Genomic DNA, 72,089 nt, shown 5'->3' on the forward strand with positions numbered 1-72,089 from the left:
TGATAAAAACGACTCTCCCAAACGAACATAAAAATGCACTCATAACTCTGCTTACAACTTGGGGGTTTGGAGACTCCTAACGGCCCAGGTGGAAACTCCAGACTTAAGAAAAACCAAGGGGAGAAGGAGAGAGATTAGAGGCTCCACGCCAGTCTTAGGAGAGACCTCTTAAAACCGGGCCAGTTTAAAATGACCTATGCCCTTGGATTGCAGATATATATATATATATATATATATATGTATATATATATGAAAAGAAAGAAATCCGAGGCAAGAAATCGCTTCTGGCCAGCAGAGTTCCAGATCTGCCACACGCTCCCCGCCTTACACGGTTTAGGACGAGACAACCAGTGACACTTCCCGCAAGTGTCTCGGGAGATCTCTTAGCCAGGTCTGATCAACGTTTGTGGGATGAATGAATGACACACTCGCTCGCAGAGTCAGGAAAGCAGCCCCCTCGGCGCTCACCGCGCGGGGCTGCTCATTGCGGATCCCGCGGGCTCTGGTTCCCGGCGCCTGGGCCTAAGAGGCTGGAGGGGGAGGCGCGCGCCCAGGTGTATTCGCACCTAGGGCAGCCCACGTGGCGCGGGGCGGGGCCAGCTGCGGCGGGGCGGGGCGGGGCGGGGCGGGAGGAGGAGGGAGGAGGAGGAGGAGGGAGGAGCGGGAGAAGGGGGCAGGGAGGGAGCTGGTAGGAGCCGGAGGGGAGGGAGGGCAGAGGCGCGGGGAGGAGTCTGCAAACTTTCGCTTCGAGGGCATTGTGGGAAGCAGCCATGGTCTGAGGCGGGCACCTCACCTGTCAGCCACACCGGCTCCTTCGCTCGCCTCTCGCCCTCCAGTCCACCGCGCTCGTCTCTCGCCCGCGGGGACGGCGGCGGCGGCGGCCCGGCCACCATGGTTAGTGCTGGAGAGCGGGGCGGCGGCGCGGACCAGGGAGGACGTGTGTGCGCGCGCTCCCGGGAGGCACCTGCTGCGCCGAGCCGGGCGCGCGGCCGGGTGGGCGAGCAGCCCCGTCCCGCCCCGCCGGTCCCCCAGCCCCCCGGCCCGCCCGCGCCTGTAGTCCCGGCGCCCGGACGGTGCGGATGCGCCCGGGGCGCTAGGGACGCCAGCTTGGGACTCTCGGGCACTGCCGCTTCATTCATTACACCGTTTGCTGAGCGCTTAGTCTGTGCCAGGCGCGGTGCCAGGCGGTTGGAGATGTCGCGGGGACCAGGTGGAGTCCTTGCTATTGGCGGCTTACCTTCTAGGAGGACGATGTGGAAGGAGGGAGATGAGTAATATACCAGTAAAATGAAGATAACTTCCGAGAGTAAGTGCTCTAAAGTCTCAAGTACAACCGGATGGAGGGATGGAGAGGCGGCAGCTGCAGAGCTGGCAGGCAGTGAAGGCCTCCTTGAGGAGGTGACCTCTGAGCTGTTGGAAGTCCTAGGGGAGCTCTGCAGGTAGTGGGAGCAGAGAGAGCAAAGGCCAGAGAGAAGGAACCTTTGCTTGTAGCGAGAAAGGTAGGCAGGGGCCAGACGAGGCAGGTCCTAATAAACCAAGTTAAGGAGTTTGGATTTTATTTCCACTGAGTGGGGGAGCCTTGGGAGCGGTTTAAGCGTGAGAACTGACTTTATCCCTTCTATACTTTTAAAAGATCTCTTTGGCTGTTGGTGGAGAGCAGCCTGGGATACGTGTGTGAGGAGGTGTGGAAGTGGAGACAGGGAGACCAGTTTGCAGTGCTCCAGGTGAGAGATCCTGGTTGCCTGCACTTGGATGGAAGCAATAGCTTCAGGCACCTCTTGTTCTTGCCTTCTGCTTAGGGTAGTGTTTTGAAAGTGCGGTGGCCTGAACTGCACGAGTTTCACTTTCCCAGCTGAGCTCACTTCCCAATCGGAGGAGGAACAGAAGTGACCTGCACTCTGGGCTTGAGTACCCTCCACAGGCAGGAGGAGGAGGGCCATGTGGGTTACGAAAGTTGATGGACAAGGAGAGAAGTGGAGTGCCGAGCCCCTGGATGGGAAGACCACAGACGCTTTCCAAGGAGAGGTTTGGCTGCACAGACTGGAGGCGCCATTGTTGTGTGTTGAGGGTTCCTTGTAAATATAGCGTGATGACAAAAGGAGGCTGTAAATAATGGAGCAGCTCTCCTGGCTTGCTCAGGTTTCCCAAGGGAGAAGGTGACATGTGTGCAACCCGCCACATTTTTTGCCTAATGGAAGGTGGAGTAAGGCCCTGGAGTTTCTGAGTAGCAAAAATCTTCCAACCCGAGAGCTTGTGTAGGGTCCACGCTCTGGACAACACCTGCAGTGGAATTCTATGTTTTCTTGCTGGTGTCAAGTGATGAGTTGATCAGAAATGTGCAGCTTCCCTGGCTTTTCTACTAGATCTAGCCCAATGGGAAATATTGATGTTATTGAGTGCCTGTGATAGGAGGATGCTCAACGCTTTACCTTCATGATCTCAGTCAGTTCTTGCAACAAACAACCAAATGAGGGTATCATGCTCTTTGTATTTTATCTGCTCTGACCTGTCCCAACAATGTGTCCTTGGACCATGGCTTGACCTCTCTATGCCAGTTTGCTCATTTGTAAAATGGAGATAATAACTGTTCCCAACTCATAAGGCAGTGGTTCTCAAAGTGTGGGCTGGGTACACTTAGGAGTCCCCAAGACTTTTTTTTTTTTTTTTTTTTTGGTATGCGGGCCTCTCACTGCTGTGGCCTCTCCTTTTGCAGAGCACAGACTCTGGACACGCAGGCTCAGCGGCCATGGCTCACGGGCCCAGCCGCTCCGCGGCATGTGGGATCCTCCCGGACTGGGGCACGAACCCGTGTCCCCTGCATCGGCAGGTGGACTCTCAACCACTGCGCCACCAGGGAAGCCCCCCAAGACTTTTTAGAGGTCCACAAGGCCAAAACGGTTTTCATAATAGCGTAGAGATATTATTTGCCCTTTACACGTTCATTCCTACATGACTGTACATGAAGTTTTCTCAAGGCTAACGTGACCTGCGAGAGTGCAACAGAGTGAATGCAAAAGTGGTAGCAGAGTCCAGCTGTCTTCTATTGAGCCAGACATTAAGGAAATTTGCCAAAAAGTAAAACAGTGCCACTCTTCTCACTAATATTTTTTTTTTTGCTTTGGAAAATATTGTTACTGTTCATCAAAGAGTTGTTTCTGGTAATGTGTCATAGGTTGATTATAATTTTTAAGTGAATCAGCAAGTATCTGAAATGTTTCTCTATTTAAATTTACAATACCATCCAGTAAATTCACCTTCCCAAGCTGAACTGTGAAGTTATTTCTTTATCTGAATTTATGTTAGAAACAGCATGAATGCTTCCTTTTCCTAAATAGGGTAATTCCAAGTTTCCCATGTCCATCATAATCTCACTGTATTACAGAGAAATAGGAACAGTGAGAAGCCGAGAGGGTGAGGGTGGAGATATCTGACTCTGAACCTGGAGATCCTGCTGGGAACCCCTCTCCAGCACCCAGTATATCAGTTTTATTGTCTGACGCTTCAGTAAATTGTGATTCGTGTGTATTGTTATTTTGGTGGTTTAAATTCCAGCTTGAGTGAGGAAGCCTATTGTGGCAGCAGTGGCGAGCACCGTCCTCCACAGAGACGTGGTCTGGGCTGCTGGCCAGCACTTACTGTGGGGTTGAGGGGTTGGGAAGAGACCCTGTGCGGTGTTCAGTTCTCCCAAGAGGGTTCACCCACAACAGACCTTTCCCACAGGCCTCCCAACAGCACCAGTGAGACTTGTGTTTACCCCTCCCCAGGGTTGTTACTTCTGAGTTCCCATTACTGGTTTCTGTGACAAATACTGTCAGCAGCTTACAATTTTTGTGTGGTATTTTATTGACAACAGCTGGCAGGGAATGGTCAACAGATTGTGTATTTGCCCCACTGTTTCCAATGTCTGTCCTTTTGGGTCCCATGAATTATTTTATTACGGATGAAGACATAATGGATAAAGTCACCCCTTCCCCTAACACAAATAAAGAAAGTTCCTGTATGAGTCCCCAAAGATTAGCATTCCTTGACATCTCTATGAATCATTCTTTCAATTTTATTTTCTTGTTACTGTACAGAGATTTCTCCGAGTGAGCTGAGATTTCACTGGTGTTCCTTCTTTCCTGGGGCCTGTCCTTGCCTCTCTCTCTCTCTCTCTTTTTTTAATGTTTTCCACAGCAGCGACACCATTTTATTTAAATTATTTATTTATTTAATATTTATTTATTTATTTGTTTGCACCGGGTCTTAGTTGCGGCACGTGGGCTCCTTAGTTGCAGCTCACGGGCTCCTTAGTTGCAGCACGTGGGTTCCTTGGTTGTGGTATGCGAACTCTTAGTTGTGGCATGCATGTGGGATCTAGTTCCCTGGCCAGGGATTGAACCTGGGCCCTCTGCATCGGGAGCGTGGAGTTTTATCCACTGCGCCACCAGGGAAAGTCCCCTTGCCTCTCTTATAGCCTCCCTTTCTCACGTATCTTGTTTTTCTCTGATGGAATTCATTGTTTTCTAGCTCTTTACCCAGGAGAAGCTCCCTTTCCAGATCCTGTGATGTAAAAGAATGTATGCAGAGATCAGAGGCAAACACCCCTGAAATCCTCTCAGGGGTGTACTAAACTGTCTCTCCAGCACTCTGACTAGCAAGAGAAAATGTACTTCTTGCATGGCTGCTAACGTGGGATAAATTAAGAATTTTTACAGTGGAAAGGGGGTACTGCCCACTGTTTCATTTAGAAATGAAATGCCACTGACCATTATGAGGAAGCTGGCCTTCAAAAAATCTCCCACGAAGTCCCAAGTCTGAACACTTCCCAACAGGTAGAGCTGGGTTCTGAAATAGCTCTCTAAATAGTTTCTGAAAACTGCCTGGGGAAAAATAATATAACCACTTGTTAGTCCCGCAGTGCGATGGGGCGTAGACCTATATTACATTCAGTCAAGGACATAGGCATGCAGGATTCCAGTTTTAATGTCCTTGTTGGACCTTCTGTAGCAGGGCTTCTGGGCCGGTAAGAAACGATGGGTGTGTGGCAAGGTTCAGTGGCCACTTAAATGCTACAGGAGCCTTCCTTCTACACTGGGTCTATTAAGAGGAGGAACTAAGGCCACAGTACAAACTGTGGTGCTTCTGCCCTTTGTATACTCGCCCTTGTCGAGGGGGGACCTTCAGGGGTAAAAACGACTCATCCAGCTCATTATAGACTAAAAAAAAAAAAATTTTTTTTTTTTTTGCATTAAAACATCAATGTATTTGGGTCCAAGAGGCAAACCTCCCATAAACTTTAAAGATAAACACCTAAGATATAGTTCGTTTATGGCTAGTTGCTTAAGGCTGACCCTCCAGGTCTCACAAGTCTACCTGCCTTTTCTGCAGTTCTAATTATTTGGGAAGAGAAATTTGAGACAGTGTTCTAAGGCAGGTGTCCGAAACATTTTTCTGTAAAGGGCCGGACTAAATATTTTAGGCTTTCTGGGCCTTACAGTCTCTGTCACTGTTACTCAACCTCTCTGCTGTAGAGTGAAAGCAGCCATGGACAAGATGCAAATGGCTGTGACTGTGTTTTAATAAAACTTTATTTACCAAAACAGGTGGAGGGCCAGAATTGGCCTGGAGGCTGAGTTTGTTCTGTAGACCCATGTTTTCAGGCAACTTCCATTAATTCACTCATGTGTACATTTGACAAATAAATTGGACACCTGCCCTATGACAAGCAGTGTTCCAGGCAGGACTGGCTATATCATTTGTGGTACCCAGTGCAAAATGAAAATGTAGGATCCCTCGTTCAGAATTTATTGGGAATTTCAAGACAATGGCAGCAGAGCATTAAATCAGGGGTGCTCCCTTTGTGAACCCAGGGCTCTGGTGTCCACAAAAGCCAGCCCTGGATCTAGGCCCCAGAGGTTGTACTGAAGAAGCCAGAAGCTCTCCTGCTCTCCTGGAGCCCACGTTCTTGGCGGGAAGTTCTCTAAACTTTCTTAATATGTATTTTGTATCAAGCATACAGAAGAGGATTATACTATAAAGTAGTGGTTAGTCATCATCTCATTCTTACTTCATGGAAGTTGTAGATGATTCCCAGGCAGGTGGCATGGGGACCCAAGCAGTGCCGATCCTGGTGGCTACGTCAGGCCCTGCCACCCCTTCCCTTCTTGTCCTGAGGTCGTGGGCCGTTTGTCCGGCTGGCTTGGACTGTACTTGGTCATTTCCTGAACCAGTTCTGACTGGATGGGGAGTTCTCAGCTGTATCTGCTCCCCGCGTTTGCTGTAGGTTAGATCCTTAGGTCAGTGCTTCTGCTGCTCTCATTGCCTCTGTCCACGTCCCAGTGGAGCCCTGGGCACGGGATGCCATGGCTTCCCCAGCTCTTCCTGGGTCTGCCCTGATTGTCAGGTGTGGTATAATTTGTCAGCTTAGACAAAATTGTGTAAAATGATGACACAGATAAACCTGCAAATAAACAGAAAACTTGTAGAAGGGTATGCTAGAGACAGTGATTGTTTCTGGGAAGGGCTCTACGCATCTGGTGTTGTAAAAAGAGTCACTTTTTATTGTGTGTTCTATTAGACATCTCAGTTTTTTTTTGTATTTGAACATAGCACCTTTTAAATTATATGAAAAATGACTTAAAAAATGTTCCCATTTATATTACTTCTCCAGCAAAACTCTGCTTTGTTTTTCCCTATGTTTTGTAACTTCTTAAGCCTGGATGTGTCTGGAATTGGGATGGAAACAGAAGTTTCCTTACAATACGTCCACACACACACACAGACACACACAGACACACACATGCATGTACGCACACATACATGTACACACACATACATGTACACACACAGACACTTTCTCTCTTCTATTCTCTTTAACTTGGGCTCTTGGTCAGGCTTCCAGGACTCCTGTTTGTACCTTGCTTTTTTTAAAAAATAAATTTATTTATTTTATTTATTTTGGCTGCACTGGGTCTTCATTGCTGTGCACGGGCTTTCTCTAGTTGCGGTGAGTGGGGGCTACTCTTCGTTACCGTGCGCGGGCTTCTCATTGCGGTGGCTTCTCGTTGCGGAGCACGGGCTCTAGGCGTGCGGACTTTAGTAGTTGTAGCACGTGGGCTCAGTAGTTGCGGCTTGCAGGCTCCAGAGCGCAGGCTCAGTAGTTGTGGCGCACGGGCCCAGCCGCTCCGCGGCATGTGGGATCTTCCTGGACCAGGGCTCGAACCCGTGTCCCCTGCATTGGCAGGTGGGCTCTCAACCACTGTGCTACCAGGAAAGCCCTGTACCTTGCTTTTGAATGAGAATCGAGACTAGCTGAGGGGGAAAAAAATGTGATCCATCTTTCTCACTTCAGCAACTCTGAAAACTTTTGGTAAAAAGGTAAAATAATATTGCTAGTCACTTCACAGGAGGGAACCATGAAAGCACAGAGGTGCTTGTCAGATGAACTAGAATTGGCCTCACTGTATTCAGTAGACAGCAGAACATTCTAGCAAGATTGAGAAGTCCTGTCCCTGAAAGAGTCAGGGAGGACCAGTCAAGCCCGGTACCAGATTCAGATTGTGACTGAATATTTCAGCCCCCAGTTTCAGTGTCTGCTGCCCACCTCCAGCTTCTCTTGGCTTCCCTGAAAAAAAGAAATCAGGGCAGCAACTTTTCATTATGCAGGTGAGGCTACAAGAGGCCTGGAAAAGATGACTGTTTCTTTTAAGTGTCAGAACTTCCTCGGGAGGCAGAAGTGCTGTTGGAGGAGACATCTCTGTTGGGTAATGTTGAGATACACGTTGCCTGTGGAGGTGACATGCCTACAGCGTTTCAGGAAGCCTGCCTGTGCTCATTTCTAAAGGCAGATGTGGGATACAGGTGTGACGTGGTGGTGAGGCAGAGGGCCCTGGGCTCCTGGGTGCAGGCTCTGTGATCTGGGAGGCTCTGCTCTTTGCTCTCGTAACCAGGCCCACTTCCTAAATTTCCCTGAAGATTGAATGAGCCAATCCAGTTCAACCCTTAGCTCGGGGGCTGGCACCTGGCATACATTCCATAAATGTTAGCCAGGACATTTTTAAGGGAGATAGGAAAAAGCTAATGAAAAACTTAAAAATAGTTCTTAAATTTTTTTCTTTTTTTGATGAGAAATTTATTTGAACGGATGAAACAAAGAAACAAAATATCACAGACTGCAGATATTGGGGAGGTGGGAGAAGATAAGGGTTATTGTAATATCACATTTAAGAAAATGTGATTCTAAAGTCAGAGTGTGTATAGAACGTTTTCCTTTTATTTCTGAAACAACTGCTTGCCTCCAGTTTCTTTGTGAGAAGTCAGGTTCTCAATTCAAAGTGTCCTATGTATGAGTCCTACCTTTCTAAGTCTCTTTGGCCTCACGATTTGGATACTTTAAGAATTCAGAAAATCTAATCTACGTTGACAATCTTTGTAAAAAATTACGGGGAGAAGAGGAGGCTTGACTATATAACAAGGCAGGTCTGTCTGTCAGATTGAACCTGAATTTTCAGAGTGTGATGGATGGGCAATCTCCCACCTCTTAAATTTTGTGCACAACCATTGGCATGGTTGTCAAGGTATAAAGGCCCTAGGGACAGATTTTTAATGAGTGTGGAGTATAGGCTGCAATAGGAAGAAAAAGGAAGGTTCTTAATAAACGTTTAAGTGATCGTTACGATGCAGGGCGCTGAGTTTAGCATAGTAATCATAGCAAGTTGTTCCTGGCCACAAAAAAATTCATATTAAGAAAGATCAAATAAGCATCACTATGAAATATGAATGGGGTCCCAAGTTATTAAGGTTTCATTCGACTTCAAAGGCGAATTGAAAATTGCTTGGAATTTCTGCTCCCTATTTCTAGGACCTTTTCCTCCTCGAATGATTTGAAACAGAACCAAAGGCCAGTCTGCCTCTCAAAAGACTCCAGGAGAAAACCTAATTAGGGACATCTTGACTATAAGACAAAATTAAACCACCAACAGCTATTGTTGATATACCCTAAGTTGATTACCTTGTCCAGATGAAATGATAAATGGAGAAATAGTACATGAATCACTTTTCAGGGTTTTTTTTTTCTTCTTCATTTGTTAATCCTTGTGTTCTTAACCAAGGAGGTTATTAGAAAAGAAAACCCCACAAGTATGAGATCTGTTTCTTGATTACAAGAAACTTGTGTTGTTGGGAAGAAATTTCTCACATGCATAGCAAACCTAGATGAGTATGGGAGTAGATAATTAAGCTGTGAAGTATGTCGTTCAGATTACATAATTGCTGCAGGAATTCCATGCAGGAGGACATGGGAGGGGCTCATGGAAGAGACAGTCGTGGGGCTGAGCCCCAGAAGAGCAGGTGACCCTGCCTCCAGCTTTTCAGAAAAGGGTGTGTGTGTCTGGTATGTATGTGAGTGGGAAGGGGTTAATAAGTAGACAATATGGAAAGGTGGTATTAAGAAAATGTAAGTCCTGAAGGAGGGCCTGCTGAAGGTCTACCATGACAAACTGGTTTCTTTCTTTTTTTTTTTTAAAGATGTACCTTTTTTCTTAATTAGTTTTATTTCATTTATTTATTTATTTATATTTTTGGCTGTGTTGGGTCTTCACTGCTGCACACGGGCTTTCTCTAGTTGCGGCGAGCGGGTGCGGGGGCTACTCTTCGTTGCGGTGCACAGGCTTCTCATTGCGGTGGCTTCTCTTGTTGCAGAGCACGGGCTCTAGGTGCACGGGCTTCAGTAGTTGTGGCATGTGGACTCAGTAGTGTGGCGCACAGACAGGGGATCAAACCCGTGTCCCCTGTATTGGAAGGTGGATTCTTAAGCACTGCACCATCAGGGAAGTCCAAACTGGTTTCTTATTGATTCCCCCATCTCTAACTCTGCCCTCCAGTCAACCCCACTAAGAAATTCTTTATCCAGTATTATCAGGAATGACATTTCTCACTGACTTTACAGATAACGAAAAAGGACAAACTTTTTATTTTAGAGTTAAAAAAAATTAATATCTTACTTAAGCATTTGGGGAAATGGGTCAAAAGTAGCTTGAGGCTTGTCCAGAGTCCGGAGGAGCCTCACTTCACTCAGCTGCATAGTTTTGGAGATGGGCTGCCTTCTTAGCAGCCAAGAAACAATGTTACTGAAGTTGCAGGTGTGTTTAGGGATGTGTGCGTGTGTTTTGTCTCTGAGTGGGCTAGTTTCCTTGTGTATCTCTAAGAAACAATTGCTGTAACCTTCCTCCATCACTCTAATGAATGTTTTGAAAAGGAAAGCTTATTTTAATAGCAGCCGAAGACAGACATCACTAGAAAGAGGAGCATGATGCTTGGAAGGATTGCTAGACTGGAAGATAAGGGGATCCAGGTCCTGTACCCAGCTATACCAGTAACCATGACCTTTATTTACCATGTTACCTAACTTCCCGGGGCCAGTCCTCAGCTGTCTCTTGAGGTGAGAGAGAATCTTAAAAATCCTTTCTGGTTCTCACAGTTTGTAATCAGCTACAAGAAAGTCGTATGCCTCTCCAAACCCAATGTACCTTATTTTCTGCACGTGTCAGATCCAGAAGCAGGGCAAGCCTGACGCTGAACTGTTGAGCCATATGTCCTTGTGTTGCTGTTGATCAGGAGCTGGGCTCTTCGTAAGTGCAGCTTGCAGGTGGGGTTGTCACGTACCAGGAAGGCCATACCAACAGAGCTCATGGAACTTTACATCGGATCGTTGCATTGCTCAGACATCTATTTGTGTGTGTGCATCGAATCGTTGCATTGCTCACGCATCTATTTGTGTGTGTGCATCGAATCGTTGCATTGCTCACACATCTATTTGTGTGTGTGTTTAGGCACAGGTTTAAGTGCACTTTTGGCTTCAATCAAGTCAGGTGTAAAAGAAGAACAGCATTATTATTTTGCTATAGGTACACATTTACTGAATACCCACTGTGTGGTCTGTACCCGCAATTGGAGATTATTAAGAGATATAAAGGAGACAGAAGTGAGTATGCTTCTTATCCCACAGGGAGGGAAAACAGAAACAGTACAACTTGCACGTTTCTTTCAAGAATATCGAAAATAGAGATGTAGCTGGGATGGGATAGGGTACATGGGGACGTGTACATTTTATGAGAGATTCTGAAAGGATGTTATAGACTTGGTTGGGTGAGGAGTACATTTTGGGCATGGGAGAGGGATGAGGAATGGGGTGTGAGATACGCTCTAACAAGGCGTGTTTCAGGGCCTGCAAGCAGATTGGCGTGGCTGCATCTGGGAATCAGTTTGGGAAACATACACACGCAGAAACCTAGTTCCCGAGAAAAAGTGGAGTCGAGAAAAAGTGGAGTCGTTGGTGGAGGCTGTTGAATGACAGAGGAGATTTTCTCCCTGTCATTTGTTGGGAGGACAGTTCAGGAAGGTCTGGCTTTTTTGTTTTCGGTTCAGAAAGATTTTAAAGTGAACTTTAAAGTTTTATGTTCATTTTCTTTTATAGTAGGTAAGTTGAACAACCACACCCATATCTCAGAAAAACTTGAATCTATCTTGCATAATTTTTTCTTTTTTATTTCCTCTTTATTGAGACGAACCTCCTGATCATGAGCTTGGGTGTTGGGGCAATGCCAAATTGCTATAAAAAAAGTTTTTTTTGAGATATAACTGACATATAACATTATATTAGTTTCAGGTGTAACTAATATAACGATTCAGTATATGTATATATTGTGAAATGATCACTGCAATAAGTCCAGTTAACACCCATAGTCATTTTTTTAAGGAAATTCAGGCCAAATATATTTATTTATTGAGCAGCTATATGTCATTGCTTGTTAAAATTCAAACCATTAAACTTATTGAAGAATAAAATATTTTAAAACATAATGGACCAATGTGAAAACTTCAACTCTTGCTCCTGTGTAAAGCATTTGGTAAAAGACTTATCCTGTGTCAATTGTAAGACAAATAACTTTTGGTCTGAGAAAAAACCTTTTTAAAGTGACTTGCTGTGTAATAATGGGCTTGTCTGATTAACTGATGTTGATCCATATTTATTAGTAAAATCAATATCAAAAATGCCTTTTAGGGCTTCCCTGGTGGCGCAGTGGTTGAGAGTCCGCCTGCCGATGCAGGGGACACGGATTCGTGCCCCGGTCCGGGAAGATCCCACATGCCGCAGAGCGGCTGGGCCCGTGAGCCATGGCCGCTGAGCCTGCGCGTCCGGAGCCTGTGCTCCGCAACGGGAGAGACCACAGCAGTGAGAGGCCTGCGTACTGAAAAAAAAAAAAAAAAAAGCCTTTTAAATCATGATAGGATGTAGTTTTTGGAGCAGCTGCTTAGCAAACATTATGCCAATAAAATTTGTGTTAGCGCCGTCTCTGCTGCACGTAAGTCAGTTTTGGGATCAAAACATTGATATTTTGAAGACCCCACTAAATCTTTCTAAAAAGAATTATGTCAAGACTTTTAAACAAAGTCAGCTTTTAAATCTCATTTTTCTGAGCTCCTTTTTATAACCAGTGAGGACAATTGTGTTTTATCAGTAAGAGCTCAAGAACAGAATATTTAAGATAACTAACTGCAATAATCATTATGTTTTTAGCAAATATTTACAACATGAATGCTTCCATAATACACTTCCAATTTAGAATTATATTCTGTACTACAGTCTTAGACACGGAAGCTAAAAATTTTGGACCTTGAAAAAGTGACCAAAAAAAAAAAAAAGGCACAAATCCTTTTTTAATTAACTGTGAAATAATCACAACCAGAATAGAACTTTTCTTTCCAAAGCTTCTTTTTTCTTCCCAGTTTTATTGAGATAGAATAGACCAAAGCATCTTGGAGTGGTATTTTTTTGGTAATATCCTTGAAAGATTTATAATTAAACATCAGTTTTACTGCCAACTGCCATATTTATTTATGGGTGCTGATGACTTTACAGTTTATATTGTAGTTATACATTGCTAAAAATAGGTTAGATTTCTGAATTTTAAATAAGCATTTAAAATGTTAGGCAAGGGAAAGAACTGAGAAAAATAGAGTGTGCTTTTCTTTCATTGCCTGTTTTTTCTCTGCTGGATGACGTAAAGAATGATTATTTCCCACAAAAGTGACCCCAAAATATCTGTCACATCCTCCCCTTAAAAAAGTCATACTATTTGTCAGGTCTAATGAAAAAGAAACAAGTTTTCAGACTTGAAGATGTCAACCATCTTCAGCCTGCGCATGGCTGATTGCCATGAACCCAAGATGGGCCAGGCCAGTGCTGGGTGTTGTCTGGTGTTCCCTGAGCTGTGTAGGGAGCCGGAGACTGCCAGGTAGAGAACGGGTGCACTCTAGCCGGTGCGCGTTTATTTACTGCCCAGCCTTAGTCTCATCACGCTATAAGAATAGAGAGCCCAGAAAGGGGTTATATAATGAGATTTGAGCAGAAGGCCAGACTCACTATCATGTAACTGCCCTGAAATTACTTTGTTGGCAATTAAAATATATTTAAACTATTTCTCCATGACTGAAGCTTAAATCTGTGACTATTTTTTTTAATATCCTTTATCTTTTTTTTTTTACATCTTTATTGGAGTATAATTGCTTTACAATGGTGTGTTAGTTTCTGCTTTATAACAAAGTGAATCAGTTATACATATACATATGTTCCCATATCTCTTAAATAATGTCCTCTTCAAAGCAGCTGGTGAGTCTTAAAGTTTTCTGGGATAAGAATCCTTTTGGAAATCTGCTAAACTTTCTGCACTTTGTCCTTAGAGCAATGCTTATAAATCCAAAATATACTTTTAGGAAGTCTACCAACAAGTCTACCTTTCTCTTCCAGATTATCCTTAGACCTTGGGCATTTCTTGTAAAGCTACAGAACGCTACCTGAATTCAACACTTAGCCCTGCCATCTCTAGCTTGATGACTCCGGGAATGTCTTTTAAGTGTCAGAAACTTAATTTATTATTATTATTATTGTCTTTCATGTTGGTACATTGCCTCGATATGTGGCTTAAACAATATAATGCATATAAACATACCAACATTGTGCCTGCCATGCCGCGGGCCATTTCTACTGATTAATATAATTGCCGTGTGGAACACTGCGTTCATTTTAGTTGGTCAGCAGATTTGCATCTTCCTGGAGGAAAGGCCCCCTGAGCAGTTAGATGATGACCAGAAGATTTTTGGGGGGCTTAGGACCCGAGTAGTGAGAGTTGGTGGGCCGGTGACAATGTCTCTAGTGTCATATAACTCATAGCTGTTGCATCTGTCTCCACTTGAGGTGAAGAAGTCAACCGCAGATAATCACAGAGGCCAGACGAGGGCACCTTTGCCCCTGGAGATGTGTTCACAAATTCTTCCAAACTGTCTTCTTTTTCAAGGACTCTAAGCAGACCACTGCTGTCCTTTCTTCAGACAGGCTCCTGTGGAGCAGATCCTGGAGCCACCTTCTGGTTGTCATTCCAGCCATGTCGTCCTCTGACCACACCGTGGTTGTGTTGATTGGAACATGTCTTCTGCAGAGGGCTAATCACGCTGCCTATGGACTATTTTATTTTAATTGCCAAGTTCTGGGGATTGCATGCAGTCATTTGTCAACAGTCTGCAGTATTGTTGAGCCTAGTGTTATGCAACACAGACTCAAAAGACTCATGTAGTGGAAAGCAGTCCCGTCTACACTGTGCACATATGAACAGCGTAGTTTTTTTTTTTTTTTTTTTTTGTGGTACGCGGGCCTCTCACTGTTGTGGCCTCTCCCGTTGTGGAGCACAGGCTCCGGATGCGCAGGCCCAGCGGTCATGGCTCACGGGCCCAGCCGCTCCGTGGCACGTGGGATCCTCCCGGACCAGGGCACGAACCCGTGTCCCCTGCATCGGCAGGCGGACTCTCAACCACTGCGCCACCAGGGAAGCCCTGAAGACTGCCTTTGATTGTGGGAAGGACTGATGTGTGGATAATGGGAAGACCTCAGGCTTTACAGTCAGATCTGTGTTGGAATCCCTCTCTGCCGTTTACTAGCCTTACAGCTCAGTCATTAATGTAGGTATTATGGTGCATCTATCCATGCCCTCAAATGAACACTCACTATCTGTTCCTTGCTGGTGGTTGTCCTGATGGTGATGGCTTGTGACTACTTACATTTCCTGCTTCTTTTAGCAATGCTGCGTGTTCATGCCTGGAACCCTGGCTTTGTGCAAAAAGGGCCATCTGATCTGTTGATTTGCTTTTGACAAGTGACGAGTTGAAGTAGTTTTTTCAAATGCATGAGGATGGAAAAAATAATCATTTACTATCTGTCCTGGAGATTTATCATTGAATATATTACTTACATTCCTAATTTAACCAATTAAGCTAGCTGATGACAAAGTTCATTCTAGTAGTATTGTGTTCTATGGAATGCAGAATAATGTATAAATAAGAATGGTTTATGCGCTTGGACTATTTGCTGTGGAATGTAAAAAATTTTAGATTTTAGTCAACTAGGACCCATTGCCTTAGTTTTTCTTACAAGGTTCACATGTTAGGTTGGTTTCACAAATCTATGCAATATTCATTTTAGGCTTGTTTCTACCACAGTCCTTAGGAATTTGAAGTTAGTTCATAAACTTAAGAGGGAAAGTGATTGTTATCTGAGAGTTGAGTCAGACCCTGAAGAATCATTACTTGGGTCTGTCTAGAATTTAACCCAGTCTCTGCTTTCCTTGAATTACATCCAAAATCAACCCTGGATGGTTTCTTCCAGAATGAGTTCCTTCAGACTCTTCCTCTCAAAGAAAATGTGTCCTACACTGGAGGCCACAACTGAAATTTACCAACTAAGGAGAACCAATGAATGTCCTGGTTTTATAGCAAAAGATTCTCAAAGGTTTTCCAATGTGGTTTATAGAACGTTGATATTTACTTTCAGAATCAACGGTATTGTTTTCCTAACTTTATCTATCCTATTGGTAGAATGAATTAAAAGTCCAAAAGTCCAAATCAAAAACGAAATCACATTCATTTAAAATAAAGATTGGGCTTCCCTGGTGGCGCAGTGGTTGAGAGTCCGCCTGCCGATGCAGGGGACACGGGTTCGTGCCCCGGTCCGGGAAGATCCCACATGCTGCGGAGCAGCTGGGCCCGTGAGCCACGGCCGCTGGGCTTGCGCGTCCGGAGCCTGTGCTCCGCAGCGGGAGAGGCCATAGCGGTGAGAGGCCCGCGTACCGCAAAAAAAAAAAATTAATAAAAAAAAATAAAAATAAAGATTGGGTCTTTGTTATTATTGTCAGCCTGAAATCTCCTATACAGTCTTAGTATTTTTTTGTTTAACGTACAAGCCTCGTTTTGATTGAAGTACAACTATATTTGAAACGTGAGACTACATATTCGCAAATGGTGGCTGTTTACATGATCAGTGAGAATTTTATTTGTGCTATTTGGTAGGGTCATTGGAAAAGCTGTCTTGGCCACATGCCCCTGATTATTGTGGCCTAGAGGGCGGCCAGGGATGGTTTAAATGTTAGCTTCCAAGCGTATTCAGTTTCAGAATTAGGTGATGTCTGAGAAGCAGAAAGGCCAGCCCTTTGTCGTTTCTGCCTCTTTGTTAAGCTCAGTACTGATGGGCATGGTCTCTGCTCCTAGGCTGTGAATTAAACAGAGCAGAACAGAAAATGAAAGGCAGAAAACAGCTGCTTACCATTGTTAACGGACGAAACAAAGAACAGAGGGTGGGATACTCAATAATGCCAGCTGTGTCCACCGCGGTCTCTTCCCTGTGATTTGTCTCTGACTTGGTCAGCGCAGTCTTCCTGGCAATGAGAGCCACAGGGGGTTAGAGGCTGGGAGGCAGAGAGGGCACAAAGCCCAGGCCACTTCCATAGTCTAAACATGTGACAAAACAAAGAAGTGGCCAAACAAGGCTGTAAGTATTGTGGCACCTTTTCAAACCTTATGCCTAACAAGATAATATATGCAGTGTTCATAAAATTCTGTGCACTTCCATTTTGCCTTTTGCAAAATACTTTAAGGATTTATAAAACTTTATTGATTCATTGTGTGTGCCAGGATCTTGAACTGGTAGTGGGATACAAGCTTATAGCCACATAAAGAATGCCTCTTTCAGACCCATTGGGTTTTTTCTGTGACGGTCTGACTAATGCATGATTCTAAATTTCATTCAGTGGGGTTACCTCCGATTCCGAGGCTAATTTGTCTGTCTTTGCTGTCCCACACATTAGCACTCATAGTGTCCATATTTTGGAAAATGGCTTACAAGAGGCAGGCAGGGGCTGTGTCAGAGTGGGCTTAGCCAGGCTGTGTCCTCCAAACAGGGCTATAGTTGGTAAAAGTTATTCAGAGTTGGGGATCTGCTGCCGACCTTCCTGGCTTCCAAGCCCAATTCTATCAACTATAGCTGTGTGACCTTGGACAAGTTACTTAACGTCTCTGCCCCTCAGTTGCCCCAACTTAAGAAATGGAAACTGACTGGTAGCAAATGATATTCCAAATAATGTATAATGGTAATAAATTACTGTTATTTGTTGTACTATTTATTCTTCTCCCCAAGATTTTAATCTATTTGTTCTCTTGTTCTTGGGCTCAGGTAGGAGATGGAGGCCCATGAATATACCGCATGGAGATGCTGTACTCCATCTCTAGGTATCAGTTCTAAACGACAGGCTTTGAAAGTCATAGAAAAATCGCTCACACAAATTTTGCTCTCTGCTTTTGATCCATATAGCTCTTTTCTAATTTCTAAACCAAAACACTCCAACATTGATTTTGAATGAACTATAGGAAGCCTAGTGGACTCAGTCAATAGCCCTGACTTGAGAAGGGCCATGGTCAAAGATGTAAAGGCCTCTTGATTTTAGAAGGTGTTCTATTACATTGTTCTCAGTATTACTGATAGAAGCATTATTGGGAAAACTGTTATGAAGCCCTTGATGCTAGCGCTGATGGAATCAGTTATTCACTCATTCTAGCGTTCTGCAGCTGTGGACATTGCTGCTGTTCTGTGACTTGAAGGACACCTAGAAAAATCATAAGGAGAAGAGAAGGGGATGGATGATGACAAAGGCTTGGATCCCCATTCTGAATTCGGTGGCTTGGAAATTAAAACTTAAGTTTTTCCAGAAAAACAAAAATAAAATGGCTACCTCTAATAATGTCTTTAAGAAAACTCTTAAATTTCAGTTCATACTTACCTACAGTTTCAAGTGTCCTTAGGTAGAGGCTTGTTTTCTGCTTTTGTACAGTGGGAATTCTCATAACTAGGTGCATCCCAGATGCACAGCCTAGTCTACTTTTGTGTTGTCAAGACTTTTCTTTTGGCCATTATTTGTTTTCTGATTGTTTATTGTCTCTGTCTCATTTGCTAGGAGGGGATAATGTTGAATGTATTGGAAAAACAGATATTTGGTAACCAGTTGGAAAAGTTAAATGCTCATTTCTTCGTTTTGAGTTCAAGTAAATGTTCAGTCCCCATGGCAGTTACTTTGATTGTTAGTCTTACCAATAAATGGGCTAAGGGAGATTTTTTTTGACTTTGCTATGATGGATCATTGCATCTTTTGTTTTTTACAATGACATTTACAGGAAGGAAAATTCATAGTGTTTTCATTCTGCTTTTAGTATGTTGTCCTAGAATTATCCATCAGAGATTGACACCAAATATACTTGTATGCTGATGGTACATCAACAATTTCCAGAAAAAATTAATTTATCTCCTCTCCCACAGGCAAAATCTGACATTAAAATGTGAGGCAGCAATGGATTTAGACATAATTTGAAACCCATCAATATTCTAAACATTAACCTTCTGAATTCTCACAGTTCTATTGTAAGTTAATTAAGTAATTACATTTTACACATATTTTCTTTTTTGTATTATGGAACTACTATTAAGTAAATTGTTGCTTTATCATCTTCACACAAGAGTTGATCTGCCATAGAACTTCATCCATTCATTCAGAAGGTATTTCTTGAGGACCTACTATGTGCCGGTCACTGTTCTGGAAGAGTGGGAAACAACAATGAACAAAAGGCAAAATCATTGGCTCTGGAGCTTACATTGTAGGGTGTGGAGTAGCAGCAACATAATAAGTAAAATAGTAGGTCAAAAATACTGTGGGGCTTCCCTGGTGGCGCAGTGGTTGGGAGTCCGCCTGCCGATGCCGACGCGGGTTCGTGCCCCGGTCCGGGAAGATCCCACATGCCGCGGAGCGGCTGGGCCCATGAGCCATGGCCGTTGAGCCTGCGCGTCTGGAGCCTGTGCTCCGCTACGGGAGAGGCCACAACAGTGAGAGGCCCGCGTACCTCAAAAAAAAAAAAAAAAAAATACTGTGAAAAGTAATGGAGCGGCGTTCAGTAGTAGGAGTGTTGAGGTAGCGTAGTGAGAGTGGCGCATTTTATACGGAGTGTTCAGGGTAGGCCTTACTGAGAAGCAGATTTTTTAATAGACTTGATGGAGGTGAGGGAGTGAGGCAAGCAGGTATTTGGGGGAAGGGAGCATTGAGCAGAGGGCAGGAGTAGATGATGACCTCAGAGGTAGAGAGGGGCATGTGGAGTAAGGCCTCGTGTAGGTCATGGTAAGGACTTGGCGCTTGCTTGGAGAGAAGGGTTTGAGGAGGGGAATGACCTGCTCTGACCTACAGTCGATCTGGCTGCGGAATTAAGAACAGATGGTAAGGGAGCAATGGTGGGAGTAATTGTTATGCTCTTCCTAATGAGCTCTCCTAAAACTTCACCAGCCTGTCAACATTTATTGAAAAGAAAATGTTGAATATTTCCGAGGAAATTTAGCTGCATTGTTTTCTAGTTCGTGATTCTAGTGCATTCTAGTTGATTTGCCATCAAAGAATCAAAATGTAGGGGCCTATTTAGGTCTGCATTAATGAAAAGATGTCATTTAAAATGAGAACTTATACATCATACAACTTTCAAATGAAAAGTGATTGGAAAGAGTCCTTCCTTCTGTAATGCTTCCAGAGGCCTATGGAATGACCAAAAAAAAAAAAAAAAAAATCCCCCTTCCATGTAGCAGTAAATCCCCATTAATTAACCTAGAATTTAAAACTCATCCAAAGGGATGGGGCTACACAGGGAGGAGAAGAAGCAGTACTCCTCAGCCTGGCTTCCCGGGGCCCTCAGGGATGATGTTGGTTAGCAGCTGCTGGTGATGACAGGGTGACAAGATGGGCTTCTCCAAATCCTTGAAGCTCTTGCTACCTATGTCACCTTCTTGTGTTCTCAGGCCTTATCTTGCCATTGGGAAGAATTTATGTTACCGATTTTTTCATTTCTGATTAAGGAAATTCTTACAAGTATTAGTCTCTTTCTTGACGTAAGCCAAACATCCACAAAGCCATGTTTTCTTGGCTGGAGTGTGTTGGGGCCTGGGCTGGGGTGTGTGGCAGAGTCCTTGCTCCGGTGTCCCTGAGTAATACCACTGCCTCTAGCTATCCAGCATTCCGGAAAGCCCAGTTCTTCCCTTCCTGTGTTGGATTAGCTACTATATTCTATATTTCCCTAGGAATTGTAACTTAAATTTTTTAAAAATTGTGACTAATACATAATTATTATAGAAAACTTGGAGAAAACACCAGAAACGTGAAGAAGAAAATAAAAACCACCTGAAATGATGCCTTGGGAGAACCACTGCAATGTTGTTTATATTATTACTTTTTTCTTCAAATACTATAAAAAGTAAACAGGAACAATATCTCAGCATATATATATTATATATCTATATATAAGTATTTACATATATTCTGAATAGTGAAAGTATAAAGTTTACTTCCAAAAATAAGAAAAGAAAAAAGGGGAATCTAAAATGATATAAAATGATATGCAGCTAAAATGATATAAAATACAGCTAAAGGACATAAAATTATATAAAAACAATCAGCTAAATGATATGAAAATATATACAGCTAAAATAATATAAAAATAATTCTTCCCTTATACCAAAAACTGAAATATGACCATGAATTTCACAAGACGTGCATTTTGCATTTACTGGCGTGATTACGAGGAGGGATTATTTGGGTTTGGCACTTTGAAAAGTGAAAGCATCCACTCAGTTGGAACCTGTCTGGTTTCTTTTTAACTTGGCAAGCATACCTGCTAGAGAGCTATGCAGTTTTTCTAGTGTCTGTACTCAAGTTTGTCTTTATTTTTGTTTTTCTAGAAGTTAAAAGTTTGACATTCTTTCTCTGTCTCTCATTTGCTAAAACCTTTACTTAGTACCACCATCTCTCCTGTAACATTTGATTCTGTACTTGGTCAGTGTTAGAAATGGAGGTTTCTGGTATACTCAAACTAGTGAAGGCACAGAAAGTATTCAAATTTAACCTCCGATTCGCCATCGTTTGCAAAAGTTCTGAAAAAAATTGTAACTCAATTATGTGTATTACTTGGGTGAAACAAGTAAAGCAAAAGGGGAAAAGAAAACCCTCTCTGAGACTTCAAAGCAAAATAGGTCGAGGAGCAACCTGTGAGAAACCAAAATACTTTTTTTTAGAAGTATAAGAAGTTAGACGTGGCTCTGAATGACAACGAGGTATTAAGCATATATTTGTTAAAGTAATTTGGAATGGTATTAAATACACATCTAAAGTATCCGAGCGGAATGAACTCTGAGACTAAATAATTTTGTCTTGACACCAGAAGTGTAGCACCATATATTGTAACTATAAAGGCACAGTCTTCAGAAGTATTTTGGAAAATTGTACATCAACATATGTTAAAGCTGTAATGGTCACTATTTCCTACTTCCTATGCCCACTGACGGCTTTAAAGGCTTTAAAGACGGATTTAAAGGATTCAACATTGGCTTTTTCTTTGCCGGCCATTCAGAGGCAGATTCTTACTTCACTTGTTTCTCCAGGAATGTTTTCTCACAGGTTCATTTTACTTGACTTGTACACATATGAGCTTAATGCCTGTGTAATTTTAGCTGTTAGTTGAAGGTGGTTTTCAACTAACTAGAAACAGAGTGCCCATTCCCTACAACACTGCTGCAAAATTAAGACTTTACCTAAGATTCAGTATTCAAGATGGATGTACATACAAACGCAATTTGTAAATTTTACCATTAATATCCTTACTTTAGAAACTCCCCTTCCTTTCATTTGATCCAGAAGAGTCTTGTCTTTTCCAGCCTCCCCTAGTGTGGAATCAGGGACCGGGAAAACTGGAAGAAAGGTGATTATGGCGTTGGCAAAGCACGCATGCTTACTTGAGAGTACATTGTGGAGATAATTAGTGGTTCCACCTCTGTGTTGGCAGTGTAGATTTGCAGCCACTAATTTGGGTTTGGGATGTGTGCTCAGCCACTGGCTGCTGTGTCATGCTAGAGTCATGGGTGGGACCTAAATTTAGGGGCATGAACCTAGGCGTCAATTGGGAGGTTCTCCACGTCTAGCTTTACGACTCTCATCACACATTGTTTTTTTGTTAAAGGGCCATAATTCAGCCTATGGAAAAGGGGAGATGCAGGGTAGGTTGGGTCAAAATCAACATTCTACTTAAGTTGGAATAGACATCCTTACACTCCACATTTGTGCTATCCATTCCACCTTTCAAAGGTCAGGAAAATTGTACTCATTATTAAGTATTTTTTGGATACCTAATTTTCAAACCAGATAATCAGTGACCTGCCATCCTGGGACTTCTTAAGAACAATTTTCTTTGAGTCTGACCTGTCACTTGTACCCTCATGCTAGGTGCCATGCTATTAGGGTAAAACCAATTAATTACCGCATGAAATGAAAGCACTTACGTATGGAATGCTGAGCAGTAACATTTAGTGACACTAAACTTGCACCATGAAATGGGGGCATTATAAACCTTATTAACAGTCTCTAATTTTTGCATGCCATTTTGGTGCCTCTTGATCACTTTGGATATAAATTTTAAAAATTAACTGGTTGCATTCAACTTTGAATAAAGCTTTAGCTTTCTAAAAGAGGAAGACTGATAAGTGAATTGTTTGAGGATAGATCTTGGAGTTGGGCTGGTTTGTCTTCAGTGAGTACCAATGATTTACACGAAGAAAAAACTTGACTGCTGATGTGTTTATTTGCATTTGATAACATCTTTGCAGTTTAAAGTTACCCTAAACAGGGTTCAAGTAGTCACAGAAAAAGGTTGGTCTGAACCGTCAACCAATACAGAAATTTTGATTGATGGAAATGTTCAGACTTTAACACAATTAAGTAGATTGCCATAACTGGGAAACCATCTTACTTTGGTTCTAGCATATACTGGTTTATATAGCCAAGGATGTAGGTGCTTATTTATTGCAGTTTCATCTATAAAAAATGCTTAATTGTTCCAAAATATTTCTGGATTATCTATATTGCAGAAAGATATTTCTTTTGAGAACTGTGGGTGGTGGAGAGGACTAAACACTTAAAAAAAATGCTCCTTTTTGAAACCATTGATGAAACTCTTAATTTACTAGACACTGAGGTTCAATAGAGGAAAACAGTTTGTCTTTGCTGCATTTGGGATTTGTGTGGTTTTTTGGTTCAAATTGTGTAAGAGCTACTGTTCTTTAACATAGTTCACATTATTGCTTAAGAATGTAATTTATGATTTTGGAAATTATTTTTTAAAAATGGGATTCATTACTGGGAATCAAAAAGGCAAAAGACCGTAAGTAATTTTTACATTGTGTTTTATACGAAAATACTTTTATTTGTCCTTATTTTGAAAACCTTTGAAATGGCTATAACAATCTAGCAAAAATCACTATGAATTTTTTTTACATGTTAAAATAACATTAATTGGGACCCTGCATAGAAGCATTGCTGATTACATGGTTTATTATTGGAAAGTGGTTCATTATTGTGAAGTACTGAGACACTCCCAATCGACATAGTATTATTTCTTTCTTCCTGAGACATTTTGAAATGTTCTTTTTTAGTGAATCCAAAATTTAAAAAGAAATAGATAAGCAACACAGGATATAACTAATGCTGTCTTTCTCTCCAGGTTGTACAGATTGGCTCTAGGGAGGTCATGGGAAGGGGTAAAAAGTTTGACTCTTACTTCACGAGAAGCACTGTAGGGTGGTGGACATGGGCTGGTTACTACATCTGATTTTACTCACTTCCTTTGTGGTCTTGGTGAATCATTTCCCATCTCTGTGCCTCAGTTTCTTTATTTAAAAGCATGGGATTAGAGCCAGTGATTTTAAACTTAACTCTATTCTAAGCCTCTGCTGGAGAACAGTCTCTACATTCCAGAGGATCTTGAAGCATGACGTGGTTGAGTCTCCAAGCCTGTTGCCACCGCCATGACTGCCCCCTCCTCTTTGGTGGTTTATCTCCTACTCTTCCTGGGTTCCCTGACTCAGAAAATTTGCTACCACTCTCGGGAATTATCCTTGACCCTTCTCTGCCTCTCACACCCACAGCTAACCAAGTCCCACTGGTTCTACTACTTAAATAGCTTCGACTCCTTTAACTTCTCTCCATCCTCACTGCTACAGTGATGGAGGCCACTGTTGTCATCTATTGCATGTCTTACTCCATTCTTGGGCTTCTTTGTTCCCCTTTCCCTTAGACTAAAGTCCAAGTTCCTTACCCTGGCTTACAAGACCCTCCTTCTGTTTGCCTCTGCCATCTCTCCTGTGCCATTTCTCCCCACCCTTCCTCTCCAGTCAACCAGCCACATGTGCTGTCCTCAGTTTGCAGAAGATGCCATCGCCTTTCCTTCCTGTGGCTTTCCTGTCCACTCTTCCCTCTGCCTGGTCATTCTTACTTAGCTCTACCCTTTCCTTTCCCTGTTTCCATTTGCCTGATCCTCTTCATCTTTCAGCTCCTATCTTGAAGATCACTTCCCCAAGGGTTCCCTGACCGTTAGACAAGGTTATTTTATTTTCCCATAGTTCTTTGTGCTACTTGTGCTTTAACGCATCGGGCTCAGATAGAATTCGTACTGTTTAGTTGTCCATCTCCCTCTGTTAGAATGTGTGCCCCATGAGGGTAGGAACTTTTCTGTTCTGCTCTTGGTGGTATCCTCATCTCTTGACACAGTACTTGGCATATAGTAGATATTCAGTAAATACTTGCTGAATGAATACGTGAAAGAAGGAAAGAAAGGAAGAAAGGTAAAATTCTGTGAATTTGCAATAAGAAAGCAAGCCTAGCAGGCAGCAGCTGTACCTTCTTCCTCTCTTTTCTTGCCATCATCCTCCCTACCTCCTACCCCATTTCTGTTAGGTACAGGGACTTCCCTACCAATGCAGGCCCTGTTTTAGTTATCACCTCATAGGAAGTAATGGCCTTCCCTCTCAATAATGTTACAGACCCTGAGTAGAGCTATCCATGCAAATTTTTCCCAAATTCAAGTTCCTCATTGCTCCCATTTATATGAGAAGCGATACAGGCCCATGTTGGATCTAGCTAAACTGCATAGATGGCTTTAGATGATCTTTCTCTGCTAGCAAAAAAGTTTCCAGTCCAATAAACTTCGCTTAATACTTCCTCTACCCATCTTGATGTCACTGCTGCGATATGTTTAATAGTAGTGACTCAGAGTGATTCAGTGCTAATGTCATTATTATCTTCAGTTGAATATTTATTTCTCTTATTTTGATTTCTATAAGTACAGACCTTTTGGCCCTTCCTGCTCATTTTTAAAATTGTTACAGAAGCTCTTGGTATTGGATAAGGTAGGGAGAGCTTCAAGGACTACCTTCTAGTTATAAAGATGGTCAATATCATATTGACTTTAGAAGTGGGTGAATCCAGCCTCATTGGTGCCTGTCTGTATCTGTGCTGTCTCCCCACGAGGTGATGTTGCAGAGCAATTTAAAAAGTGGGCTCCAGAATCAAAGCCCACCTCTGGAACCTTCTTCTTGCTGATTAACTCAGAGCAAGGTACTTAACTTTCCTGGGACCCAGTTTCCTTACCAATCAAATGAGGGTAATAATAGTATCTACATCTTACAGTTTTAATGAGGGTTAAATGAGGTACTGCATGTAATGTGCTTAGCATGGTGTTGGCACGTGTTCAACACATGCCAGTCATTGTAAATAGGTGTCTGGGATTAGCATAAGACTTGCCTATTGTAATTATTTGCATAAATGGGAAAAAAAGTAGTAGTTAATTAGCTTTGCCGGAAAAAACTGGTTTAAGGTGTCAAGTGCAAAGAGCCTTGGGCTGGGAGCGGGGAGATCGTCTTAACTCTGCCACTTGCTAAGTACCCAACCGAGGGTCAAGTCACCAGCTCTCTGCCTTAAGATGAGGTTGACACCAAATCAGCTCTGCTGTCCTTTCTAATGTTATTAGCCTTTTGTGAGTCCAGGAATGAGTGGTTATTTCATTTCAAATACCTCACTAGGGTAGACACTGAATAAATATTTGCTAAGTTGAATGGAATCTGCTGACTTTATCTCTGGAATGTAGATGATTCTTTTAAAAAGCTTTTTCTGCATCTATCGAGATGATCTTTTTTTTTTTAAATAAATTTATTTATTTATTTTTGGCTGCGTTGGGTGTTGTTGCTGTGCGCAGGCTTTCTCTAGTTGCGGTGAGCGGGGGCTACTCTTCGTTGCGGTGCGTGGACTTCTCATTGCGGTCGCTTCTCTTGTTGCGGAGCACGGGCTCTAGGCGTGCGGGCTTCAGTAGTTGTGGCTCGCGGGCTCTAGAGCACAGGCTCAGTAGTTGTGGCGCACGGGCTTAGTTACTCCACAGCATGTGGGGTCTTCCCAGGCCAGGGCTCGAACCTGTGTCCCAGGCATTGGCAGGTGGATTCTTAACCACTGCGCCACCAGGGAAGTCCCGATGATTTAGTTTTATGATATTGAATTGTAATGACAGAAAACAATGGTGGTGATTTTGAGATTTAAAAAAAAAAAAAGACAAAATGAAAAGCCAGAGACAAGCTGTATATCAGGGCTGTTGTAACAAAGTACCACACACTGAGCGGCTTAAACAATAGAAATGTATAGTTTCACAGTTGTGGAGGCTGGAAGTCCAAAATCAAGGTTTCAGCAGGGCTGATTCCTTCTGAGGATTCTGAGAGACAGTCTGTTCCATGCTTCTCTTCTAGCTTCTGGTGCTTTGCTGCCAGTCTTTGGTGTTCCTTGACTTCTGCTGCATCACTTCGATCTGCTTTTATCTTCACGTGGTGTTCTTTCTGTGTGCATGTCTTGTCCAAATTTCCGTTTTTTATAATGACATGCGTCATATTGAATTAGGGGCCCACCCTATTGTAGTATGAGCTCATCTTAACTTATTACATCTGCAGTGACCAAGGTCACATTCTGAGGTGCTGGAGTTAGGACGCATGTCAACATATGAATCTTTGGGTGATGCAATTGAACCCCTAACAGGCTGCTTATTCTGTCCTTTTTGTATAGCTATCATCTCTCCATCCTTCTTTCTTACCTTCCTTCCTTTCTTCCAATAAACATTACTGTGCAATACAAGCAGATTGATAACAGACAATTTTAGAAACATCTTTAAAGCTTTACATAAATGGCCTCGAGCTAATTCTCAGCAGTTGACTTTTTAATTTGTGACTTACTCATGACTTTTTTTTCCATCTCATTTCCTTTTTTTTTTCTCTCTTGCTGCCCCTCTTACTGGACTCTTCCTAACTCTTGCTTCTTCACCCAATTCACCTACTTTTCCTTCTTCACTGAGCATTTCCCTTGTTATAAATAGATAGTTCTGCCACCAGATGGTGTGCAAGGACTGGGAAAGGATTGGAAACACGCTGGCCGATGTGGCAGCTTTTCAACATTTTATCTCAGGAAGAAAGTTGACATAATAAGCCCAAAATGAGATCCTGAGATCGTGTAGATTTTACTTCTCTCTCTACATTTTCTCTTCCTGTACTGTGCAAGCAGAACCCTGAGCTGGAAATCTTGAGGAAAAAAAAAAAAGTTAAAAATTTTGATGAATAAGAGTTAACAGGAGACCCTGATCTGAGAATAGTTTCAACAGTAATATTAGGCTGAGAGGTGGAAGCAAGCTTCTGGGGTCTGAGGGCCACTTCCTCAAACAGATAGATTCAGAAACCACAAAAAAATGGGGAAATGTGTTGAATGCAATAAAGCTGTAGAAAGGCATTCGTGAAATAAGGCGCTTCAGCTGTCATTTAATTCAGCAGTTTCAAATGAGGCCTGCCGCCCACATGCAGCTCACAGACCACAGCCACTCACAATGCGCCTTGTTTGCTTGCACAGGGTTTTGTTATCATTATTCCTATTGATTGCGAATATTAAAACAATCCCAGTATTTCACATAATCATCCAGGTTTCAGGCTTCTTCTGGGGAAAAAAAAAAAATCTGAAGGCCTGGCAATACTGGCTGAATGTTTTTCTTGGCAGTACCTTCCTATGGCTGAGTTGAGGCTGTCCCTTCCGTTGGAACTTGTGATTTACAGTTTGACTTTGTGTCTTCCACCCCCTTTGCATACGGAACCCTCACCCTCATTGAAAATGTTGCCTGCCGCTGCCAGCCTGTGAAAGGTATTTGAATACGTGACCCTGCTCTCCTGTTTCTTAGAGGAGGAGATGAGGCCCAGAGAGGGGAGTTGACAGCTGATTCAGTGCCACACCTGCCCTGGAATTCCCGCTGAGCCCTGTTGGCCCGTGAAAGAGAAACGGGTGGGGAAAGTGTGAGCGTGACCCACCACAGAAGTGTGATGCAGTTTAAACAAAGAGTCAGGAGGGAAGGTGAAAAACCTGAACACCTGTTGTTACTCAATATAGAAAAAGAAACTAGAGCCATACACAGACACACAAGTGAAAAGATGAGGAACCCCCAAGTAAACACCTTACAGGGAACTTGGAGAGAATTAACAAATACATGATCAGAATACCACTGGTCAGCCGTCCAAAGAAAGAAAGGAACCCTAAAGGGCTACCTGCACGTTTAGGCTATCTCTGGACTGAACTCCTTATTTAAGCATTGAGAAGGTGGTTGATGAGACAGAGTGACTGAGAAGGCAAGGTAGCAAATCAGCTAGAAACTGGATGGTTTATTATCCAAAGAAACAGCAGAATGCCTTTCTGGGTACCTATGAAATGGCTGTCACAGACACTTTCCATCAGAATGTGGGGACCAATTAGTGGAAGAGTGATGGGGTAGACATGGAGTGATTCCGAAGGTGGAAGCAGGGAATTTTTTGCTTGCCTCGGTGAAGATAAATGGGATTGTAAATGGGCTGGGCTGACTCCTGGATGAGTCATTAGCCATAGCAAGTATTTATTGAGAGCTCACTCTGTGCTAGGCTCCGCACTAAAAGGTAGACGTGTGATATCATCGTATCCTCTACATTACTGAGGTCATGACTGTTGTCATCCCTATTTTATAGATGATGAGACTGAGGACCAGAGAGGTCAGGTAACTTTTCCAAATCCACTTAGCTCACAAATGACAGAACCAGGATTCAAATGCAAACTCTCAAAAGCTGCCTATCACCAGAGTCTTCCCACGTAACAACCAACCTGCTCTACTGCCCCCCAGCCCTGGCCAAGGCCTGGCCTAGTGATAAATGCCCTTCATGTCCTGAATCCAATTTGGGTTGGCCTACTGGTAAATGCTCAGCATGTCCTGGATCAAATCTGAAACAGTGGTGGAGGTACACCATTTGGACTGGGTGGCATATAACGAGTTTGGAAAAACTAACATTTAAATTTCCAGGGAACTCCCTGGTGATCCAGTGGTTAGGATTCAGTGCTTTCACTGCCAGGGGCCTGGTTTCAATCCCTGGTTGGGGAACTAAGATCCTGTGAGCCGTGTGGTATGGCCAAAAAAAAAAAAAAATTTCCAACACGCAACTAGTTTGTTTCAAAGGGTCACTAAGTTAGAGGTCTAGCCAGTTGTCAATGAACCTTTGTCCTAAGAACACGAGTAAATGACTTCTGGGAAACTTTGTGGTCTGACATCATCTTCTTATTTCCATCTGGGGCATGCTGGTAACATCTATAATAAAGGTAGATCGCTAGAAGCTTAAGCAGATGACCTTTTTAGAGAGAAGGAAACTTGGCTGTGGAAGAGGGAACTGGAGCCCAATGCGAAGGTGAATACGTGAGGCTGGTGAAGAAGCAGCGGATATCCCTTCTTTCTACATTCTGGAAACCCCTCTGATTGGGGTTCCGACCAAAGGGAGACGCACGAGAGGCAGCAGCCTTGGAGGGTTGGTCTTGTCGCTTTCTGAGCAGGCTTAGAGGAAGGAAATCAGGCTCATTGTTAAAGGGATCATTCCTACATGCAAGTATAAACTGTGGGACCCCGAAGGAATGAGTGCCCAGACCAGTTGTGGGTAACATTTTTTACAACTGATCTAGCAGAGAGAAGAGGGCAGCTGGAGCTCTTGGTTTTTAAATGCTATTAAGCTCTTCTGGCCAGAGAACTGTTAAGCCGGACAGGATAAGCTGCCAGAAGATCTGGCAAATACAACAAGGGAGAGTTGAGTTTATTGCATCTGGAGAAAAGTAATCCCAGTTACAAGCATATGATCCCAATAAAACCCCAAACCACAGTGTTCTCTAACCCTTATAGAAAACCCAGTTCTCTACTCAGAACATTAATGCAGGGCTGGTTGCCGTTTCTCAAAATTCAACACTTCCACCAATATTTACTAAGTCCCTGTTATGAGCAAAAAGTGGAGTTAGACATGATCCAGGAAGAAACATGCAAAATGATAAGGGAATTGAGAAACCTATGGTATGAAAAGAAGTTTCAGAGGTGAACGTCTTAGCTGCACAGGTGATAGCTAAGGGGGATGTATAGTGAATTGTTAGTACGTGAAGGATAGGTACAGAATCTGCAAAAACTTTTTAATCCATCCTCTCTTTTTAAAAATTATATTAGGAACAGTAAAATTCTGGTCAAATGTTATGTGCTTGAAGTAAAATCAGGACATAAAATGTATTATTCCACCTGGAAGCTAGTAAACTAATGGCACTCTTATTCATGAACTGGTACAGGTTGAAAACTAAAACTGCCTCAGATAAAATCAAATGAGAGCTCAAAACTGATAGTTTAGAATAGTTAACGTATTTAAGGATTTTTCCCTCTAAATTTCAGAGTTTAATATTAGGAGGGAGAAGGGAAAATATCTCAGAATATGTTTTTTTTTAAATAAATTTATTTTTTATTTCTATTTATTTATTTTTGGCTGTATTGGGTCTTCCTTGCCGCCCGCGGGCTTTCTCTAGTTGCAGCGAGCAGGGACTACTCTTCGTTGCGGTGTGCAGGTTTCTCATTGCGGTGGCTTCTCTTGTTGCAGAGCACGGGCTCTAGGCACGCGGGCTTCAGTAGTGGCACACCAGCTTAGCTGCTCCGTGGCATGTGGGATCTTCCCTGACCAGGGATTGAACCCGTGTCCCCTGCACTGGCAGGCGGATTCTTAACCACTGCACCACCAGGGAATCCCCTCAGAATATGCTTTTAATGTCACTGTCAAATATAGGCATTCCACCATCCCTTATTTATTTATTTTTAATTCCTTAAAAAAATTTAAAATCCAAGTAATATAGGTACATAGTTAAAAAAAATCAAACAGACATATAATTCATAATGAAACACAGCAACTCTTTTCCTTTACCACGTTGTTCACTTTCAGTAATTGCAGTCTTTCTTCGGGTAGTTATGTCTATATTTCTAAATAATATGCTTATGCTGGCAAGTTTCTACTCCTAACTCTTTACATTGTCTCCTGCCTTCCTGTCATGGTAATTGGGCATTTACTTCCTTCTGCTCACACGCGTATTTCCTCACTTCTCTTTCTCCCAAAGTAGTTTTAAGGATGATGATTTCTTGCTTGTATCATTTCTTTTTCTGGAGTTTATAAATATTTTTTCCACTGGCCTGGTTTTCTATGTATCTATCCCTGTTTTTTCCCACCAGTGCACTAGCAGATCTTTCAGATGGCTATCAATATTTTTTTCCAACTGTAAAAAGAAATGAAATGATCAATAAATTCTATTTCTCCCTTCCCCTCCCCCTTCTCCAGCCTCCACCACTTCTGTCTGGAATGGTTGCTTTCTTGGTCTGATATGTGGCTGTCACTCTGGCCTTTCCTTTCAGCATCATTTTGCTCTGGGTTCCCTGTGCCCTAGGTAACCATATCTAACTCTTTTCTACTCTTTGCTCAGAGACGTCTTACAGCGGCTTCCTAAGAAAGATATACTGAGTGCAAATTTCTTTATCTTTCTCTCTTTATTTTTAGTCTTTGCAAGTATGAAAATTCAAAGGTCACTGTCACTTCCCCTCTTTCACTCGATTGATAATTTGGTTGGGTGTAGGCGTGTAGTCTTCCAACAAATGCAGGTGAGGAGTCCAATGCTCTTTTGTTTTGCTTTGTTTTTTTAAATTTTTATTTCTTTATTTATTTGGTTGTGCTGGGTCTTAGTTGCGGCAGGTGGGCTCCTTAGTTGTGGCACATGGGCTCCTCGTTGCGGCATGTGGGCTCCTTAGTTGTGGCATGCAAACCCTTAGTTCTTCCTCTCCGTTATCTCTGTTGTAACTCTCTGGATTTTGCACCTTCTGGGTTGACTCCTTGATAGTTTTATTTTTTCCTCTAATTTTCCATCTGTTTTTCTGTTTGTTCCAATCTCTTGGAGAATCCTCTGACTTTATTTTGGTTACCATACTTTTTAATTTGCAAGAGTTTTCTCTCTTTTTCCCCCAATAGAATGCTGTTTTTGTTTTATTGATATAGGAACTCCATCTTCTTTGAACTCTGAGCATATTCATGTTCGTGTGTATGTGTGTGTGTGTTAACAGTTTGTCCTGCTACATGCTTTCTTACTGTATCCAGTGCTTACTTTTTTTCTATTTGTTTTTTTCAGTCTCTTCCTTTGACATTCGAGACTATTCTCAAATGTCTGGTAATCCTTGGCCTCTGCTCATATTTAAAAGTGGGTTCTAAGATGCTAATAGGCAGTTCTGAGGGCATCGTCAGTGGCCTGGAAAGCTCCGTTGTTAGTACCTAGAGGTCTTTTCTCTGCCATTCAGTGTCTCCAGAGAGGAATCATTCCATTTCCGGATTAGGAGATGGGTTTTTTTATACAACAAATTTGGTGGTAGAGGTGCAGGAACATGTTTCTTTCTTAGTGAAGATACATAGATAGCTTTGCAGGCTCTGAATTACGTTTAAGATCCAGGAGGGTTGCAGGTGTCTCTAAATATTTCTTCTTACGGTAAGGTCTCTGAGAGCCTTAAGTAGAGAAGACATATGGCATTGCACGAATTTGAGCTTCTCAGGTTGAGTAAACCGTGCCTTGTTTGGATCATCATTGACAGCTGCTTGCTGTCCATTACTGACTGGGGGCCAGAGGAAGCCGAGCTAAGAGGTGCTTCAACTGCATGACCTCCACTACATTTCTGCGCCCTTGAGTAAAGCAGCTGGGAACTTACTGAGGAGTGTGTGTATGTGCATGTGTGCTATGTGTGTACACACGCGTCAGTGTTCTCACTTAGCTGTAATCCCCTGGAAATGCCACAGGTGGTCCATGCCAACCACTCTGTAGGTAGACCTTTAGCCAGTGTCCCTGTTTTTAGAACTTTGTGGAGCCATGGTACCCACAAGTGCTGCCCTCAGGCTTTCTCTGGGAGCGTGGCTGGTTTGTCTTTGTAATCTGCCTCTTAAGCTACGATTTTCCTTATTTTGCTAAGTTAGTTATCACTCTTCTGTCTCCTTCCATCTTCCAAAGATTTGTTGAAATCTCTTGGCTGCTATCACAACCCCTGTCATTCTCCTAGTCTTTGAGGGTTAATGCATTTAAGAAAATTCTACTATTGTCATTTTAGTGGCATTTTGGGAGGTAGAGGAGATAAAGCCCTGTGGTTTAATTCAATATGTTTACTTTGGGTTTTTTTTTTTTTTTTTTTGTATTCTTTATCACGATTAAAAGCGCTTCAAGGTAAAGAACCAAGTTTTACGTAGTAGGTTCATAGTGCACAGAGTAGGCACTCAGTAAATAGGCGTTGCGTGAATAAATGATCTGTGCTCTAAGGTCTCTAAAATACAATTAATTCAGCTGCCAATGTGATTATTTCCTCTGCTATTGTCTCAGGTTAACCTTGAATGAGGGAGGGGAGAGCTCGGTGAAATCAGATGCCTACCTAAGGCCAGAGCATTTGGGCCAAATGTAAGAAGTCAGGCTTGCCCATCACACTTCGTTGGATGTTATGGTTGTTTCTGGAGTTGGCATTTCCCAGAAGAGGATTACCAATCAGCCTCTCCATTATTCCTTTCTTGCCAGCACTATTATTGAAACAAAATGGCTGGGTGTTCTGAAGTCAGTTGAAGTTTGTTTATGACATCAACTTGAGTTGAAGTTGACTCTTTGTAAATATTGGGAAAAAAATCCAAACCCTCCCAATTGCCTGTTTCTCATACTCTCAAGCTAATGCTAATCAAAAATGGTATTTGATTAACCTCTTGAAACATATTATCCAAATATGCCTTGAATGACTAAACTGATAAATTGGATACAATTAATTGCTCGAGGTGATGAACTCCTGTGAATCACTACAATTCATTCCGCCAGTTTTCTCATGCTACACTGTTAACTCTGGAGAGGCAACAGACACCAGACACACAGGAGCGAGCTACACTTCCCCCTCAGAGCAGAACTTGAGAGAATGAAGTCTGTCAACACTGTCTTATGCAATGCAATTACTGGATAAACTTGAACCTGTTTGTTACTTCTTTTGAATTTGAAACACATTTTTGTATTTTAAATCGCTTCATGGATGTGTGTATTATGTTCCTGATCATCTTTTCTCTTTGAATTTAGAATGAAAAAGGGTTATTTGTTTATTTTCTACCTTGTTGAGCCGTTTAAGAAGGCAGGCACTTGATCTTGAGGGAAAGTTGCAGTAGAAGGAATAGAAAGTAATCCATAATTAAACTCAGCAATAGTTCCAGCCACTCACTGGAGCTCCTTGATCTGAGCTCCATAAATTAAAAGTGACATTTATCTATGAAGTAATCCTGGAGGGATTGTAACAATGATGGTTTTGAAATCTGATAATAGAACCAATAAGAAGACAGGAAACCAGGGTAATTTCTTCTGGAAGGAAAGGACTCCAGGTACACTTTAAAGTCTGTCTTCAAGTATTTGAAGAGTTTCTTATTATTTCGAGGGTAGTGATATATTGTCTTTTAATCTGCTCTGTGGATAAAATCAGGGAAAATCGGTTTAAATTGTAACAGAAAAGATTTAGGTTAGATGTGAAGAAGAAAATTTTCTGACAGGAAGTGCAAAGTAAACACCAAGAAAATGTGTGGATTTCATTTCTCTAGCAAAGGTCTGACCAGTCACTAGAAATGGGATCGAATAGTCTTAGCCACTGGTGATAATCCAAAGCTGAACCTTGTTCTCAAGATCCTGAGGTTTTATTATTATTATTCTATTCCCATTCAATTGTGTACTTTGAGAATGTCACTTTTTTTTTTAAACATCTTTATTGGGGTATAATTGCTTTACAATGGTGTGTTAGTTTCCGCTTTATAACAAAGTGAATCAGTTATACATATACATATGTTCCCATATCTCTTCTCTCTTGCGTCTCCCTCCCTCCCACCCTCCCTATCCCACCCCTCCAGGTGATCACAGCACCGAGCTGATCTCCCTGTGCTATGTGGCTGCTTCCCACTAGCTATCTACCTTACGTTTGTTAGTGTATATATGTCCATGCCTCTCTCTCGCCCTGTCACAGCTCACCCTTCCCCCTCCCCATATCCTCAAGTCCATAGAATGTCACTTTTATGATGATCTCTTCTTGGAAGCAAAAAATACCTTTCTCAATATGATTCTTAGAAAGCGGTAGCTGTGTTTCATTATTGAATTCTCTATACCTGTGCTGATAGTGAAATGTGTATTTAAGAAAATGCTCTGTTCTAAGCAGATGCTTACAATTCTGGACTGAGGGTGATTTTTCTTAAAGCTGCTAGTTGAGCAGGGCTTTTTAACTTGCTTTCTTTTCACTTGCCATGTCTTGGTTTTCAAGTCCTTATTAACAGATGTTTCCTTTCTAAGAAAGAATGTAGTTTATTAAGAAGACCTCAAATTCTATAGGTTGGGGTAGGGGATGCTCTGAGGAAAGAGCCTGGTTTCTGTTGGTCTTTGGATGAGTTTGTATGATTTGTGCTGTGACATTCAGAGCCAACTCTCTTTAATAAAAAGAGTTGAATATTTTATTTGTAGAAAGTTTTAAAATTGTAATTATTTTGGCTCCTAGTATATATTGTTCTCTCCGTGATACAATTAACCTCAATAATGAATTTTATTTTTTTTAAACAAAACAAACACGTGACAGAATAAATTATGATTCTAAACTTGATCTTCTCATACTGTGGATTGAGAAAACTTAATCTCATAAAATAAAGATCAGACCATCTGACAATTTCTGAAAAACAAATCTTCCGTACCTCCCAGGCTCCACAGTAAATTTCTACAGCGTCTTCTATTCATGTAAAGCTTTCAAAATTCATTGAAATAGGAATGTGCATTTCAAATACACACTTTGAAACTTAATTGAAAATAAAATCAGGTTCCTTCCTAATGTGGTCAACACACTGTTTAAATTGTAAACATTTATTATGATGCCAAACTGTATCTTGAGATGGTTGACTCTAAAACTCTCAGCCAGGTATCCCACAAGGTGGAGTAAAGAGCTTACATTTGAGACTTAGTTTGAACTTTGAGAAAGGTGCCAAGGATGCCCAGTGGGACAAGGACAGTCTCTTTAATAAATGGTGTTGGGAAAACTAACATCCACACACAGAAGAATGAAATTGGGCCATTATCTCACTTCACATACAAAAATCAACTTAGAATGATTAAAGACGTAAATGTAAGGCCTGAAACGGTAAAACTATTAGAAGAAAACCTACGGAAAACACTTCTTGACATTGATATTGACATTGACGTTGATCTGGGCAATGATATTTTGGATACGACTCTAGAAGCACAAGCAACAAAAGCAAAAATAGACAAATGGGATTGCATCAAACTAAAAAGCCTCTGCACAGCAAAGGAGACAACAAAGTAAAGAGACAACTTATGGAATAGAAGAAAATTTTTGCAAACCATACATCTGTTAAGGGGTTAATACCCAAAATGTATAAGGAATTCAAACAAGTCAATAGCAAGAAAACAAATTATCCAATTTAAAAAAAAATGGGCAAAAGACCTGGATAGACATATCTCCAAAGAAGACATACCAATGACCAACAGGTATATGAAAATATGCTCAATATCACTAATCATCAGGGAAATGCCAATCAAAACCACAATGAAACATCATCTTATACCTGTTAGAATGGCTATTATCAAAAAGATAGGAGATAAGTGTTGGTGAAGGTGTGAAGAAAAGGGAACCCTTGCACACTGTTTGTGGGAATGTAAATTGGGACAGCCATTATGGAAAATAGTATGGAGGTCCCTCAAACAATTAAAAAATAGCAAAACCGGGCTTCCCTGGTGGCGCAGTGGTTGAGAGTCCGCCTGCCGATGCAGGGGACACGGGTTCGTGCCCTGGTCCGGGAAGATCCCACATGCCGCGGAGCGGCTGGGCCCGTGAGCCATGGCCGCTGAGCCTGCGCGTCCGGAGGCTGTGCTCCGCAACAGGAGAGGCCACAACAGTGAGAGGTCCACATACCGCAAAAAAAAAAAAAAAAAGCAATACCATATGATAGTACTTTTGGGTATATTTCCAAGGGAAATCTTACTTCTGGGTATAGTTCCAAAGGAAATGAAATCAGTTTCTCAAAGAGATATCTGCGCTCCCATGTTCATTGCGGTGTTATTCACAATAGCTAAGACATGTAATCAACCTGAGTGTCCATTGACAGATGAATGGATAAAGAAAGTATGCTGTGTGTATGTGTATACATTCGTACGTACACATACAATGGAATATTATTCAGCCTTAGAAAGAAGGAAATCCTGTAATTTGTAACAATGTGGATGAACCTAGAAGACATCATGCTAAATGAAATAAGACAGGCACAGAAAGACAGATACTACATGATCTTACTTACATGTGGAATCTAAAAGCATCAAACTCACAGAAGCAGAGAGTAGAACCGTGGTTACAAGGGATGGGGAGGTGGGAGAAATGGGGAGATGTTGGTCAATGGGAACAAAGTTGCAGTTATGTAAGATGACTAAATCTAGAGATCTGGTGTACAGCATGCTGACTATAGTTGATGATACTATATTGAATGCAGGAAATTTGCTAAGAGTATATTTCAGGTGCTGTCATCATACACAAAAACTGAGAACTGTGTGAGGAGATAATATGTTAATTAGCTTGACTATAGTAATCACTTCACCATGTATGTGTATACCAAGTCATCATGTTGTACATCTGAAATATATATATAATTTTTATTAAAAAATTAGAATATGGTCCCCTTCTAGTTTTCTCACTTTTCCCCCTTGCTTCATCCTTATTTCCTTCCCTTACTTCTCTTCTTTATGTCTATATTATCATTTGGTTTCTATACTTGTGATATGAAGCAAGAGTATAATTTTTAAAGTAAACCTTTCTACTGTTTTTAACTTTTTTTTGGCTTGTGAAGGAAGAATTTAATATTTTCTCAAAAGAGTTCTATTCTGCCTTGATATATTTTTTCTCACTATGAGTTTGTGACTCGTAAAAGAAAACTTATCTCTCTCCTATAGTATAAATAAGCTATGTTTGTGGTGTGTACATTTCTTTGTTCTTTTGGGGTTAAATGTAATTGTCAGAGGGGATAGTTTTCATGCTGGTAATTATTTTTTTCCTCGGTTCAGAATAATCCTTTGTAAACCCTGCTGCTGTATTTTAATATCTATGGTAGAATGATTTGGCTGACCAAATTCTGTTTTTTTTCCTCTCCCTTTATTTGTTCTAGATTCATTTCATATTGCTCTTCAGTCGACAAGGGAAATTACGGCTGCAGAAATGGTACACTACTCTCCCTGACAAGGAAAGGAAAAAGATCACCCGGGAAATTGTTCAGATTATTCTCTCTCGTGGTCAGAGGACAAGCAGTTTTGTTGACTGGAAGGAGCTAAAACTTGTTTATAAAAGGTGTGAGTAACTTCATGAGAACTGAATTTCTTATTACTCTTTGGTTTGTTGAGTCCCGAGCATTTTAGATTGCAACACCAATTCTATCATTTACTGAAATCTTTGAAGGCTGGAGGCCAAACGTTTGTACCAGTAGACTAAATAGAAGAGAACTCTCATTTATTGAAAGGCTTTCCATATGCCAGGACGGATTCTAGATACTTAATTTATGTGTTGATAATGTACACATGCATTCAGGAAATTATGAGCATCTGTTATATTTCCAGCACTGTTCTAATGACTGTGCGTACGGTAGCAAACAAGACACAGAACATTCCTGCTCTCTTGGAACTTATTCGTCTGTTAAGCAAACAAAACAGTTTCAGTTAGTAACAAATGCTATAGAAAAAAGGTTAACATGATAGAGAGATGGGCAGCTCTTTATTATTCACGTTTGCAGATGAGGAAACTGAAGCTGCAGAGAGTTTAAGTAATTAGTCCCCAGTCACAGTAATTGAGTGGTAATCAGCAGAGCCAGGATTCAAATCCAGATTTTTCTGACTTTAAAGACTGTATATCCTCTCTTTACTGTACCTACTTGCCATGGCAAGACCATACTAGAAAGGGACCTCAATTTCTAGGTGAGGAAACTAACGCCCTGAGAGGTAAAGTCATTTTGCTCATAAAGACCCAGATAACTGATGCCTAAACCAGGACCAGAACACAGCCGATCTGGCCCTGCATCCAACATCATACTGCAACTTTCAGAGGGAAAACACACATTACAAAGGCTCTCACAAGGTGTGTTTATAAAACTGGAAGGGGAAAGACAGAGGTAACATCAAAGGCTGTATTCAATGGAGTAAATTACCAGGAAGTGCCTGGACCAAGCTTCTCTTGCTGGGCCCAAGGTCAAAACTTTTCGTACTAGCATCGTGGGAGACGTCAGCAAAGGCCCTTATAGTAATAAGCATCCCAGGGATAGAAAGACAGAGTCCCAGGAAATCCTTGCCGACAAAAGGCTTGTCCCTACTCTCTGCCTGGTTTCTACAACTTGGGGTTCAATTGTGATTTAAACCATTACCTGAAGAATAGGCTTCAGCAGTTCTCTCAACAGCTATCTATGACTACTGGGTAAGCAACGCAGACTCAGTACCTGCCTTTGGGAAGCCATTGATTTAGTGGGGGAGAGACAGGCCATGAAATACGGAATGAAGAGCTCTGGATGCTCTGTGAGGGAGGCACAGGAATGCATAGCAGGGGCCTCCAGTGCAGTCAGAGAGGACAGAGATTTCCTGGAGGAAAGGACATCCAAGCTCCGAGCTACAGGAGAAGGAGGAGTGAGCCACATGTATGGGGTGAGGAGGGTATTAGGCAGAAGAAACACACATGATGGGGGGAGGACTTGATAAGCTGAGGATGGGAGGCACACTACAGTACAGTATGAAGTAAGACACACTATAGTACGATACAGTATGAAGAGACACACTACAGTATGAAGTAAGAGGGTGGGCACGTGGGCCCCTGGGCCCCTTGGTCAGGGCTCTGGAGTTTAGAAAGGACAATTCACAATCCAGGGAGGGGCATGAACAGGCACCCTGATTACCATGGGTCAAAGGACTCTGTGTCCCCTGATCACAGCTCCTTAAGGTAAAGTTTTGAGGACCTTTCACATAATTAACAGAAATAACCCAATCCCCACCATCTTTTTTATATATTCTATTTTACATTTTGGGAGGCTATTGGGTATGATGAATAATGATTTCCCTCTTGGATGTGGACAGGAGGAATCCCTGGAGAGGAAGCGGTAACTGCATATTCATGGAAAAAACCATCTTCAGGTTGTGTAATGTGTCATTATATTTTATGTTATCTTCTTTTCTTTTCAAGGTATGCTAGTTTATATTTTTGCTGTGCAGTAGAAAATCAGGACAATGAGCTCTTGACACTAGAGACTGTGCATCGTTATGTGGAGTTGCTGGACAAATACTTTGGAAATGTAAGTGGTGTCCTGGTCTGTAGAATGAGTCAGTCTCCACCCCAGCTCCGACTTCAGTTCTGTCTGTTTTCACATTCCTTTTCTCTCTCAAGTCTAAAATATGAACTGCATTTGCGCCGAGAATCAGAATGCAACGCTTTCCCCCTTTCCTGTAATTCTTAGTAAATGGAAGATCCAGAGCTTTCCAGAGGCAGGTGGTGTGTGTATGTCCAGACCACAGCCACACTAGACGCTAGAATTTAATTGTGAAGGCTTCCTTGATATTTTGTCCTTTACTCCTCACTGACTGTCTTCTCTTTTCTGTTGTGCCTTTCTATCCTCTCTCTGGTTTCTTTTACTAAGCTCCAAGTGTTCTTTAATATTATTTATACATAAGAAAAACAAACACCACCAGACAAACAAAACCAAAATCCTTTTCCTTCACATTGCTATTCAATCTCCATGCATTTACTGCCAAGCAGTACACTCTACGAGGTGCCCTGATCCCCAGAACACATTCACTCTGCGGCAGCTTAGGGCTTGGCTTCACCTTTACTCCTCCAAGGAAATCATAATGGTCAACACCAGTGATGCTGCTTTAATCTTCACCTGCCTAACCTCTCTGCAGCACTGGACCCTTGCTCAGTGCAATGCTTTCTTTAAATCCTCTCCTCTTTATTTTGCCCTGACACTGAGTTCTGCAAATTCTCATCCTGTTTGTTTTTTTGTTTTTTGTTTTGTGGTACGCGGGCCTCTTACTACTGCGGCCTCTCCCGCTGTGGAGCACAGGCTCCGGACGCGCAGGCTCAGCGGCCATGGCTCACGGGCCCAGCCTCTCCACGGCACGTGGGATCTTCCCGGACTGGGGCACGAACCCGTGTGCCCTGCCTCGGCAGACAGACTCCCAACCACTGGCCCACCAGGGAAGCCCCATCCTGTGTTTTTGAAGGCCCCAACTTGGTCTCTTCCCCAGCTCCCTCCCTCCCCCTGCCCCCTAAATGCCCTCCTGCTCCTTCTTTCTTCTCTCCTGTGTGTCTACTAGACTCTGTCTCCTGGAAATCCATCACCAGATGACTCTTCTTCACTTTGCTGATGATGCTGTTCACTGGGCTTCTCACGCTCACCTCAGTCTTAACGTGACACGAGCTGAAAATTAGCTCCTGAAAACCTGTTCAGTCTTGTGCTTGAAATTATGACGTCCTAGGATCTCTCAACGCAGAAGGACAGTGTTCCTTACATATTTCTCCACCCTTTACTTAAGTCTGCCTCTGTCTATTCAAATTGGACGAAAATTCATCTCCTTTCACTCTCACTAGTATAGTTTTACTTGGGATTACAGTTTTGCTTTTCCTTTAAACCTCATCTCTCCCCCTTTCTGCCTCTGGGCTCATCTCTGCTTGCCTTTCCTGGCCTGTTTGTTAGCATTGTCCTTCCAATGCACAGATCTCTGGTGACATTCGGTCACTCTCCTCCATCTTTAATGAATACAATTCAAATTTCTTAGCTTGGCATTTACTCATTGTAAACATTGGTCCCAGACCGCTGCTCCAAGCCTTCTCACTTCTCTGTCTTTTTATCCCTGACATATCCAGTGCTCCAGCAACATGGAGCAGCCTTGTATTATCCTCAATTTGTACAGGATTTGCCTGACCACCAAATTGCGAGTATCTCGAGATCATGACCTGGGACTTATTTGTTCGTTTTTTCAGCCCTTGGAACCAGCTCTGGGCCAGATTTTAGAGAATGTTCCAGAAATATTTTATCTAGTTCACCGTCTCAAGAAATGATTCAGTGGATTAGGAAAATGTTTTCTTCTCAGTAATACTCTCTTCCCTATTTCCTGGCTCACTGACGATTTTTTTTTTTTTTTGTGATACGCGGGGCTCTCACTGTTGTGGCTTCTCCCATTGCGGAGCACAGGCTCCGGACGCGCAGGCTCAGTGGCCATGGCTCACGGGCCCAGCCACTCCGCGGCATGTGGGATCTTCCTGGACCAGGGCACGAACCCGTGTCCCCTGCATCGGCAGGTGGACTCTCAATCACTGAACCACCAGGGAAGCCCTCTGAAGTTTTTTATTAAATGCCGTTAAGAGAATTTGCTTTCCGAAGAGTTTTCTGTACTGTATTCTATATAATGGAATGAACAGCAGTTGAAGTATTGGTTAAGGTTTTGTCAGGTTTGTTGCAACAGTTTTTACAAGGATGAGTACCTGAAAGGTTTCTGAAATAATTTTCCATCCCTCTCTTTGATTCTTCTTCTTTTTTTTTTTTTGTCTTTGTAAGTTATAAGACCTAAATATTGCTTCAGAGATTTCAGTTTGTTGGTCAGCGTATAGAAATAATAAGACAGGGCTTCCCTGGTGGTGCAGTGGTTGAGAGTCCGCCTGCGGATGCAGGGGACATGGGTTCGTGCCCCGGTCCGGGAGGATCCCACATGCCGCAGAGCGGCTGGGCCCGTGAGCCATGGCCGCTGAGCCTGCACGTCCGGAGCCTGTGCTCCGCAACGGGAGAGGCCACAGCAGTGAGAGGCCCGCGTACTGCCAAAAAAAAAAAAAAAAAAAAGACCATTTTTCTTTTGCTCTCTCCTGGTTCACCAAGTTTATTTTCATTTTTTTAAAGAGAGATTTGCAAATATATAGTGGCAAGTTTTCAAACCTGAGATTATTTAATTTTATGCTTTCAATTTTTCAGAGGAATTCTGACATTGCAGTACTTTCTTTTGAAATAAACCGCAGACTTGGCCTTTAGCAAAGCCCTGAAAGAGTTCTCCTGAGGCCCAGAGATTCCCATAGCCTGCCTTTCCCCCCTCATTTCCGCACTCTGGTTTGACCTGTTGTGTTTTCTTAGATTTATCCAACTGTGATCATGTGAATTGGGATTGAATTTTGTCTCAATCTTATCTGACCAAATATCAGATATTTCAGAACACATTGCTTTCTCAAGAGAATCTGAATCAACTTCCCTAATTCTAAGCCCGGTTAAAGTGTCAGCAGAATCAGGATGCATTCCTATTTCTCTAATATTCTTAATTTTTCATCCTGTTTTGGCATACCTTTAGAAGCTCTGTCTTTGTCATGGACCAAAATTTAATTCACTAAAAAAGTTCAGTGAATCTTTCATTAAGCTAAGAGCAGCTAAGAGCAGTTCAAGCCTCTGTGCCCAGTACATGTTCAATTCTTATTAATTAACTGTGATGAGTAAGCCCAGCAATACTGATTCTTATGACATTCTTATGACAATTCTTATTGTCTCAGGAATGATATCTTTCTCTTTGGTTTTCTTTTCCTCTTGTGTTAATCCTGAAGGTTTCCTTGAATTTTGCCCTTATGCTATCCCAGGAAAAAACTCTGTACTGAGTTTCTCGTAAGACTAGAAAATATTACCTTCCTATGACAGATAAATCAAAACCTCTGGCTACTAATTTATTTATTTATTTATTTTTAGCACTTTTCAATTCCCAGGAGATTTACAAGGATTAACTAGTTAATCTTTCGGTCTTCAGTAAGCAGCATGAAGCCCAGTTTATAAGAGGCTGAGAGGCAATGCCTCAGAGTCTCAGAGTAGATAAGGGTCAGTTTGAGGACTTCGACACCTGCCATATTTTCCCATTACAGGCTGTTATGTGAGGTTTTACTGATGCACCCGGACGGTGCAGAGGTTGCTGTGCTGGAGAGGTTCTGTCTTTTTTTTTGTTTGTTTTTTTGCAGTATGCGGGCCTCTCACTGCTGTGGCCTCTCCCATTGCGGAGCACAGGCTCCAGACGCGCAGGCTCAGCGGCCATGGCTCACGGGGCCCAGCTGCTCTGCGGCATGTGGGCTCCTGGACCGGGGCACGAACCCGTGTCCCCTGCATTGGCAGGCAGACTGTCAGCCACTGCACCACCAAGGAAGCCTGAGAGGTTCTGTCTTGATTCAGGGAGTTTTCTTGTTGTCAGGGGAGGGGTGCTCTATGTCCTGCTGGATCCTGGTGTCAGCTGGCTTTCTCAACAAACCCATGATTGGACTCATCATAGATCTCTATTTCACAGATAAGAAAAATGATATTCAAAAAGTTGAATAGAAATATTTACTCTTCTAATGTCATGGGGGCTATTATGAGGATCAAAGACAGTATAATTAACAATACTTATAAACTGTCAATCGCTATGTAACTGTACTTTGCATTATTATTTTATACATCCTTTTATGCATTTGCTGTACATAACTTGAACTTTTTGTACTTACTTTAGAACAGAATTCAGTAAGGGAAGGTCCTTCTTAAATTCTATCCAAAAAGATTTAGTTATTTAAATGCCAGAAATAATCTCACTACACCATGTATTATGCTATAACAGAAGTCCCTCAAGCCAAATTATAGTAAAATTGTAGTAAACACAAGGCTAGGAGATCAAAGGTAACATTAAATTACCACTGTTTTTTTCCTTTTATAAGCTTTCTTCCAGAATAGAGAGACATGAGAAAATGAGAAAAAATAAGGAAAGAGGCTCATGTGTTTATTAACACAGAAGCCATGTGCTTTTGCGTAATTAGATGGAGTGCAGTCATCTGAGCATCAAGGGTACATTTCTGATATACTGGGGCAGCGCCCTGAAGGTAGAATTAGAAGTAGTATTTGAGTAATTAGACAGTAGCTGAAGAAATCTACATTATGTCTCAGGTTCTGAGGTGTTTTCTCTTCTTACTCTCAGGTACAATAACCCCTCGGGGTTAGACTCAATAGCAAATAGAATAGTCTTTTGAAGTTGCTGTATATGAATGACTTGCTTGTTTGTAACATTCTCTATTCGGCCAGTAGAACTTGTGTAGCCATTTCCCTTATGATCTGGAGATAGTAACTGTATAATCAAGGGGTGTGTGTGTGTGTGTGTGTGTGTGTGTGTGTGTATCTGGCTTTGCATATTACCTAACCTTATCCCTACCCCTTGAAACTAGGTGCAGTAAATTAATTGCCCCGTGGCCATTGGCGAGCCCTACAGCTTTGGGGATGGCTTGCTGGTAGGAGAGTGGAGAGTGGGGTATGAGAAGTTCCCAGAGAACTTGTATTAGTATCTGTCAAGTTCACTTTGCAGGATTCTGGTTGCTCATTTCTTCTCATGAGGTTCCTGTCTGTCCTGGATTCCTGGTCTACACCTGCCTTGAACTCTGGGGTTCCCCAGCTCTTGCTACTATAAATCCTGACTTCCCACCTCTTCTGATCTCTGGTAACTGCTTACTTCTTGTACCTTCTTTAATGTGCATGAATGTCTAATCTACTGTGCTTTCTTTCTGTTTATCTATATTGTTTAAAATTGCAAAATAATACATATTTTTACATATCCTTCTAGACATATACAGTTTTTTAAATAAAAAAATGGTATTGTATTATACATATTATTCTGCAACTTTCTTTTGTTCCCCTTACCAGTCTATCTTAGAGCTATTTCCATGTCTATCCATGGAAATCTACTTCATTCTTTCCAACTTTATGCATAGAATTCCCATGGTATATAATACGATACACAATAGGGGTAGACCATACTTTATTTAAGCAATTCCATTATGGCTGGATTTTTGAGTTGTTTCCAATTTTTATTATAAATGATGCTGCCATCATCCTTGTTATTAATATATATTATTATGCCCTGGTTTGGGTATAACATAGGAATAAATTCCTTGCGGAATTATTGGCTCAAAGGATTTGTACATTTAAAACTGATGGACACTACAGTTTGAGCCTTCAAAATGCTTGTAAAATTTACAAATTCCACCAACAGTGAGTGTGAGTACCTATTTACCCATACGCTTAACCAGGAATGGATATTATCTCTTCTTAATAGTCAGATGGTCATTAATTCAATTTGCATTTTTCTGATTACTAGTGAGGCTGTATATATTATTAGGTGTGCATTGGCCTTTTCCATTTCTTGCCTTGTCTATTAATTGCTTCTTGACAGCCTTTCTTTGATTTTTTATGTTGTGGTGTTTGTCTCAGGGATTCGTGAGAAGCCTTTCTATATCACGGATACTATGCTTTCCTTTCTGTTATATATGTTGCAAATATTATTCCCAATCCATTGTTGTACTTTTAACCTGTACTCTGATCTCTCCCTTTTTGCCGGGGAAGCTCACTTCTAGTCTCATTCAAATTTCTGGAGTGAGTGTTCTAGAAATAAAAGGGTTTATAAGCTGAGAATATTTCCTTTTATGATGCCATCCTTTTTCTGATGGTTGTTCTCCAGAGGGAACCCTAAAGTTCTGGGGAAGTCCTGGATTATAGTATCATGTCCCAGTGAATAGACTCTTATTTTCAACTGGTTTTACACATATATGTGTGTGTATGTGTATGTGTGGAGAGAGAGAGAGAGAGAGAAAGAGACAGACCCTGTAGGGAGGGAGAAATTAGCTGTGTGTGTGTGTATACACACACACACAACACACACACACTTGTTGATTTGATGCTGTTTTCTAATGAATGAAGAGACCACACCCTTTGCCGATTCATTAGATTAGTTTTTCTTAGGTGGCCATTTATCCCAGTGGTTTTGTACTTATTTGTTCTTATGCTTCTAGATTCAGTTGGATCTGTCAATATGAACCATTTTCCTTGGAGAGTCTGCAAGTCTATTGACCTAAATCCTAAATATATGGAGCAATTTGTTAAAATATTGACATCCATTTATGTAAAGTCATAGGATTGTCGATCTGGGAAGCCATTCGTCCCCAGCATCATAAAAATAAGGCCTGTATGGTGGCCGACTCATTCATTTATCCTGAGAACATTTATTGCATCTGCTATGTGCCAGGTTCCAGAGGTATATGGATGACTAAGACAATTTCTGTACCTGAGCTCACACTACAAGGGGAAGTGATTCATAAGTAAGCGTATACTTGGGCACACAAGATGTAAGAGAACACGAAGGAAGGGATGCAGAATCTCTATGTGAGAAAAGAGGATTTGGGGGAATCATTGTGCTCATACCTTTTGAATTTGGCCTTGAAAAATGAGTCTGATTTTGCCAGCAGAATAAAGGAAAAGACATTTGGAACATTCCAGGAATTTCTGGAATGTGCGAAGGGTAAAGGCATGAAAGAACGGGGTGCGTTTGTGGAATGTGTAGCTTTAGCATGGTGTGGGTACCAGCACAGGAAGCCAGAGAGCTGGGCTGTGAAGATTCCTATATGCCATGCTGAGGAATCAAAACTGTCCTGAACAGAAGACCTCACCCAGGAAAGGACCCAGATCAGCATTTTAGCAAAGTGCTAGTGGTCATTGGCCTCACGTGGGTAGACACCACCTAGAAAGTCACTGCAGCACCCCAAGCGAGAGACGTTGCAGGCCTGAGTAGCGGCGAAAATGGACAAGAGGTTAGGGGTTTATTTACAAGATGGAATCCATAGAAATTGGTGATCAAATTTGAAAGGCATGAGATCAAGGGGGCGAGAGGAATGAGAGGGAGGGGAACTTAAGCTGAACTGTAGAATGAATTAGATTGAGCCACGAGATAGAGCTTGCAGCTACTAAGCAAAACAGGGACTAAAGGGAAAAGAATATGCTTGATTCAGTTTGGAATACGGGGATGTAGACTGAGGAATATCCAGACAGAAATTTCTGGTTAGTGGATGAAAATATTGGATTAGCGCTGCAGAGAGAGATCAGGCCTAGATAAAGATCTCACTTCGTTAAGCCACCTGCATGGAAGACCCAGCTGTAGAGCGTCAATGAGATCATCTAGGAGAATGTATGTGTTGCAAAGAGAAGAGGCTCTCTTGGGAAACACCAGTCTTTAGGAAGAACGTGGGTCCCTAGAATGTAAGCAACCTGCTGCAGAGATGTTTGTTTTGCCGATTGATGTGTCCCAAGCATTTTGTAAATACTTCTTAAATGAATGCAAGTTTCTCGGGGGGGAGATAAATCATCCAAGGAACCTGAGAAGGACCATCAGAGATGGAGGAGGAAAACGGGCACTGAGTGGTATTGCCAATATCAGGGTGTAAGCAAGAGCAGATTTTCAAGCAAGGGTTGGGTGAAGTGTATCAGATGCCGTTGAGCCATAAAGGTGGGAGAGGACTGAAAACTTTCAGTGAGCAGACCTTCCGTAAGGTATGGAAAGCGAGAGTTGAGGAATATGTGAGAAGGGAAACAGCCGGGATGGTGCCTGAGTGGCTGTCTGGTTGAAACATTGGAATTGAGCCTTATTTGCATTATGGGGAGTGGTCTTGCTACTTGCTACATTTAACCAAATCTATCAGACTCTGCTTTGGTCTGTGACAGTGGTAGCGGTCCTCGACATGTGGTCCCCACACCAGCATCATTAGCATCACCTGGGAACCCATGAGAAGTTCAAACTGTCGGGCTTTACCCAGACCTACTGAATCGGAAACTCCAGGGTAGGGCCCAGTAGTGTGTGTTTCAATGAGCTTTCTGGGTGATTGGGATATACTCTGTAGTTTGAGAAGCACCGGCCTGGGACATAATTTTGAGAAAAAATAACACAATTGAGCTAATTTGCCTCTGAAGAATGAGCTTCTGAGAGTTCTAAAGCTAGGAGCCAAATTTACAGACCAGAGGGCCGGAGCAATGAAGCACTGCCCTCGTGCCTGAAACGCAGTGGCGACTCAGCTTTTATCTGTGCGGATGGAGAGGTGAGCTGGGCAGCTTCACTCCTGGACTGAGTCTCAAATTTCCTGTTGTGACATTAAACAGTATTATCTAAGGACATGCTCAGCTTTAATAGAATGTGGTTTTACTTTTATTCAGGGCCTGGATTTCCATAGTTTTACTTTTCTGGCTTTAAAATACCATCTGATATTTTTATCTTTGGTGTGCCACATGGGTGTCACTGTTGAAAAGCTTGAATCACTGGCCCATGTTTCCCCTGATACTACTGGAAGTTTATCAAAATATTCATTTTTGTCTTACCAGGTCTGCGAGCTAGATATTATCTTTAATTTTGAAAAGGCTTATTTTATCCTGGATGAGTTTATAATCGGTGGAGAAATTCAGGAAACATCCAAGAAATCTGCTGTTAAAGCCATTGAGGATTCTGATATGTTACAGGAGGTCAGTACACAGTTTCTCATGCCCTGGGAAAAGATGATGGTGGTGCTGTGATGGCGATGGTGGTAGTGGTGATAGACTGACACTTACTGGGTGTTTACTCTGTGCTGGGTAGTTTTTATTTTTAAGGTAAATTCTTTATTTTTTAATTTTTATTTAATTTTTAAAATTTTCGGCTGCATTGGATCTTAGTTGCAGCATGCGGGATCTTTCGTTGTGGCACGTGCGCTCCAGAGCGCATGGGCTCTGTAGTTTGCAGCACGCGGGCTCTAGTTGAGACGCGCAGGCTCGGTGGTTGTGGCGCACAGGCTTAGTTGCCGCATGGCGTGTGGGATCTTAGTTCCTCGACCAGGGATCGAACCCGAGTCCCCTGCATTGGAAGGATTCTTTACCACTGGACCACCGGGGAAGTCCCAGGGTGCAGTTTCTAAGTAAGTTACGTGTATTAACTTATTTAATTATCACAGCAACTCTAAGAGGTAGGTATATTGTTACCCTCATTTTAAAGATGAGTAAACTAAGACACAGAGAGGTTTAATGACTGCTCAACGTCACACAGCTAGTAAGCATGGAATAGAGATTTGAACCCAGGTAATTGGGCTCCAGAGTCTTTGCTCTTCATGTCTGAGCTTTTCAGTGAGGATACCACACTATCGAAAAGGGATTACATACTTGGTGCTATTCTTTTCAAGAATAATTTTATGGGAGGTACAAAAAGCCTTTCATTAAAATATCTGTGCTGCCCTGGGAAAGGAGAATAGCAATGCATCATTATTTTACTTGCCAGGGATACTAGAGCTTTATTATTGAAGATGGCGATCATCATATTAATTAAAATTTCCTGCCTTCCTGGGAGGCTGTATGTGTGCTCTTATTTGCATAAATAAATTGGGAATTCTGTGGCTTGCTTGTCAAGGGATAAATGGGCCCTGCAGCAGCCATTTGGTCATGTTCCTGACTCTGTGATACTTATATAAAATACACTGGGGCTTTTCTTGTAGATACAGTCCAGATTTGCATTGTCCCTAATATCGGAACGTACCTACATTAACCCCTTCAGTCCTCCCGTGGGCACTGTGAGAAAGGGTGCTTCACCCCACTGAACTTTGCCCTTCCAAATGAGATGATCTGACCAGCCCCTGCTCAAGCATGCCTTTGCCGACCTGGTTTCTACCCCAGCTCTGCCACCTCTAGGTTCTTCTTCTCACAGCATCATTGAATCTATCTTTCTATTTTCATGATAGCTGGTCAGAAGATTCCAGAGCATTATCAAGTGTCTTTTAAAAATTGGCATTAAAGCCATTCTTGCTGCTGTTTGGACGTAAGAGCCTGCTTCAGTGACTAAAACATTAGACGTGACTTCCGAGCAACAGTTTTGGCACATCTTTGAGCTGATTACTAGCTCCTGCCCATCTAGGGAACCAGTCCTCAGGTGAATGGATACCGAGAAAGATACAGGGTACCCCTGAGCCTCCGTGCTTGCCTGTTAGGAAGCTGATGCATTTATTTCTAGATGCGTTATCACCTCAAAAAAATGCATTTAAACTTTCTGATGTTCACTTGGCTGTCTCCAAATGACACAGGAAGGGAATTTTACAAGGTACTTGAGAAATCAGTGGTTTGGAAATTCTCCATTACCTTTCTTAAAATATGCCAGCGGGTTATTTATAATTCTATCCTCAGGGTCCTTACTGTGGAATCACGTTATAGGAGAAACAGACATTGAACAGGGTCTTGGGCACTTCAGTAACTAAAGCTCCTTGAATTAGGGCCAAGATACACCTGGGTTATTTTGAATTTCCCCTCTGGAGGAAGTAGAATTTTAAAGGGTCTGCGGGTTATCTGGTGCTTCTAGTTCCATTTAAATCTGGGAAGCAGGTATTGCCTGCTATTTCAAGAGAGAGGCCTTTCACAATTAAACATTAATTGGTCATTCCCTGGTGTCCCTGGTGATTGAGTGGAAGGTCTTGATAGCTGGGTCTCAGGGGACCCTCCATTTAGCTGCCGTGTCCCCATAGGGAGCAGGCAGTATCATGACTGCCCTCCAAATCTTTCACTGAATTCACAACACCTGCCAAATAGAAACAGTGTTACCAGTGTTCTCTCGGGATCTGGTACTTCAGCTAAGTCAGTGAACATCTGGGGAGCTGGTTGAAAAATTGACTTTGTATATATGGTTTGCTTTGTGTATCTGGTCAGAGCAGTTGAGCACAAGTAATATAATTGCATAAAGAGAAAAACTGATTGCTTTCTTTTTCCCCTGTCCTTTGGACCTGAGCATGTATTTGTATTGAATACAAACTCAGTTGCTTACGTTTAAGGGAGGCCTTTGTAATATTGCTTTTACTTTTAGCACAACTGAAAATCTCAGAGTAGGCCCTGAACTCTTCCCTGACCTCTACCCAATAAAAGTTTTTTAGAATAAAAAAACTGTCTCTACATTTTTAGTAAGAAGATATGTAGTCTTAAAGCCCTAAATGCTCAGAGCTTATTCTGAGTGTACCGGGGCTAGATGTTGATAATATGGAAAGAAAGGAACAGTTTACTTGGTTGGATATGACTTTAAGAGGTACCTTATTTTGAAGGTACCTGTGGACAATGGTGCAAAAATGATTAGAAGGAAAAAGAAACTCTGAAATAAGGTAGTGATCCTTAAATACAGAGGTTGCAATTCTTGGGATCACCAGTGGGGGCGACAAACAGAAGATGTTCCGACCACAGAATAAGAAAGCAAGTTAAGAAGGGAGGGTCAAATGGTACCTCATTAGATCAAGCAATAGGATACCTCATATGTGTATGTGCGGATTCCTGAGAACCGGCTAGGTGCACCCCAATACTGTCACCCTTAAAAGCACAAACCATGTTAAACAGCTATTGCATTGTGGTTTAACCAGGTTAAAATGCAATAAAAACTCGTAGCATGCATAGTGATGAATGCACAAGAAACACTGCTGTGCTGGATAGATAACTGGGGTCCCAAGATACCCTAGTCCTCTTGTGAAAGGCTAGGGCAGACATCTTTAAGTTTGTGCCAGCCTTAAATGTCTGTTCCAACCTTTAAAGGGGCAAGCCCAAGAAAGTACCAACCTCATATGTCATTGGCTCATGTAACTGTACGTAACAGTACAGCTCAGAAAGGGCAGCCAGCGCAGTCGCAGGCAGATTGACTTATCCGGTGGTGTGAGGCAGTGCCAATAGCTAGAGACCAATGAACTGTGAAGCCAGTGAAGTGACAACTCCAGGACCTTTCCTGGCCCAGATCCCTTCTAAGGCTGCAGGCTCATATGGTCAAATTTGCAAAGGTAAGATAGCTCAGCTGCAAAGAACTTGTGGCCATCTATTGAATATGTAAGATATTATAGAAGTGTGTCAGGCACTTAGTGAATGAAACCATTCTGCTATTGTTCTGGATTTTGTGATATTTGTAATTTTTTTTTTTGCGGTACGTGGGCCTCTCACTGTTGTGGCCTCTCCCGTGGCGGAGCACAGGCTCCGGACGCGCAGGCCCAGCGGCCATGGCTCACGGGCCCAGCCGCTCCGCGGCACGTGGGATCTTCCCGGACCGGGGCACGAACCCGTGTCCCTTGCATCGGCAGGTGGACTCTCAACCACTGCACCACCAGGGAAGCTCCGATATTTGTAATTTAAAAAAAAAATTTATAATCTACTCTCATTTTTTTCTCATTCTAAGTAAATTCATACCCAATTTTATATTTGTAATTTTGTACAGTCTTTTAAATGGGCTAAAGTCTAGGTACCAAGAAATAGTCGTGGGCCCTTGGCCAATGTGATACCCCTGCCAAGTTGACAGACATGGGCAGTATCTGTAAGAGGAGAGACAGGGCAGAGGTCTTAAGGTGTGGGCTTCTCTTGGCCAGTGCTCATCCAGGAGGTGTAAGAGCTTTATAAGAAAGTGTGGATAATGGACCACAAGTATTTTCAGCAGAGGAAGACTGGAGTTCTAAGTAGAGCTGGTGAACACAGTCAGAAAACCTGATTTCTAACCCTAGTATCTTCTGAGCAGTCTTGCTTAGCCATGATCTCGGTCTCTTTGGGCAACGCTGGTCGATGTCTTCCCTGGCAGGTGCACGTGAATCACATCTCCTGGGGTTCAAGCTTCAGAACAGGTTAAGCATTGCTGGTTGCGCTGTGCCTTCCATGTAAGAGGTAGGGGTGTTACCAAAGGCTGGCCCCTTGAGCTCCCTGATTGATTCAACCCAGGGACCTTGTTACACAAACATATGTTTATAACAGGAGAGGGTAGAAGAGGAAGTCCATCCATCATGCATAATAAAGGGCTTGCATCATGACTGTAACTTTGAACTCTGCCTGTGGTTGTGAATCCATTTAAACATTTTTTTAAAGTACTGGGAAAAAATTAGGGCCCTGTGGCATGTTAGCAAACTTGGTAAGTTATGAGGCGGATGAAGAAACATAATTTATGTACTTTGGAGGAAAGCCTTTTCAAACTACATGAAAGAAATTCTTAAGAATTACGGTCTGTTTATCCCTTATGTCTTGGCAATAAGATGTTCTGTATCTGTAATGATACATATGTTATGTATGTATGTAACGATACATACGTTATACAAATTTCTCTAATACCTGTGTCTGGAGGTAGTCCTCATGGTTATTTTAGCAGGCACATTTTTCTGAAGTCAACAGCGATAGCTTCGCAGCTGTTGCTTTAGCATTTCTCTTATCAGACATTCCTTTTATGGTCAAGTTTAGCCATTTCTCTGTTGAAAGTTATTTAATTCCAGCCATATGGACGTGTATACAAATTATACTCAAACTTTGAACCACCTTTCTTGATTAGAATGCAAAGATTTATGACCATGTACACTTCAAAAACTTCTTTTCGGGAATTCCCTGGTGGTCCAGTGGTTAGGACTCTGGACTTTCACTGCTGTGGGCCTGGGTTCAATCCCTGGTCAGAGAACTAAGATCCCACAAGCTGTGTGGTGCAGCCAAAACAAAAACAAAAACAAAAACTTCTTTCTTCTAATGGCAAGATAAATGAGTAAGAGAATGAAGAATTTTCACAGTCTGCTAAAGGATGTGGTTTAAGGGAAAATTGCTCTTATATATGGTTCTCTTTCAGACAATGGAAGAATACATGAACAAGCCTACGTTTTAACCATGCATCTACTTGAAGACTCCAAGTGCTACATGTTGTGAACCTGTAAATAAGCAGTGCCTTGCATCCAGTTATTTGACAGAGCCTCTGGCACCATGCCAAAAATAACTTAAAAGGGATTTTTCTGTTAATTAGCAAAAATTATTGTTTAACATAATATATTTATCATTATTCATTTCTGTATTATACTGTATATGACTACTTGGATGTTAAAACAACTGCTTCATTGCTCAATAGGCTGAATGTTTGTTTGCAGTGTTTTAACTCCATGTCATATTTTTGAGCTAATTTAAATAAATTTATTGCAATGTGTTTTGTTGCATTTGGTCCTCTACTGACAGGATGTAAACTATATTGTCATAATCCATGATTTTGAATGTAAAGTATATCTTATATCAATAATACTTTTTCTAAATGTTTAGCTTTTTAAATTGTATAATGATTCAAAATTATGTTAATAGTTCAGAGTTCATACATGATGTTAGACATTTTAAATACACTTAATACTGTAATTTCAGTCCAGATACAGTGTATCTGATTTTAATGTCCTGAATTCATTAATTTTTCAGGGCTGGAATTAAGGACAACAACCAAAGATAGTATAGGCCTTAAGTGTTTTTGATGCCTTGGAAGCTGCTATCTAGGCTGAGGTTTTAATTTTACCTTTTAATTGAATATAAGGGGCATTCCAATAAGGTTGTGTTTTGTACAAACTCTATGTATTTATTAAGGTTTTGAGACATCTGAAAAAGTGTCTATAACTTCCCTTACTATAAAAATAGTATAATAAAGATGAATAACAGTAGCAATAATACTTATTAATACTACTATTTTAATAATCTTCTATGTTACAAGCACCCTTAGTTGCTTGAGAGATTTTTGTTTCCAGTATGTTTTCATGTATATCTAATATATTTGAAGACATTGTCTATTAGGCTTACTTGGAGCATTTAATATTATTGCAACCTATATAGTAGGTGCCTTGCCTCCTTTTTCTTTCCTCATCTCCCAAAGAAAATATTTGCTGCTGACTGTTACTATTGTGACTATGTCGCATTCATGCTTCCTGGCAAGTTCTATATAACCAGGTGGTAGAAGTGATCAGACATTCTAGGGAAATAGCTTGTACTGTTCTGTCTGGTGCCCTGCTTTTGATGTCTTACCTGTGCATTTTCAATGTTAGTTTTGAGGTCAAATGTCATCATGTTGCAGTGGTTAGGGACCTTCTAGTATTCTTCCTAAGAGAAGAGTGTGCTTGCTGTTGGGGAATCCAACATGAGGGGAAAATGTCCTCTTTGATTCATCGTGCCGGACATATTTAGGGAAAGATGGCAAGACAAGAGTGGAAGAACATGAGGAAAAATTGACCAACTCCCAAATATAACCATTATTAAAAGGAAAAACTTCAGGTTAGTATATGAAGTAATTATGGGGCTTTTAATATCTAATATTTCCTCAGATTAATCATGTATTTACAATTAGGGCATCAGATTGAAGTTTGTCATTTTTATCACTTTGTTTACTTTAGATCTTTGATTTTGTGCTTTAGCCTTTTTTTTTTTTAATATGGCAGAACTCTTTATTTTAAAAAACATTGTATAAACTTTATGTAAATTGATGTAAGTTTTTCTGGTTCTTTTGAAGCTCTCCACCATTTTTGGATGAAGGTATTGATTGAATCTCATTCAAATGTACTCCACATATTCTGGGGAATTCCATATTAGACACTGTCTAGTTATAGCGGGGGCTCCTCAGACTTTATGTCAGCAGCGCACATATGGTGTGAGCATAATGATATGGCACTCTGGGGTAAATTTGAGGGATTTGGGGGACATCTTACATGGACTTTGGTGAAAATAATCATTATGTTTTCTTTATATCATATAATTGTCATTATGTTTTCTTTATATCATATAATTGTAATAAAACCACCAAGGGAAAGATAATAAATATTAAACTTGTATAAAAACTTGCAAATAAAATTTTTTAAAGTTTTTTATTGAGGAACTTCAGCGTGTTTTTATGAATATAACTTTTTTAAATCAGATTTTATGCTTGAAATTGCTATCCATAATTCTTGTTGACGTCCTTCTAATATAACCTCTTCATTTTTTTAGTTTTTTATTGAGGAACTTGAGCATGTTTTTATGAATATATATATATATTTTTAAATCAGATTTTATGCTTGAAATTGCTACCCATAATTCTTGGTGAAGTTCTTCTAATATAACCTGTTCATTTTCTAGACAATTACCTATCAAGGTGGAACTTCATAAGCAGGTGACAGCAAATGAGAGAAGAGAATTTATTGTTCTGCTCCTATTGGCTTTTTTCTCACCATTCACCCACATTTTGATAATCTGATCTCTTTACATGTAGTTAATGACTCAACCACCCTTTAAATCTACTAACTCCTTTTCGTTCATTAACAAATGTAAAGTTGACATTTCTTATGATAACTCAAGTGAATTTTTTAAAAATTTATTTATTTTATTTATTTTTGGCTGCATTGGATCTTCGTTGCTGCGCTCAGGCTTTCTCTAGTTGTGGAGAGTGGGGGCTACTCTTTGTTGCGGTGCGTGGGCTTCTCATTGCGGTGGCTGCTCTTGTTTCTGAGCACAGGCTCTAGGCGTGTGGGCTTAAGTAGCTGTGGCGTGCAGGCTCAATAATTGTGGTTTGCGGGCTGTAGAGTGCAGGCTCATTAATTGTGGCACACGGGCTTAGTTGCTCCGCGGCATGTGGGATCTTCCCGGACCAGGGCTCGAACCTGTGTCTCCTGCACTGGCGGGAGGATTCTTAACCACTGCACTACCAGCGAAGCCCAAGTGAATTGTTAATTCAAACTTTTTCCCGTATCAAGTCTTCTGAAATAGTATAAAGCATTTTCATCAAACATACAACAGATGTTCTTCTAAAGCTAGTAATTCTTCTTTAGGATTTGTATTATAATACCCATGAAATATCACTCAGAACTGTCTTTAACTTTACTTTTTTAAGTTTTAATCAATGAACCTTATTGGTAAGTGTTAATATATTTTTTTTACATGGTCCCTGCAATTTTAAATTAAGTTCAGTAGATGCTCTGGAATGTGAGTAAGCAAGCCAATGACTCTTTCAATAATTTGTGAAGGGAGGGTCATTAAATTTTTTTTTTTTTAATCCTTATTGAATGTTCTAAGCATTTCCCTTCAGGGCTTAACAGCATAGTTCCTAACAAGGGTAGACTTAACCGTCTTCTAGATTAGATAGAGTTGTTTTCATGTGGTTGACATGTCCTTTGTTTAACTAATAGTATTATTCCAAAGTGGTAATTTTTACTCATTCCTTTGGAAAATAGTGAGTGTTTCCATGGAGGGTGGTAAAGAGAGCATTTATGCAATTGTGTGAGTTAATGTGGGCTTTTGCTGTTGTTAGCATGATCTTATAACTGAGCTACACCTGATATTGCTATAATTTATAAGAGAACTTTGCTTCTTATTTTACACTTGTGCATGTTTAAAATGTTAATCTTGTGTAAAGTGGTTGTTTAGTAGAAAGACGCCAGCATAGTTTACTTGATAATATTTTGAAGTAAATAAGACATTTAGACTGAAGAAGAGGAAAAATTCTGAGAACACTTGGTTCCAAATGTGAGATAATCCTCATACTGCTTTAATAGTGATTTCAAACTCTCTTTTATACTGTTTTTTGGAGGGAGCAAAATCTGTTGAATTTGTGAAGGCTCCAGTTTTAATAAAATTTTTCCTCTACAGTGGAAAAATATCTAAAATTTGAGACTATATAAATGTGAAGAAAAAAAACTAATGGACTTGTAAGGGGTTTATGGTCGAAAATTGTTTAAAAAATAATTTGTTTTTAAGAATGGTACAAAAATAAATTTTAAAATTATAAAAATATAATTTTGAAAATGAAGGCAGTCAGTGTTGGAAGTATTAAAATATTAATTTCCCTTTAATAAACGTCTAAAAATGTCTTAAATTATAAACATTACTTTCATTTATGTAGGATTAAATAATTTTGGAGAATCTGTATTTAAAGGATTGATTATATTTTCCTGTTTTTAGAAATAAACCTTTTTATTTCTTGAAGCCAAATTTTAATGCTCTTTTATTGGGTCAGAATTTGGCTAATTATATTAAAAGCTAAAACTGAAACGATGGATGGATGAGTGAATAAACAAAGGCACATAATAAGAAAAATGGACAAAATCAATTATGTTCTACTTAAAATGTCTAATCTTATGATAGTAATAGTTGTAAAGAAAATGATGTGTACCTACTTCCGCTATTAGTTGAACACTTCGTTAAAAATGTAAGAGCAGAGAGCAAATTAAGTTGGAAGAAAATTTAAATTTTTTACCTACACACAAAGAAGCTCAAGAATGATAAATCATAAAGTAAAAATCAGACTAACTCATCTGGAAGTGTTACATGTGTGTATATTTTATTTACGTCCTATCAGTTCTCTGTGCTTTCTGTATTCAAAATCGTATGAGCATAATTACTGAATTTAGGAATTTTCCTGAGGCAGCCATCCAAATGCTATTCAAATATAAGTTCAACTCTTGTGAACTTTTGAATCGATGAGAAATAACTGCTTATCATTTTTTAAACTTCTGTATATGATTTTCATCCATCAGTCTCAGAGCAAGCAAGTGGGTTTTCTCTCTGGTCGGGATGTTCTGAGGCATAAGACTAAGTGTCATGATGATGTTTAGAGCATCAAAATGGACTAGGGATTGGGAGACTTCACGCTTGTCCTGAATGTACCACTGACAAGGTTCATGAACTTGCTCTTTGGAATGGATGGAATGTCAGAATCAGATGGGATCATGGAAGTGAGCTAGTCTGAACCACTCATTATACAAGAGAGGAAAGAATAATCATTACATTGACATTTATGTTTTAATCAGGTCCCAGTGCTAATCATTTGCTTAATTAAATCTTGCCTTGATCAAAGGTGTTACCTCATGAAAGTATTTGATGAGCTTGTTTCCTGGTATGAAATAAAAGCCTAATGACATTCAAGCATGTTTTTCACCCTTTTAAATGATACAAGTGAAGTATATTGAGTGCACTTTAGATGAAGGGTGCCATTATAGGAGTAGAAAGAAGAGCTGCTCTTGGAATATAGATAAAGCGTGAATCACCAAGGTTGCATTGTTGATTTTTGGAGGTAGAATATCTTACGTGTTTTAGGTGAAAGGAGAGGACAGAAGGGCAATACATTTTTTGGCTAATGTGAATAAAAGGGACTAATGATCTAGAAAAGTCATTGAATTATGTGACATTTCTTGCATTCAGCTAAAGCTTGTCATTTCAACCTTGTTTATACCTAACTATGAAGTAAGACCTTCACATGTAGTTCTGAGTCAAGGAGCCAGTGCTGGATGAAACCAGAGCACTGCTTGGAAAATATGATAGAGACCAGATGTTTGCTTACCAGGCCATTTCCTGTTTCCTGCTGGGTTTACAGCTAGACTTAACTTCCCACCCTTCTTGAAGTTTGGTTTATCCATAATGGAATCATAACCAGTGGCATGTGGGTCCAAGTAACATATGCCCAACTGCAGGTCTGACTCTTAAAGCACTCCCACGTGTGACCCTCCATTCTGTCTTTCCTGGTTTATAGCCAAAGGAAAATACTCTAGGATCCAGAGAAGGCAGAGAGCCATGAGATGGAAGGAACCTAAAAACGGCTGTCAGGAAAGCCAACCAAGCAGGAATAGTCACACTGGACAGAAGTAAACGTGTGACAGAAGTGAACTATGATGTTAAGACCCTGAACTCCTGGATTTGTTGGTTACAGCAGTGAACCTACCCTGACACGTGAAACAATCATGGGCTAACATCAGTGGGATCAGGATATGTTTAATCAAGATTTTCTTCAGAGAATGGAAAAACATAGCACCCTTTAGCGTTAATACACACTAATTATGTAGAAGAGGTAATCAGATAATAAATCTGATTGAGAGAATTGAGGATGCTGAGGGACTTCCCTGGTGGCACAGCAGTTAAGAATCCACCTGCCAATGCAGGGGACACGGGTTCAAGTCCTGGTCTGGGAAGATTCCACATGCTGCAGAGCAACTAAGCTCGTGCGCCACAATTAATGAGCCTGTGCTCTAGGGCCCACGAGCCACAACTACTGAGCCCACATGCCACAACTACTGAAGCCCGCATGCCTAAAGCTCGTTCTCCACAGCAAGAGAAGCCACCGCAATGAGAAGCTTGTGCACTGCAATGAAGAGTAGACCCCAGTCGCTGCAACTAGAGAAAGCCCATTCACAGCAACGAAGACCCAAAACAGCCAAAAATTAAAATTAAAAAAAAACAACAACTGGACTTCCCTGGTGGCGCAGTGGTTGAGAGTCCGCCTGCCGATGCAGGGGATGCGGGTTCGTGCCCCGGTCCGGGAAGATGCCACGTGCAGCGGAGCGGCTGGGCCCGTGGGCCATGGCCGCTGAGCCTGCGCGTCCGGAGTCTGTGCTCCGCAACGGGAGAGGCCGCGACGGTGAGAGGCCCGCGTACCGCAAAAAAAAAAAAAAAAAAAAAAAACTAAATAAATTTATTTAAAAAAAAAAAAGAATTGAGGCTCCTGAGAAGTAGAAAGGTAATGTTACTATCCACACAAGAAGTCAGTTTTGTAGAGGTACAAATTGGGTACCACAAGCTACCCTGAGCCTGCATACAAATTTTGTTTGGCCCTCACTGTATGAAAAATGGAATCAATTTTGTGATTTTATATAAAACTTCGATTTTTTTCCCCCTTCTCTTGAAAAATTGTAAGAATTGGCCACTTAGGGCCTGCACATCTGCATGCAATAATCAACTGAAGCTGGAGGGTGTGCACTGCTGACTTCTGCAGTCTCCACCACTATACCTGCCCACCTCACAGATTTGCACACTTGTTACCCTGTACTAAATGTTTACCTTGCTTTTGTGGTTGCTGATGCAGCTTCTTAGTCTGGCTTTTGAGACCTTCCATCATCTGAATTCTAAGTCACATATCCCATCCTTTCACAGGTCGATGTATTACTCTTCTTGGCTTTTGCTTGTTCTACTTTTTCCTTTTACCTGAAATGTGATTTACCCCCTCCCTATGTCCAGATTCTTTAATACCCAGCTCAAGTGTCACTTTCATGACTCCTCTCTTATTCCAGCCTTCCTTCCCCCTCTAAAACCCCTTTGTTTTACATTAGTACCTCCCAGGGTACTTATTATTTTTAGTATTATAAATATTTATATACATGCCCTATCTCTTGCTGACATGAACAATCCTTGAGAGCCAGGTGTGTGTGTGTGTGTGTATGTGTTTATGTGTGTATGTGTGTGAGTGAGAGACAGAGAGAGAAAGATTGCTTTTCTGAGTCTCCTAAAGGGCCTGTTAAAGTCTTATATTCACTGACACAATTTCTCTTATAGTTATTCCTTACTTTTCGGAAGTTCGCTTTACGCCCCTTGGCTTTTACAAAAGACCTGTATTAGTACCTGTTTTCTATAACCAAAAGAAATCTGAAGAGGATTTTTGATTTTACAAAAAAGCAGAAAATGAAATAGGGTTCAGTTTGTGTTTTGCGGGGAGCCATTATAAAGGCAGTGGGCACCCTGAACAGGAGACTGGCGCTACCAAGCTCCTTCCCCAGGAGCTACAGTCAGCATCTCCGCCTCAAGCCGCCATAGCTTTGAACTGTGTCTATAAGCCTCTGTGCTTTAGCTGCTTTTATACCATTTTGGCTTACGAAATGTTTCATAGGACACCCTGCTTTCGGATAATGGAGGAAACCTATAGATATCAAACCAGAATCTGAAACACCCCCCCCCCCCCCCCCGCTTCAAAAAGGTATGTTTTGGGCTTCCCTGGTGGCGCAGTGATTGAGAGTCCGCCTGCTGATGCAGGGGACACGGCTTCGTGCCCCGGTCCGGGAGGATCCCACATGCCGCGGAGCGGCTGGGCCCGTGAGCCATGGCCACTGAGCCTGCGCGTCCGGAGCCTGTGCTCCGCAACGGGAGAGGCCACAGTAGTGAGAGGCCCGCATACCGCAAAAAAATAAAAAAGGTATGTTTTTTGGCGATTCCCTGGTGGTCCAGTGGTTAGGACTCGGGGCTTTCACTGCCGTGGGCCTGGGTTCAAACCCTGGTCGGGGAACTAAGATCCCACAACCCGCATGGTGTGGCTAAAAAAAAAAAAAATCAAAAAGGTATATTTTCCTTAACACTCCCGGACTGGAATGTTTTTGAAGTACTTTAAGAAATTCATTTAAAAAAGAAAGAAAGAAAGAAAGAAATTCATTAGACCAGCAAGCAGTCTGCTCATTTCTAGAGGATCACCAGTATAGCTTATTTTTGATCAAGATATACTATCTCTTGTCTTGAGTTCAGAAATTAGGGACTTCCCTGGTGGTCCAGCAGGGAACTAGATCCCATGTGCTTGCTGCAACTAAGAGCCCACATGCCACAACGAAGATCCCACGTGCCTCAACTAAGACCCAGGGCAGCCTAAATAAACAAACAGACAAACAAATAAATAAGAAATAGCATAAAAATCTTGTATTTCTTAAGCACGACAGGCTCCCAAAACTTCAGGTGACACTGCTGCACTTCTGTCTGCAGCTGGGTCCCCAGAAATCGTATCAGTGCCTGACACTCAGTAAAATATCAATAAATGTTTGCTAAATGAAACTGGATGACAAAAAACTAAATTCAATATGGCACCTAATTGGCTGCAGTTGTTCCTGTGATAGTAAAGTGACCAAGTTTAAAACTGAGCACTTAGTGGTGGTACCATAAAGATATATTTATTTTCTTGAGAAAGAAGAAACAAAAAAAGAACACAAGTGAGTTGGGACCAGAAGTTAAGCTATCACATTTCCAGGTCAGCCTTAATTCAATATCTTTTATGTGAGTGACACTGAGCTTTTATGTTGAAGCCATTCATCTGGGTGGCAAACCCATCACCAGCTCTTACCAGCAAGGTGAGAGAACCCGAGGGCTTTGTTGATGTGGTTGTACGAAGAAGAACAGCCTCCTAAAAATATACATATATGGTTCGCTTCTACCCAAAGGTGTACACTCTTTTGTGTTTTTAACTGTGTCACATGGACACTGTATGACTCTTCTACGTGATTATTACAGGGGTTGGCTTTTTGTTAGAATGCAACTTCCCTTTCTGATTATTTTTTTTCTAACTTACGGAGTAGAAAGTAGTGATGTGCTTATTCCTCTCTGTCTCTTCAGCCTTCCTTTGCCCTCTGCTCCAAAAATGAGTTGAATTGCTTTTTAGATACCATGTGAGATCTGTACAAATGCAAGTGATGTGAAAACAAAGGTATGAAGGCACATTGGTAAACAGAAATGGAAAAACACCTTTCAAAGAAGCTTACTATAGCAGAAGGTGGTATTTGCCATGGGAATGGGAACCACCAATAAATTACAATTCACAATAGACCTAGCTAAGATATTACTTATAAGGGACAAGAAAGGTAGTTTCTTTTAAAAATTTAGAACAGATGAGCAGGTAAGGAAGGACAGGCAGCATAAAAGAGAATAAGTTATTTTGTGTTGGTAAATGTAAAGGTTCTCCATGTATTGATTCTCTCATCTCATGCTCCTGTTAATAGATGAAAAATAGTAGCATAAGAATTTAGAATGAGCAAAAATTGTCAAGGAGGCCTGAGAGCCAAGTTGGATTATTTTTTATGAGTGCTATGATGTAAAAAATGTTGGCAAACTGTCATAAACTACCCAGTAAAAACTAGCCTTACAAAGTTGACCTTAGAGAGAGGACTTAGAAAAGTCCTCATTATTTATATGATAGTCCAGAAACCCCCAATACACTGAGCTCTCTGTCTCTAATACAAGTGCTGTACCCTTGGTTTGAAAATCCTACCTTTTCCTTTCCTGCCTTGAGGGTACCCTGCTCACTGTTGACCTGGCAATTCTTGGCCACCACCTGGGCCTCAGTTCAGGTGTCAGCTCCTGTGAAACTTCCCCCATTGCCTCTTCCCCAGCATTAATGGATGACATCAGATGCTACAGGAGCAGAGAACATTGTGGCTCAGAGATACATGATAATATGTTGACAACAGGGTGCCTCTCCCTCAAGATTGCGAGTGTCTTCAGGGCAGAAGCTGTGAGCTTCATATTGCTATCAAGATATCTACTTAATGTTTGTTACATAAATAAATACTTTTGAACTTCAGGTGGAAGTTAAAGTTAAAACCTTGGTCATGGGGTTTCCACTGAATCCATGAGGATTGGATTGGTTCCATTGTCCTTTTTTATTCCAAAAAAGCATTTGAGGGGATCCATCTTTTTCTCAGATCACAACTAGTACAGGAAAGGGTTAATTCAGCAGGTCTGGGTTGCTCAGACCCGGCACATTCTAAATAAAAACCTGCCTCCAGCTGGCTGGCTCTAGGGAGGTAACCTCTGAGCCCTTGGAATGTTCTGCCTGATAAGAGTGTTTTTTATGCCTGAGGGATGGGCCATGCTACTGCAGTGTGACAGTTTATCCTGACAATGTGATTGATGGTAAACACCTATTTTTTTTTTTTTTAACTCTGGGCTGGGGCTGAAGTCTGAGTACCTGAGATCAGTCACATGGGCTCTACCCACCTTCAGGACTGATCCGCGGTAGAACTCCTGGATACCAAGGCCCGGTGAGCATCCCCAGTTGGCAGCACTTAGCATGTTTTGTGCACATGGCTGCTGGGAGAATTAAGCATATTCCCATGTGACACTGTAACCGTGCAACTCAGATTGGGTCTTGAACCCATGGTTCTCTAACTGAGATCACTCACCTGGTAACAGGACTTAATGAAGCTCAAGTTCTTGATGTCTCATCACGGAAAGAATTCAGTGAGAGGGATATTAACTAGAGTTATCGTGATAATCATTGTGCAATACATACAAATATTGAATCAATATGTTGTATCCAAAACTAATATAATGTTATATATCAATTATACCTCAATAAAATATTACACTACATATTGAAGAAAAAGAATTCAGTGAGAGACAAAGTGATAGGTAAGAAGTGGATTTATTTAGAGAGAAACACACTCCGCAGACAGAGTGTGGGCCATCTCAGAAGGTGAGAGTGGCACCAGGGTATGGGGTAGTCAGCTTTTATAGGGGTGGGTCATTTCATAGGCTAATGAGTGGGAGGAGTATTCCAGCTATTTTGGGGAAGGGGTGGGGATTTCCAGGAATTGGGCCACTGCCCACTTTTTTTTTTTTTTTACATCTTTATTGGAGTATTAATTGCTTTAAAATGGTGTGTTAGTTTCTGCTTTATAACAAAGTGAATCAGTTATACACATACATATGTTCCCATGTCTCTTCCCTCTTGCATCTCCCTCCCTCCCACCCTCCCTATCCCGCCCCTCTAGGTGGTTACAAAGCACCGAGCTGATCTCCGTGTGCTATGGGGCTGCTTCCCACTAGCTATCTACCTTACATTTGGTAGTGTATATATGTCCATGCCTCTCTCTCACTTTGTCACAGCATACCCTTCCCCCTCCCCATATCCTCAAGTCCATTCTCTCGTAGGTCTGTGTCTTTATTCCTGTCTAACCCCTAGGTTCTTCATGACATTTTTTTTTCTTAAATTCCATATATATGTGTTAGAATATGGTATTTGTCTTTCTATTTCTGACTTACTTCACTCTGTATGACAGACTCTAGGTCTATCCACCTCATTACAAATAGCTCAATTTCATTTCTTTTTATGGCTGAGTAATATTCCATTGTATATATGTCCCACATCTTCTTTATCCATTCATCCGATGATGGACACTTAGGTTGTTTCCATCTCCGGGCTATTGTAAATAGAGCTGCAATGAACATTTTGGTACATGACTCTTTTTGAATTATGGTTTTCTCAGGGTATATGCCCAATAGTGGGATTGCGGGGTCATATGGTAGTTCTATTTGTAATATTTTAATGAACCTCCATACTGTTCTCCACAGTGGCTGTATCAATTTACATTCCCACCAACAGTGCAAGAGGGTTCCCTTTTCTCCACACCCTCTCCAGCATTTATTGTTTCCAGACTTTTTGATGATGGCCATTCTGAATAGTGTGAGATGATATCTCATTGTAGTTTTGATTTGCATTTCTCTAATGATTAATGATGTTGAGCATTCTTTCATGTGTTTGTTAGCAGTCTGTATATCTTCTTTGGAGAAATGTCTATTCACATCTTCTGCCCATTTTTGGATTGGGTTGTTTGTTTTTTTGTTATTGAGCTGCATGAGCTGCTTATAAATTTTGGAGATTAATCCTTTGTCCGTTGCTTCATTTGCAAATATTTTCTCCCATTCTGAGGGTTGTCTTTTGGTCTTGTTTATGGTTTCCTTTGCTGTGCAAAAGCTTTGAAGTTTCATTAGGTCCCATTTGTTTCTTTTTGCTTTTATTTCCATTTCTCTTGGAGGTTGGTCAGAAAGGATCTTGCTGTGATTTATGTCACAGAGTGTTCTGCCTATGTTTTCCTCTAAGAGTTTGATAGTTTCTGGCCTTACATTTAGGTCTTTAATCCATTTTGAGCTTATTTTTGTGTATGGTGTTCGGGAGTGATGTAATCTCATACTTATACATGTACCTGTCCAGTTTTCCCAGCACCAATTATTGAAGAGGCTGTCTTTTCTCCACTGTACATTCCTGCATCCTTTATCAAAGATAAGGTGACCATATGTGCATGGGTTTATCTCTGGGCTTTCTATCCTGTTCCATTGATCTTTCTGTTTTTGTGCCAGTACCATACTGTCTTGATTACTGTAGCTTTGTAGTATAGTCTGAAGTCAGGGAGCCTGATTCCTCCAGCTCCATTTTTCGTTCTCAAGATTGCTTTGGCTATTCGGGGTCTTTTGTGTTTCCATACAAATTGTGAAAATTTTTGTTCTAGTTCTGTGAAAAATGCCATTGGTAGCTTGATAGGGATTGCCTTGAATCTGAAGATTGCTTTGGGTAGTAGAGTCATTTTCACAATGTTGATTCTTCCAATCCAAGAACATGGTATATCTCTCCATCTATTTGTATCATCTTTAATTTCTTTCATCAGTGTCTTATAATTTTCTGCATACAGGTCTTTTGTCTCCTTAGGTAGGTTTATTCCTAGATATTTTATTCTTTTTGTTGCAATGGTAAATGGGAGTGTTTTCTTGATTTCACTTTCAGATTTTTCATCATTAGTGTATAGGAATGCAAGAGATTTCTGTGCATTAATTTTGTATCCTGCTACTTTACCAAATTCATTGATTAGCTCTAGTAGTTTTCTGGTAGCATCTTTAGGATTCTCTACGTATAGTATCATGTCATCTGCAAACAGTGACAGCTTTACTTCTTCTTTTCCAATTTGGATTCCTTTTATTGCCTTTTCTTCTCTGATTGCTGTGGCTAAAACTTCCAAAACTATGTTGAATAAGAGTGGTGAGAGTGGGCAACCTTGTCTTGTTCCTGATCTTAGTGGAAATGCTTTCAGTTTTTCACCATTGAGGACGATGTTGGCTGTGGGTTTGTCATATATGGCCTTTATTATGTTGAAGAAAGTTCCCTCTATGCCTATGTTTTGCAGGGTTTTTATCATAAATGGATGTTGAATTTTGTCGAAAGCTTTCTCTGCATCTATTGAGATGATCATACGGTTTTTCTCCTTCAATTTGTTAATATGGTGTATCACATTGATTGATTTGCATATATTGAAGAAACCTTGCATTCTTGGAATAAACCCCACTTGATCATGGTGTATGATCTGTTTAATGTGCTATTGGATTCTGTTTGCTAGTATTTTGTTGAGGATTTTTGCATCTATGTTCATCAGTGATATTGGCCTGTAGTTTTCTTTCTTTGTGACATCCTTGTCTGGTTTTGGTATCAGGGTGATGGTGGCCTCATAGAATGAGTTTGAGAATGTTCCTCCCTGTGCTATATTTTGGAAGAGTTTGAGAAGTATAGGTGTTAGCTCTTCTCTAAATGTTTGATAAAATTCACCTGTGAAGTCATCTGGTCCTGGGCTTTTTTTATTGGAAGATTTTTAATCACAGTTTCAATTTCAGTGCTTGTGATTGGTCTGTTCATATTTTCTATTACTCCCTGATTCGGGTTTGGCAGGTTGTGCATTTATAAGAATTTGTCCATTTCTTCCAGGTTGTCCATTTTATTGGCATAGAGTTGCTTGTAGTAATCTCTCATGATCTTTTGTATTTCTGCAGTGTCATTTGTTATTTCTCCTTTTTCATTTCTAATTCTATTGATTTGAGTCTTCTCCCTTTTTCTCTTGATGAGTCTGGCTAATGGTTTATCAATTTTGTTTATCTTCTCAAAGAACCAGCTTTTAGTTTTATTTATTTGCTATCGTTTCCTTCATTTCTTTTTCATTTATTTCTGATCTGATTTTTATGACTTCGTTCCTTCTGCTAACTTTGGGGTTTTTTTGTTCTTCTTTCTCTAATTGCTTTAGGTGCAAGGTTAGGTTGTTTATTCGAGATGTCTCCTGTTTCTTAAGGTAGGATTGTATTGCTATAAACTTCCCTCTTAGAACTGCTCTTGCTGCATCCCATAGGTTTTGGGTTGTCGTGTCTCCATTGTCATTTGTTTCTAGGTATTTTTTAATTTCCTCTTTGATTTCTTCAGTGATCACTTCGTTATTAAGTAGTGTATTGTTTAGCCTCCATGTGTTTGTATTTTTTACGGATCTTTTCCTGTAATTGATATCTAGTCTCATAGCGTTGTGGCCGGAAAAGATACTTGATACAATTTCAATTTTCTTATATTTACCAAGGCTTGATTTGTGACCCAAGGTATGATCTATCCTGGAGAATGTTCCATGGGCACTTGAGAAAAATGTGTATTCTGTTGTTTTTGGATGGAATGTCCTATAAATATCAATTAAGTCCATCTTGTTTAATGTATCATTTAAAGCTTGTGTTTCCTTATTTATTTTCGTTTTGGATGATCTGTCCATTGGTGAAAGTGGGGTGTTAAAATCCCTTACTATGAATGTGTTACTGTCGATTTCCCCTTTTATGGCTGTTAGTATTTGCCTTATGTATTGAGGTGCTCCTATGTTGGCTGCATAAACATTTACAATTGTTATATCTTCTTCTTGGATTGATCCCTTGATCATTATGTAGTGTCCTTCTTTGTCTCTTCTAGTAGTCTTTATTTTAAAGTCTATTTTGTCTGATATGAGAATTGCTACTCCAGCTTTCTTTTGGTTTCCATTTGCATGAAATGCCTTTTTCCATCCCCTTACTCTCAGTCTGTATGTGTCTCTAGGTCTGAAGTGGGTCTCTTGTAGACAGCAAATATATGGGTCTTGTTTTTGTATCCATTCAGCCAATCTGTGTCTTTTGGTGGGAGCATTTAGTCCATTTACATTTAAGGTAATTATCGATATGTATGTTCCTATTCCCATTTTCTTAATTGTTTTGGGTTCATTATTGTAGGTCTTTTCCTTCTCTGGTGTTTCTTGCCTAGAGAAGTTCCTTTAGCAGTTGTTGTAATGCTGGTTTTGTGGTGCTGAACTCTCTCAGCTTTTGCTTGTCTGTAAAGCTTTTAATTTCTCCATCAAATCTGAATGAGATCCTTGCTGGGTAGAGCAATCTTGGTTGCAGGTTTTTCCCCTTCATCACTTTAAATATGTCCTGTCACTCCCTTCTGGCTTGCAGAGTTTCTGCTGAAAGATCAGCTGTTAACCGTATGGGGATTCCCTTGTGTGTTATTTTTCCCTTGCTGCTTTTAGTATGTTTTCTTTGTATTTAATTTTTGACAGTTTGATTAATATGTGTCTTGGCATATTTCTCCTTGGATTTATCCTGTATGGGACTCTGTGCTTCCTGGACTTAACTCTTTCCTTTCCCATATTAGGGAAGTTTTCAACTATAATCTCTTCAAATATTTTCTCAGTCCCTTTCTTTTTCTCTTCTTCTTCTGGAACCCCTATAATTTGAATGTTGGTGTGTTTAATGTTGTCCCAGAGGTCTCTGAGACTGTCCTCAGTTCTTTTCATTCTTTTTTCTTTATTCTGCTCTGCAGTATTTATTTCCACTATTTTATCTTTCAGGTCACTTATCCGTTCTTCTGCCTCAGTTATTATGCTATTGATCCCATCTAGAGTATTTTTCATTTTATTTATTGTGTTGTTCATCATTGTTGGTTTCATCTTTAGTTCTTCTAGGTCCATGTTAAATGTTTCTTGCATTTTGTCTATTCTATTTCCAAGATTTTGGATCAACTTTACTATCATTATTCTGAATTCTTTTTCAGGTAGACTGCCTATTTCCTCTTCATTTGTTAGGTCTGGTGGGTTGTTATCTTGCTCCTTCATCTGCTGTGTGTTTTTCTGTCTTCTCATTTTGCTTATCTTACTGTGTTTGGGGTCTCCTTTTTTCAGGCTGCAGGTCCGCAGTTCCCGTTGTTTTTGGTGTCTGTCCCCAGTGGCTAAGGTTGGTTCAGTGGGTTGTGTAGGCTTCCTGGTGGAGGGGACTAGTGCCTGTGTTCTGGTGGATGAGGCTGGATCTTGTCTTTCTGGTGGGCAGGTCCACTTCTGGTGGTGTGTTTTGGGGTGCCTGTGGACTTATTATGATTTTAGGCAGCCTCTCTGCTAATGGGTGGGGTTGTGTTCCTGTCTTGCTAGTTGTTTGGCATAGGATATCCAGCACTATAGCTTGCTGGTCGTTTAGTGAAGCTGGGTGTTAGTGTTGAGATGGAGATCTCTGGGAGATTTTCACCATTTGATATTAAGTGGAGCTGGGAGGTCTCTTGTGGACCAGTGTCCTGACGTTGGCTCTCCCACCTCAGAGGCACAGCACTGACTCCTGACTGCAGCACCAAGAGCCTTTCATCCACACGGCTCAGAATAAAAGGGAGAAAAAGTAGAAAGAAAGATTTAGTAGAAGTAGAAAGTAAGAAAGAAAGGAGAGAGGGAGAGAGGGAGGGAGGAAGGAAGGAAGG

General features: G+C 41.3%; 1 protein-coding gene across 3 annotated transcripts; it reads left to right on the top strand.

Annotated features, from left to right (window-relative positions):
* Positions 1 to 763: 763 nt before the first annotated feature.
* Positions 764 to 57,134, top strand: AP1S3 (adaptor related protein complex 1 subunit sigma 3). 3 transcript variants are annotated; one of them, XM_060016035.1, is made up of 5 exons: positions 764 to 894; positions 38,822 to 39,000; positions 40,870 to 40,978; positions 49,859 to 49,996; positions 55,098 to 57,134. In XM_060016035.1, the coding sequence occupies exons 1-5, from the start codon at positions 892 to 894 to the stop codon at positions 55,131 to 55,133; spliced, it is 465 nt and encodes a 154-aa protein (XP_059872018.1). In that variant the 5' UTR covers positions 764 to 891; the 3' UTR covers positions 55,134 to 57,134. The 3 variants fall into 3 exon arrangements, with proteins under 3 accessions (XP_059872018.1, XP_059872017.1, XP_059872019.1); XM_060016036.1 differs by lacking the exon at positions 764 to 894 and adding an exon at positions 32,149 to 32,238; XM_060016034.1 differs by lacking the exon at positions 55,098 to 57,134 and having other exon boundaries at positions 49,859 to 50,430.
* Positions 57,135 to 72,089: the final 14,955 nt, after the last annotated feature.

This window comes from Delphinus delphis, chromosome 7 (assembly GCF_949987515.2).
Source record: "Delphinus delphis chromosome 7, mDelDel1.2, whole genome shotgun sequence".
NCBI lineage: Eukaryota > Metazoa > Chordata > Mammalia > Artiodactyla > Delphinidae > Delphinus > Delphinus delphis.

What these genes read in the sequence shown, in the direction of transcription:
- AP1S3 (XM_060016036.1), top strand. Translation starts at nt 32,149, where the DNA reads ATGAAAATTCAAAGGTCACTGTCACTTCCCCTCTTTCACTCGATTGAT. An exon ending in CTAAAACTTGTTTATAAAAG is followed by an intron (nt 39,001 to 40,869) that starts GTGTGAGTAACT and finishes TTTCTTTTCAAG; the next exon opens with GTATGCTAGTTTATATTTTT. An exon ending in ATTCTGATATGTTACAGGAG is followed by an intron (nt 49,997 to 55,097) that starts GTCAGTACACAG and finishes GTTCTCTTTCAG; the next exon opens with ACAATGGAAGAATACATGAA.